The sequence below is a fragment of the Corvus cornix genome, chromosome 1A (assembly GCF_000738735.6).
Source record: "Corvus cornix cornix isolate S_Up_H32 chromosome 1A, ASM73873v5, whole genome shotgun sequence".
Lineage (NCBI taxonomy): Eukaryota > Metazoa > Chordata > Aves > Passeriformes > Corvidae > Corvus > Corvus cornix.
The window spans coordinates 54,392,389-54,456,663 of NC_047057.1; the positions used below are offsets into that span (position 1 = coordinate 54,392,389).

The following is a 64,275-nucleotide window of genomic DNA, read 5'->3' on the forward strand; positions in this document are numbered from 1 at the left end:
AATGAGTTTCCTGTGTTAATCTGGGTGTCAAATGCTTTCATCAGGGAATTTCTTTGCCCTGCACATGGTGTTGCTTCACTTCTCACCTCTAGTGTACACCAGGCCTGATCAGGTGTTTATGCTACCATAAAGCACTACACAGAATTTGCAGTTGTCATTGGCTGTGTAAATACCAACTCCTTTAAAGGCTGTATTTGAGTTAAGGAAGGGGTTTGGGCATAAATACAGGTGGTCAGTAATGACTTAGTCCAGGAGATTTACCTCCTGGCTCTTCTGGTGGTTGGTGCTTGGAGTTTGGCAGTCTGTGCTTTTTACTGAATTTTCTTCTATTTTTCAGTGGCAATTTGAAGTCTCAAAGAGCATATTCCCACAGACCTCAACATTGGTAGCTGGCCTGTCATTTCCTGGTGGGCTAGGGGGGTCCTTGGTGCTGCTTCCTAACAAGGTCACCCTTGAGGACCCAGGGGCTCATGCCCAAGTGGTGCTCAGCAGAGGCTGGTTTTAAGGGAGCAGCTGCTGTAATTTCAAGTGTCTAAGTCAGGTCCCTGCTCTGGATTGTCTGCCTGAGACAATTTAACTTATATAGTAATTTAGGCAGCTGAGCCTCCTTATTTAGCCATCTAAATATGTACTCTGCTGCTTTATAACCTGAGGTTTCAGTCAAAGATAGACCCCTGCTGTGGGACTCCCAGCTCCCTCTCCAGGGTGCCTTGCTGCATGCAGTGCCTGTGCCCACCACACTGTGCCAGCTCTTCCTGGTCAGGGGGGCTTTTCCTTCCCCCCAGTCCCTTCCAACCTGTTGAGAGAGAGTGTCAGTTCAGCTCCTTCCTTCAGATGAGATCTGCTGCCTGGTACAATGAGAAGTTATCAGGATGCAGAGCTTGTTTCACACATTGTGTCAGTGATGTGAAACCCAGGAAAGCACAAGCTTTTATTATATTAAATATTAGTTTAAATAAATATTAGTTCAATAATAATTATTGATTTATTAAATATTATTAAGTACTATTATATTTATATAAATATATAAAATATTAGCATTTTGTCAGAGGGCTCCAATCCTTAAAAGTAAGCCAGACTGACTTTAGTGTGAGCAGAGAGTTTTGGGCACCCTGCAGACAGCCCAAAGAACAGATCCTGCAGCAACGGGCCTGAGGTCATTTTAATATGGCTTTTGTGTCTTCATAAAAAAATGTAACTTCTGGTGTCACTTGCATGAGAGTTGATGTTTAACTTTTTGGCCTTTAAGAAATTATAGTTTGACATGAATTTTAACTTTCCTGGCTAATAAAATTATCATGATGGAACAGCCCAAGTAAATAATAGATACAATAACTCTTCTTTGCCTATTGTGTGCTTTTACTATTCATAATTTTTAGGACCACAGATATTAGATACACTTACGTAAGACTTAACGAACAGTAATTATCTTTTGGCTAAAGCAAAAGCCCAAACGAATGCTAAGCTGCATTATCGCTTGGCTTCTGACATGAGCTGATAATCAGATTTTCTTGCTTAAATCCATGGTGCTTGAACAATGCTACCCACTGTCTGTCCTTCCCGATATTACCCTTAATTAGAAAGAACAGAAACACAAATCTGAATTATTTCAAAATCTGGTTTCCATGGTCAGTGGTTGGAAGGGCTTAACTTTATTACAAATAAACCTGGCTTTATTTACTAATGAAATCTGAAATGCTGGGCCTGTAATAGTAGATAGTCTAATAGCGTGGAGTTTACATGCTGAAAAATCTTGTGTGGGCAAAGTATTTTGTAATAAATCATTAAGTAATTGAATTATGATTCTTTTATCCAATTAATAAAGCAGAAAAGGAGACCCATAGGAAGCCCTATACCATAGTTTAGGCCAAGTAATGACACATTGTTCTCTAGCCTTGTTCTTTGTATGTAGGACTTTCTTCTAAGATGCATTTGGCGAATGCCTGTTTCTATCTTTCCAAACACTAGAGACTTTAATTTGTCTTTTTTTCCCTAATCCTCTGTATTTACTGGCTCCTTGTTTCTGAACTTTTAATGAAAGCGTCGGTTTTTTTTTTCTTTTGTATGTAACAGGGGAAATCATTGTATTTGGCTCTTCTTATTTGTTTAGAGGTTTGGAAGCTCCTTTTCCACCACTAAATACAGTCTTTTAATTTGCAGTGATAAGTTTTACTCTCTGTAAAAAGCCAGAAAGATTATCTTATGCTACCTGATCTCTCTAACTCCACTCTGATATAATTGCAAATATACTTTTATTGTAACTGTTGTAGTAAAATGCAACTTCAGCAAAATGTAATTTTAAGTCTACCAAAAAAACAGACAACTAAGACTACATAAATTATTTATTTAGTGAATGCTTTTTGTTTCACAGCATATATATGTGTAGCTCTTGTTAATGTACCAGAACACATATAAACTTATATGAATAGTTGGAGTTTTCTGCAGCATTTTCAAGCTACCTCCTTTTCCTAGTAAAATATTGTTCATCTTTAATAGATATTTTGTGCATAATAAAGAGTTATTTAAGGGAAAAGCCAGGAAGAAAACCACAGTGTTCTTGGCAAGCCAACAATTGAAAAGTACAGGTGCTAGGAGTGGGTACAAACCTAAAGTAAATAGTTAGTTGGTTTTTTTTTTTAATCAAAAGAAGGTACCTTTCATTCTGAGAAATTTATTTCTTTTAAATATTTGCAATCCACAGCTGATAGCACATAATGCCACTTTTCTTTCTTCCTTTACAAAGGGAATAGCTTTTGGTAACAAGCAGATGCTTGAGTGGCCTGTGTGGCATGAGGTGTACCATCAGCCAAGAAAATCAATATTTACTGTTCTAGTATCTTTGTGGTGTGGGAGTTTGCCTTGTTTAAAAAGTGGATTGTGTATAATATATAAGGCCTTGCTTTTAGTTGACCAGAAGAGGGGTGTTATTGAAAAGGGCATGTTCTCTGCAATGAGTCACACTTAACCCTCCATGTCCTATAGTTCTGGTCTGTTCATTTATTACACAAACCAAAAGCAGCTGAATGGTTAGATCTGAGAGGTGCTTGCAGTCATTCTCATCCTTGAAAGTATTTGTTTGGACATCATTAGTATGATTAATAACAACAATAAAAGCAGTCATTTGTTCAGCAGCCGAATGAGTCCTCAGCCCCCAGCAGAGACCTCTGACTACTGCCTCCTCACAGTTTGCAAGAGCGGAGTTCTCCTGGCGATGACCGCAGCGAGGGCTGGTGGGGGAGGCATTAAATCTGCATTTCACTGTAAGGAGAAATACAGGTCTATGCACTACTTGTCTACTTGGGGAAATAAACTTTTCTCCTCAAGGAAGCATCCATATTGAATAAGACAATTAAGAAATCTCAGGAACAGTTTCCCAGTAATAATGGTTTACTCTTTGAGGTTTCATTTGCTGGAAAGACTCGGATCTTTGTTTTACATTGATTTTTCCCTCCCCCACCTGCATTATAAGAAGAGAGTTTCATCCATTGCGATAAATTCGCATCCTCTCTTTTCTCATACTGAGCCTTTCATCCTTATTTTTTTAAGCCATAGAGGCGGAGTATAAATGAGGAAAACAGATGCTGAAAATGGCTGTAGGGAAGCTGTGAAGTTTGCAGGCCAATTTGGTGAAACGGGAAGGCACTCATGGAATGGAAATGATTGCTCATTTCACTGTTCAGCTTTGCTCTTCTCTCGTCTTCCACGGTTTATTAGGCAGATACTGTTTGCAACACCACACTTCAAATGTTTATGAGTTGCAGTTATGCAGGAGCATAAACCTCTACTTTGTAAAACTCTTGATCCTGTGCAAGGCTCTTGACTGTGTCACAAAGGATGAGTGCTTCTTTAATGGAGAACTGGAGTGGCGAAGAGTTTAAGGGTTCCAAAGTCGGTCCCCTTGCTGCTTTTCAGTGCATTTGCTTTTGTCATCTTTGCCAGGATTTGGGAATCCAGAGGGGAAGAGGGAATCTGTATGCAAATAAGTGATGGAAATGTTTTTGAACATGTTATGGACAGAGAATGACAACCTGCAGAGGATACTAAAGGTGGGTGTTCAGTCTCCCAGGAGCTTGGAAGCTGCAGCAAGTGCAAGTCCTGAGCCTGGCTCAAAGACTAAGGCTTGAGTTGGGAGGCTGGTGGAGGGATGTCTCCCACTGAGCTACTTCTTCCCACAAACTCTCCATGAGCCTTACCTCCTGTTACTGCCAAAATCTCCTCCCTTGCATTTTCCCAGGCTTTTCTGGCTTATCCAAGAGATTGGGGTTAAATGCCCAAGGTGTAAACTGTAGTGCTGGCATGCATAATGTAGGCAAAAATTTAATTTAGTCATTGGCATCTCTTTTGACAGCCAGAAGGTTGAGAAACATGGAGGGATGTGGAGGGGAGGTGGAAAGTCTGACATACTCAGGGGACTGGTCAAGGTTACAGATGCTCACTCAGGTCCTAAAATGCTGGGGGAAGGACTCAGTGAGAGCTGCTGCAAACACAAGAAGGCTGACATGCGAAGTTAAATGCACAGGTTACTGTGCATTTGATAAAACATTACCTCTGCATAAACCAGAACAGATTCTCCAGCAGTCAATATGCTGTGATATTTAATTGGTCTCTGTCTAGCTCCTGGAAATCTGTGGGCCTTATCTTACCCAGCTTCTGATGCTTAGACTTAAAAAGCTCATGTTAAAATAAGAAATTGAAGTTATTTGTTTGAAAATGAATGTGAGATAGCAAGAAGTGCAGATGACTGGAAAAACCTGTCTGAGTTTCAAACTGTACCAAAACTACATATATCTTCTTTCTCTTTATAAACTCTTCTTATGCCTGGAATTTTAAAAAGGCAGAATTTTGTGGAAAATACTTCTTACACCTCCACTTCAGTGCTGTTTGTTCAGGGTAGAAGTACAGTGTCATATGCACAGAGATGTGTGTAATCTCACTGGTGTTTCACTTTATAGAGTACTCAGAGAGGGGAAGCCTTCCTGCCTGGCCCTGGATTTGTGGTGCTGCTGAGGGTGTTGTGTGGTCCTGGGCTCAGCACCAGGTTCCAGGGCAATCCAGCTAAACAGGGGAGTCAAACCTGGGGGAGCTTCCCCTTCTCAGAAAAATATGTGAGGCCACATAAGCATGTGTTTTATGCAAAATCCTTCAGGGATTAATGTCCAATAAGACTCAAAGTAAGGAGAAATTATTTACTATAACTATACTTGTGTGATAAAATTATTCTTGCATTGTATATGGCAGCATCATCTTGTGACGTAGACATACAGTAGAATCACACCACATGCCATCTTTAGGGTAATTTTTAAATTTTCAACAATTATGAATGACTAAAAAGTCTATGGCAATGAATTTCTATTTCTTGCTTGTTATTAGCAGCATAAAGGCATCATGTATTGCTTATTGCATTGTTTTCTTGCAGGCCTTGTGTTTTTAAAAAATTATGGTTATAATTTTCCTGAAGATACCAGTACTTTTTTTCATGCTAACAAGAACTATTTCAACTATCTGGCTTAATCTTCCTCATAGTCCACCTGGTGGATGGCAGTAGCATTGAAATAGAGCAGTCCAATTTCCATTATAAGAGTTCTCAGGAGTGAGGAGGCTGCTGTATTTCTCCCAAACCAACCCTCCCAACAGCTACATCAGCAGCAGCACCTTTTGCTTTTCTACATCCACCTTCTCACTTTTGGAAAACACCGTGTATTTATTGATCTCTTAAAGATAGTCACCTTCTAGATAATTTTTGCAAGTAAAAATTTGGGCCTTTTTCTCCTGCCATGGTGCAGTCCAGAGGCGAAGAAAGCTTTCATTGTGGTTTATCTTTTCCATCTTTCTGTATGACTCGGACACAAAATTCCATTTTTTTCCGAGATGGGCTGGAAGCGCAGCACAAACATGTCATACTGATTTCCATGAATACCGTATTCTGTGTCTTGGAAAGAGCCATGACGACACCTCGGCATGCAGAACCTACTTAGGAATATTGCCTTGAGTTGTTAGGACTCAGCAGGAGGGGCTGTGTAACCTTTTTGCTTACCCTGAAAAGCAGAAGGTCCAGTTTGTTTCTTCCCAGTAGTCTAGGGTCAAATGTTTGCTCAATAGGGAGCAAGAGGTTTTCTGTATAGTCTCCAGCTTCAAAGGAGAATTGGTGTGAGGCCAAATGCCAAGTGCTTTGGAAATTTCTCCTGGTTGACTAAGGGCTACAGTTTATCTCGGATTATTGCCAAGAGAGGGCAGAGATTCATAAGGGAAGTCTTGATAAGAAACTCAATTTTAGGGACTGAGTCAAATCTTTAGCAGGAGGTGTTTGGAAACATGCTGAGAACAGGAGAGGACTTCCTTTATTTAGCAAGTCTGCTGTTTCCTTAAGATAAATTTTGATTTTTATGTCTTCTAGACTGGCAGCTGTGAGAATGGTCTGAAGTGCATTTTGAAAGTGACGGAGCAAGTGTGACCTATGCATACAATTTCCAGTAATATATAGGGCAAAATGAAAATGTGCTTTTAGTGTTAGGTTACAAGATGCTTTAGCATTAATTCATAATGTATTAAAGTGTTCTCAGACTGCCTCTATGTATAGGTTGCAAGTTGAATGTCTGACATAAGGAGAAAACTGTCAGATACGAAAAATAGTTGATGTATGGTCATCAAGAAGAATATTGGGAAAACAGACAACCAGGAGCATTCTGAGTGGTTTTTAATTTTTTACATGAACTAACTTCAACCTATGTGAAATGTGGTAACAAGCTGTAATACCTAGAGTAAGAGAGAAAAGGTTTTGTTGATATATGGATTATTGGATATTGCTGCTGAAAATTGTAATCTTTATTCATTATTATAAGGTATGGCCATCCTACTCTTTAAATTTTATGTTATCAGTGGTGGAAGGCAAAAAGGACACGTTCTAACTTCTCAGATTTAATTGTTTTGTATTTACTGTCTGTCTTAGTGTCTTGTCTTTTTAACAGTTTCAGCTGAAACAGTCATGCTGCTTCTGAGAAGTGCCAGGGAAAACTTTGCTGGGCTAGTGGGGAAAGATTGAGACTATTTCTTTGAGAAACACTGGAGCTCCCTGGGAGCAGGGACTAGATCTCAAGCAGGATTTATGCCTCTCTCCAGGATTTGCCTTTTGCCAGAGACCTGAATTTTGCAAAGACCGTAATTATTTATATGTTATTATTTAGAGTTGCATTAACAGAATTGCTCTTCTTGGCGTGGTCTGGTCAAGTTAGCCTTTGTATCTGATAGCATGTGGAATTTTTTCCTTTGTTCTGAGCATAAGAAGGATGACAGTGGGCCAATTTTCCATGAAAAACTTCACCTTGATTAAACCCAGCAAGATTAGGGAGTCATAGGGAGAAGCCAGATCCAAGAGGTAGGAAAGAAGTAATCCACAAGCAAAAGATGAGTGTACAAAAAAGCCCGAAGGTAAAATTCAGAAATAGGTGTAGAGACTGCTGATGGCTTTGGAGCATGGCAATGGAGAATTCAAACACCACCATAGAAAGTGAGCTGCTACAATACTGGATAGAGTTTATAAACTCTTTCATGCTTTTGCCTAGGTGCTTAGCAAATAAGTGGTCCTCTAAATGTGACTGGGATGGCTCACTGGAAATCAGATGCTAATTTTTTTGTCAGGCTGAAGGGTTGTCCCTTACACCTGATTTAGTTACAAGCAAACTTGCTGTTGCAGGTCGCTCTCAGTTCAAACAAGTGGAAATTCAGGCTCTCTACAGCAAAGCTTTTGAGCACAAAAAAAGTTAAATGTGAAGCAGTTAAGTCTGGGTCTGGCTTTAGCCCTAAGCATAGAGTTAAGCATTTTGTCAGGTCCCATGTATGATGCCTGAATCCTTTGCCTTGCCAAAAAGAAGTCAGCTGAATTGTGGTTTTTTTCCTCCCCTCCAACATAAATTTTGAATGTAGCCAGTGTTTCTAATTATTGTCTGGTTACTTTACACAGGTATGTGTCTGATTTATAGAAAGCTCTCTCAGCAGCACGACTGTCATTCAGGATTTGCAGAAACAGCCTTCTATTATTTGGTAGTGGTTTGGTTTCTGAAGGGTAGGCTGTAGACACAAACAAGAGACATAGCCCTCAGAAACATTCATGCAGCATCCTTCAGGAAGGGAGGGGAGGTTATCCAAGTCTCCATGCTGCTGTACTCATATAAATGCTCCCTCTTTTGTTGCTGCTGGACTCCAAAGAATAAAACCAAAACACAAAGCGAAGGCAGCACCACTGAGCAAATGCCACAGTGTTCCCTTAATCCATGTGGATCAAAAAACATGAACGTTTTGATTCTGTAAAGAATCTTCCTCAGCATGCTGGATTAATCACATGGATTAATAAAACACTGTTGCACTCACTCAGTGGTGCCTCTTCTGCTTTGTGTTTTCTTTTATTATTCTTTGGAGCCCTGCAGGAACAAAAGACGGCGTGTTTATAAGAGTACCATAGGCACTGGGAATTCTATAAACCTCTCTGTCTATAAGATATGCTTCTTGAATTTTTCCCCATGGATCATATACTGCAGATTTGTCTGCATACTAAACCCTGCCCTAGTGTCCCTATCTGCCTAAAATACACTCAGTTTAAATCCAGTGTTTTTTCTTTCGTTGTGTTTCTGTTTAGTTCTGCAGAGCATGACAGGGATCACATGTGGAATGCTCTCTATCTGCTTTTGTGCAGCAAACACTTTTGTGTATCATTTCAGTCACTGACTGGAGAGTAGAGCTGGTGGGCAGGGGCAGCTTCAGAGAAACACATGATTCTAGCAGCTCTCATGCACAGAAGTGACTCAGGATGTACAGACTCACACTTTTCATTAATATATACTCACTTTTGAAAATACATGCTAATGTTAGCCTTTGGGAATCTGTGTGATAAGATGCCAGCATCCAGCACTTGACTATTAAACTCCCTCTCTGTATGCTGCTTCCAGTTCTCTGTATTTTTTTACGAACTTTGCTTTCCAAAAAGCATTCTTTTCTGCCTTGTAGATGAAGGCTGACCCCCTCCTCTGCTGTAGGCCCCCACTTCTTTTCATCAGTGCAGAACATAGGATGAGTAGTAATCAATCTTGTGTTATAGATAGGTTAAAGGTCTGAAATTTCAGGGTTTAGCAGAGCTAAAATTGTAGCTTTAACCCTTGAAAAGAGGACATACTATGGTCCCTAGGTGACCCTAATGGAGTCAATTTCAAAGATGCAAAATAACTTAATATTTGTGAGTAGAATATTCTTGGAGATTTTTTGTGTGTTTATCAGTCATAGGGTTCGGTATACAGTAATAAAAAAAAGGGTCTTAAGAAAAAATATTTTGAAGGCTTTCAAAAATATTCTGCTCATGACTTGCAAATCCATATTTTATCTACATACATGCCTGTGTTTATTGTTATCCACCGTAATTAGAGATTCTGGCCTTTGTCTGTTAGCTCAGTCTCACAGCCATTCTGCCTTCCAGGACACCTGGGTTACATTGAACCTAACAAATTACAGTGTCATGGTCTCTTACAGAAATTTAGCGTGCATATGAACTGATATCCTCTATCCTAGGCCTTCTGGAAGATCTGTTCTAAAGAATGTAGGTGCCATAGCAAATCAGTCCAGCAGAATGCTTTTTTCAAACAGTGAGTTTCTGTATCCTCTTGCAGATGGGCTTTTTTTCACAGGACCAGGGAAACATCTTTCTCTCACTATTCTTCATTGTTTGTCAGGCTTCCTAAATTCCTTCTTTTCCCACCTTCCTACCCACGCCTTTGTCCCAACATGTGCTGCAGCCTCCCGTTTACACACCCATTGCTGCAGTGCTGGGTGACTCTCATATTGCACCCACCACCTACAGAATGCTCCAGACTCCAGCCCCACTGGTTTCTGTCCTACAGCATCCCCTGAACTTCGCATGACACAGGTGTTCAGACTCTTTTTCTCTCTGTCCCACTGTTTCCTTCTGCTAAAACCAACCCTCCTTCCCTCTGCCAGAGATGGGAACTTGATTGACTGTAGCATTAAACCACCAGTGGTCTGACTTTTTCTTTTCAAATGCTGCTCTGAAAATGAATCTCTTTCAGGCTGATAAGGCCAATTTCAAGCAGCAGGACATCCTGCAGTGAGCTCCTCCTTTACTTTCATAGTATATCTGATTTGCCTAGGATTCCCTTTTTCATAGCCTGCTTTATTCTTTGAGTTTTAGAAATTCTCCCATGAATCGTGTTGTACAATTGATTCATGCTACATAATCATTTTTCTACCATGGATTGCAGAAATTGTGGCACTTTATTCTGCAAATTAAATTGCGCTGAGCACCTTCTTCTGCTGTCATATTTTGTAGCCAATAATGTTAAAATATTGTTTGAGACTATTATCTATTGGTAATGAGTGGTTCCAGGGTTGTGCAGTATCATTTCCTATAGAAATTCTAAAAGCAAAAAAGGTAGTGACATGGGTAGAATTGCTCAATAAACAGAATTTTAAACACATAGGGCATAAGATCTTTCCCTCTGTGGTAAGTGCCATTCATTAATGATGAATGTAGAAACACAGTCCCCTACAGACTGGTGTCACATAAGTATCCACTATAAAGCCTTTTACATCTTTCCTTTCATCTTTTAGGTGCTGACCAAAGTCCTGTGGTGAAAGGAGAAGCAATGTCCCTGATAAAATGGTAAGGCTACTGACATATGTGATGTGTTGCAAGGGAATCACATACGATATCTGAATACAGATTGCTTCTACCAATGGATATAGATTGCTACTGCCAACATGAGCAACAACTGTAGAGTTGTATTGTTTAGAGTGGGAGCCATGACTGCTGGGTACTGCAGGAATGTTTCTTTGTTCAAAGGCATTTCTTATCCACCAAAGTGAAAAAAAAACCAATTCCCTCCCCCAGGTGTTTGTGTCATAAATGAAACATGTATATTCCTTTCTGTTGCTAGATGAGAAGAGTTGAGCGTTCGAGAGCAGCTGATGTGGCAACACTCTCCTAAGCAACCAGAGAATTATAGCCCGGGTTACTCTAGAAGGGACTTTGTGCAAAACTGACTACACAGATATCCAGCCTGATGAGCAGCTACAGTTTGCAGTGGTGGTGATGATGACTTGGTAAGTGTGGCATGTCCTGGGAAACGCTGTGCAGAGACTGTGCTCCTTAGCCCTGGTCGCTGGAGTGTTTTGTTCACTTGGGTTGCAGATCGCAGGAGAGATGTGGTGCCTATTTTGGAGCAGAAAAGATGATAAGGCTCTTGGCAAATCGGGGAATAGTCTTTAAGAACGTGAAAGGTTGTTGCAAAGAAGAAGGGAGTAGTGTTTTTCTTCCTGTCCATGACTGTTAGGGCAAGACATAGTACTTTTAAACTACAGCCTCAGAATTTAGTTTGGATTTTTCTTTTTTTAATGGCAAGGATATATGCTTTAAGTGCTCATAATTTCTCAGAATAGCTTTGGTAGAAATCAGGGCTAGGACACATAAAGCTGATCCTGCCTTGGAGCAGCGGATGGAATAGATGAATTCTGACCTCCTGTGGTCCTGTACAGATACATTTAGAAGTGTTTCTCTTGATACTGCCATCACATTGCCCACCAGGAATGGAGTAGGCATTTTGCCTCTCATCAGGCAAAGTCTCATAAACCCAAGGTTTAATGTTTTGTTGAAATAGGGGTTCTTTAAAGACATGGGGTCTAAATAAAGTTATTTTCTTAACTGACTGCCTTGTGTTAGGTTCTAAATCCATATTTCATCATCTGACTAGGACATCTTTCACAACTGTTGAGTGTTTACTAGTTTACAAAAGACATAAAGGTTTTATTCTAGTGTATCAATTTCTGGGTGAGCTGGCAGGGGAGTGGTGATATAATTTTTCTTCAATTTTATTTTAATACTAGTTTGATGTGTCACTGTAGCTGAAAGGGCCAATAGCAAAATCATTGCCCCAGTCCATTCTTGCAGTGTTTTTCTTTGTTGTTGTTGCCTGAAATTAAAAGTTAATGTGCTCAAGCACAGAAGAAACAATGTAAGTCAGCTTTAGGTCAGTTCTCATCTCCTAAAATTAAAAGGACAGTTTAAGCTGGCTTCACAGGCTCCCAAATTATTTCCAGAAGTACTACCTTCTGAATTTTAGATCTGGGGGGTTTTTGTGTGCTACAAGGCTTTTGTCTGCTGGTCCAGGATGGTAAGTATGTGGGTTATTTGTGCATTTTTAGTGCCTGTATGCTGAACAGTCTGCAGATTTTGTACAAAATTACTGCAATCAAAGTTTGCTCTGGCTATCCTGCTTACTTGTAAATGAAAGGATAACATAATATGTGCTTTTCACTCTGTCTCTGTAGGATCTGTGCAGTGTTTTGTGATAGAGAGAGCTGCTCCAGAGCATAGGGCACCTGGTGGGCCAGCAGGGGGAGAGCCCCCATGTACCCAGCAGCAGCCCTGGCCCAAGCTCTGCTCTGCAGAAAACAGGCCAGAAACACCAGTCCAGCAAGGGGAGGAAAAAAAAGTAGCTGCCTGTGTGTAGAGAGATATGGAACTGCTGCAGGACACCAGTGTGAGTTTGTGCCTGTTCCATGAGGAGGCCCATAAAAAAACAAGATAGTGGAAATCAGGAGTTGCTCTGTCTTGTTCCATTAATTTCTCTGTGTTATTTTCTCTCCCTGGATTTTAGCTACCTAGAAGTCAGGCAACTAATCTGAACTAATCTACTTGTCCAAACTCTTTTTATATACAGGAGAGAATGATAAACACCTTTTCAGGTGATCCCAGCTCTCTGCTTTAGATATCTACCTTAGAAGCAGGAGTACAGGGCTCTGCCTAGTGACCCTGCATGGCTGTCTTGTCCTTCGTCTTTGGATGGGTTCTGAAATTGCAGAAAAGTAGCAATGACTATTGCAAGGTCCAACAAGATTTGGGTATCTGGTTGGGGTGGATTAAAGCTATTGCAGATTGGGATATGGAAAAAAGTGAAGAAGATAAAGGGAGTGAAGAGCCTCAGTCTAAGCCACAGGTAAGGGGAGTGTTCCTTTAATAAAGAAGCAGCCTCACAGCCTCTGTAAGACATGGCAAAAGTGTGCAATTGACCATACTGCAAATGGCCCCTTTTGCTGGAGCAGTGATTGTTTTCAGTGCAACAGCGAGCACTAGAAAAGCTAAATGCTACAGCCAGGAAAGGAAGGGAAGAGTGTGATTTTGCTGGGACTTTGTATGGAGACAATGTGTGTTACAAGAGTAAGGAACCAACCCAACCTCCTGAAGGGATGTAGGAAGTTCCAAATGAGAATAAAGAGAACTGGCTGATTATACCAAGTCTGGTTGCTGAGAATTCAGATTGTGTATTTAACTTCTTGTGATGTACTTTCATAGGTTTTTATATTTTTGAGGGTCAGCCAACAATTGTGTAGGATGAGAAGTATGATGAAAACTTAATGCAATGTGCCTTTCTTCCCTTGCAAGTCACAGCAATTGTACTTATTAAATTGAGATATTACACAAACACATCACTTAGACATCTCGTAGCAATCTTGATAATAACATGAAGGGGTTATTTTACATGAGGGGCATGAAATCCTGTCAGTATGATCAAACTAATAAAAACTGATGCAATTTTTCAAGAGTTGTTCAGAGCAGATGTGTAAGCATCCTGTATCCAGCTTCAGTGATTCATGTGGTCCTGAGCCATACAACCATGTGTTGATGGTGACAACAAGTAATGACTAGGAGGAGCTTTTTCAGGCCCTGATTAAAGAATTTTTGAGTGCTTTTAAGGACATGTTGAGTTGTATTCTTTTCCAGGAGAGTATTTGAATGGGATTTAATCCTATGCTCAAACACTTTTCTGAAAGTGGTTGTCTTCTGGAATCAACTTTCATTTCCATTTGTGGTCTAGTGACAGCCCCCACCTGGGTTTGAAATGAGGTCATTTGGCCTGAAAGGTGGGGGTAAAGGTATCTAAGTAGCTTTCACGGAGACTTATTCTGTTGCCTATAGCTACTTTCATCTTAAATAAGGAAGTGTGGCATGTTTGTATTCACAAATCCCGTTGTGCAATGTTCTGTCTCAATTGGGGCTGTCTGTGTCTCCATATTAATTCTCAGGGCAGCTGCAATTTCCTCCATTTCATGCAAATTAGCTTCAGCCTTAAAGCTCCTGGCAGGTTGCCAGCATAGCCCTCTTTGGCAAAATTTGGATTCATCGGCGGAAGGGTATTAGCCTTTTTGCTTTAAAGGCCTTTGTTTAGGCAAATATTTCTCTATTTTAAAGGCAAATACTTAAGAAAATCTCTATCTTTTAGCAAGATGCATTCTTTAACCACTAGAACAGTCCTAAAGATAGTTAAATAAACCACAACTAACAAAAATAATGGTATACATTCTTACTGCTTATCTTGAGCATTTCTATAAATGCCACTGCACCAGTGCCATTAAAATGCGTGTCAGGAATTTTCCTTGGCTGCCTCTATGCAGTCTTTTAAGATCATTTAACTACATAATGACTTTTAAAGATATTCTTTTTGAAATGGAAGGGCCTTTTTACAAAGCCTAGCTGAAAAAGGTATTCCACAGATTTTCAATGCAATATCTTAATTCCATCTCTCTGACTTTTTTTAAAAGTTAAACTCTTTAGTTTGCACAATGATTTTGTGGTCTTGTGTGTTCTACAATTATTCTGAGAATTTTTTTTACCTTTTACATCATTATGAACACTCTCACAGTTTTTTGTTTTGTTCTGGGTGTATGCTATTCTTCTTAAAAGTCAGATTTAATCTTTTTCTGTAAAGATAATAAAGGTACTTAATTCTTCCTCCTTCTATTCTTTTCACAAGAATCACATTTCATAGATTTCCCAGGTACCCATTATTTAAATTCTAGTTCTACCTGAACATTGACAATAAAATAGCCTGAAAGTTTCTGGGTTCATGGTGTGACACACTGGTTTTGAATTTAATTAGGTATCAAATAAGAGTTCTCTTTTTCAGATATCACTGCCGTAGAGTTTCTTGGCTGTTAAGATTCAAGATGTGTTTGTCCTGTATCACCTATCATCAATAGAAGTAGAAATCCTGCAGGAGAAAAACTGATCTGTGGTTCCACCTGTGCAAAACGTTATTTTTACCTGGTACTCAAACCCTCTAAGGCATAGTGGAGTACCACAGATATTACCAAAACCACCTTCTCAAGACTCTGGTTATCATTGCAATGACTGACTTTTCTCTCTCTTATTACTGTAGACGTGCAAGATGATACGATCCCAAGCTGTTTGTGACAACTGAAGTGTCCTCCATGGCTAGTATTTAGAAAAATATCACCGTATTTGCACTCTAGTGACTGGAGGAACTTTGCAACTGACTGTCTCCTTGTTCCTGTAGGTGTTGAACAAACCCTCATAAAATCTCCTGATTTTTAGGCCATCTGTTGTTTATGCACTTTAATCGTATCTGTTGTTACCTCCTCTCAAAGAGAAACTGTGACAATCATTTCAGTTTTTTTATTCTGTGGCCTTCTCTGAGTCTCTGTAGTTTCCTACAGTCCCTGGTCAGCCGTGGAGAGCCCTCTCTGCACACAGGAGTGAAGGCACCTAGTCTGCCTTGAGATTATCCTGGGTGATAGAAGAATTATATAGATATTCATTCTTTGGGGATGGATTGAAATTTTGCAAGTAATACAGAAAAGAATGGGTTTTGTTCAGCAAAATAGGATTAGCTTTTTTAGCTGCTGTAGCTCATCTCCTGGTTGGATGCTTTAGGTGGTTGGATTTTTAGAAACATTTTGATGACAGTGGGCAGAGAGTAGTTTTACTTGTGCTGGAAACTTGGTTGTGTTGTAAAATGAAGAGATAAACATACCAGCTCTTTAGGGACACCCACTGTGACCAGTCACAGCCAGCAAATGTTACATCCACAAAGTGATGGATGTCTCTCTTTGAAAAATTTAAGGGGCTGAAAACTTCTGTTGTGTTATTTGAAATCTTGTCACTCTAAGAAGCATTCTTCTGCCTGAACCAGGGAAGAATTTGATTGGAAATACTATCTCAACCAAAATCTAAGCTGGTGGGTCATAAACTCTTTGAAGGTTTACTGTCTTTAAATGATATGTGTTTTAAAATGGATATTTGTTTACCAGGCAAATGATTTTACAGGGAATTAGGTAATGTCGTGGGTACCAATGGTATCACTTTGATTACAAAGAATCAGAATTCCATTTTAATAAAATACAGAAGTTCTGAGATCTGAAACACAATTGTTTATCTGGTTTCTTAATTTATTTTGTGTATGTAAAAATCCTACTAATGTAAATCCTATTAATGTAAAGAATTCAATAATTGCCTAGTGGTTTGGCCAAACATTGTTATTATGAATGTCTATTGGTCCATCTATTGGTACAACCAACTTTTATTTTGAATGCTGGGAATTTTCACAGTACGAATAGTCCCCCAGCTAATTACTGATTGGGGTGGAGTTCCAAGGCATTTTGGGCGGTTTTAAGTTACTTTTTTTACGTTACTTTTTTTTGGACACAACTCTTCTATGTTGTGACGCACAGGGGAAGTTGTGGTAGAAGCAGTTTGAAGGCAATAGCATAGATAAGCACAGAGGACAGGAATGTCTTAAACCAGCTTTGCCTGCAAGCTTGAGAGTCATGAAACTGTATCCTGGAGTTTGATCTAACTCAGTCTCAAGCTTGGCCTTGCTACTGGACCAGAGCTCCATACCAGAGTCCTGGCACTCCAGCTCTTGTTGTGTAGAGATAATTCTACTCTGTGTTCTTTGTATGTCATTGTTACTCATTAATCAAAATTAAATTACTGTCCCCAGAATGTCCAAATGACTCAGATCCACTGAAAGAAGGTGGTCATGTCTAAAAAAGTGAGTGTTTGCCATAGGGAAGTGCTACCAAGGAGCTTGTGGCATCATTTAGATTAACTTTATAAATCTGTGGTCCTTTTCTCCTGTAAATTTTAGACTCCTGCAGGTAGTAAATTTTACTTTTCAATAGGCAATATCACTATTTGAACTAAACAGGGTGAACTCTTGCCTGTACTTACAGTTAGCAAGATTTAGTGGAACATTTGGCTGTCAGATGATAATTTCTTGTTTTGATACTCTCACACAAGTTAAAGGGGACACTTAGTGCTTGAGACTGCACCAAATGGAGTTAAATCTGTGACCAAGTTCTGTTAATAAAAATGTAAGAAAACCAAAAGCCATCAGTACTGTGCATAGTGTCAGCTGTGTCCAAAATTAGTCTTGGGAAAAAACTGCCTGACTAATGGACAGGCTTAACACATGATAAAATAACAGATTTCAAAACCTGCCCACTAGTCAGATCTGGGAAGCGAGGTCACACATGTGTACAGCTGCCCTTTGTGGTCCCACTGACTTCTGCTTTCTTCTGAGTTATTCATATGGCCAAAAAGATGCTTTGGGGAGAGAGCTGGGTGCCATTGATGCAATGGTGCTGCTGGGCTGTGTGGTGCAGAAAGCATGAATGACTTGCCCAAAGTTTGCCAGTGACAGCAACAGGATCTGATCAGGGATTGCACTCTACACCTGGCTCTGTGCCTTTCACCATTGAATCTACATGAAGGAAACTGAGGTGTCTTGGAACCTGTACTGTTCCCTGTGTTCTGAAGAATGGCTTTCGTCTAAGGTGTTTTAATTGTGATGCATGTTAAAATGTCTCTACATACACAGTGTATATGCCAGAGTTGCAGTTTTTCCCAAGACAAGTGGCTGTATCCTAACAAGTCTGTTTGTAAATAGTTGTTTTTATTTAAAAATGTCTCTGGGCTGCATTCGGAACTCTCCTAATGATAAGCAAGGGTCAGAACCACCAGCTTTCCTGAATGTGATCATTAGTTTATGATGCCTGCACAATATGGGGATATATCCTACACAAGAATGTACGGAAGATCTCTTTTTCATTAGAGCGCTAGGAAAAAAATCACTTCATGGAGCAAAGTGTACTTAGAGGTCTTAGCTGAGCTTTTAAGTCCATTTGATGGAACCATCAGGTGTATTTACCAGCCTTGGTCCTTGGAGGTGAGTGCTTGCTCAGAGGTCTGGGAGTGACTCCTCAAGGAGCTTGCACACTGCAGGTACTCAGTATAAATTCATATGCATCAAACGCTCAGACAAAAAAGAAGTGTGGAGGAACCTGCGTCCCGGGTATTTACACAATGCACCTCAATTGCCCGAGAACAGAGGACCTCTGTTTGAGAGCTTTGCGTTGCCAATCCTTTACGTGGCTGGAATTGATCATTTTAAGAAAGGGAGCGGTAAGATGAGAGGAGTGGGATGGTTTATTGCAAAGTTCCTTTAGTGTTTGAGAAATGGAGAAATTTGGATGAATTGCACCTTTCAGCCAGGACTTGCTGCCATCCATCTCTTGGTTCCTTAAGAGTAACTGGGATTTTTGCAGTGAGTGCAGCTTTCTGCCAGAAAATCTCAACTTTTGTTAATATATAGGCATTCATCATGTGCTGTTCATTAGCACACATATTGCTAATGCCTGGCAATGGAGCGAACATTTTTCTAGAGTGGGGTCGAAAAACTAATTATTCACCATATGGTGGCCGGCTCAGCAACAATTGCTGAAGCCATGGAAGCAAAAGGAAGTTGGCTGGTTGATTTCTTTGGACAGTTTGCACAGTGATGACTCTCTTGACACATGCCATTCATGTGGCTGCTGCATAACAGATGGGCTAAGGCTGGGAACTGTGGAAAAATCATGGCAGAGATCTGGTGGCAGCCTCTGTCTTTTTATCCTTCAGAATGACTTTGGGTCACATGGGCTGTGAAAATAACAAGTAGGGGATTGTGCTCTAAGGATTTCCCTGTTTCTTTCATAAAGCCAGAGCGTAATTTTGACTGCCTTTTCGTATTTTGTTTATTAAAGGGATCAGGGTTTTAGATGAAAGAGATTACTTGGTTTGTGGTAGGGGGCTGTGCTGTGCCCATGACACTCAGCTCATTGTTAGCAGGAAAAATGCTGGCAGTTTGATAAGGGATAAGAAAATGGAGGGGTTTTAAATTAAAATTTAAATTACTCCTTATTTGTTCTCTTCTCATTTGTAAATCTCACATAGGCAAGTTTAGATAAGAGCTGTTTTAGATTCAGAATACTCAAACCTGAAATGAGTTAGTGTTTTTTTCCAGAGGAGCCTAGTATGGGAGGGTAAGATTAATTTGAGCATGCTGCCTTTGCAACTTGTGTGCTTTCTGGATTTCATATCATCCAGACAGTGCCTGAATGGGGAAGGCACTGCAAGTTTCCACGCAGAGATTTGTTGAGCTTTGTTGTCATTCAAAATTAAATCAGGTGGGTTTGAACTATCTGAAAATTAAATTTTAATTGATTACAGCAAATTGTGTCAGTTGAGAATTTTCTCATGTCTTCTTTCACAGCAGTTTGGAAGAAGAGTTGACAAGGAGTGAAGGTGTTGCCACATCCCTTCTGAAGCTGCACTGCCTTCCCTGAGGGATGCTGGTAATACTGGTTGCAGAACACAGAGAATGGGAAAGCAAAAGTGAAGTGAAAGACTGCATGAGGAGAGCTTGCAGGTGAGCCATTCACAGTCATTTGGGATTTGGGTCCATCTTGTCAGGAGCAGCACACAAAGTTTCTCAAGTGAAATGTGGTATGTGAGCTCTTGATTCAGGATTATTGTTATGTAAGCATTCATTATGATCATATTTTACATACACAGGACCTCCTCACCCCCAACTCTCCACCCTCTTCCTCCTCTCTCCAAAAATAAAAGCAGAAAGGAATTAAGATATCTTACAAAGCAAACTTCAAGCACTGTTTTATAATTCACAGGGTTTGAATTTTCTCTTTCTAAGCAGAAAGGCCCATTGCCTTGTTGTTGTGGCATTACCCTCTTGTCTGTTCACAAGCAACACAGTCTTTTTTTTTTTTTGTCTTTTGACATGGTGACACAGAATCACAGAATATTCTGAGTTGGAAGAGACTCACAAGGATCATCAAGTCCAACCCTGAAGTGAACAGCCCATATGGCAAACTTGTGACCTTGGCATTGCTGGGCAGGCTGTCAAGTGAACACCAACCATGTGGCTTCCAGGGTCCTCCCATCAACCCCCATTTTTCATTCTTACTTACCAAAACCAGGCCTGTCGATTCCAGAGGTGGGATCTGCATCTCTTGCAGTGCTGCTCACAGAGAGCCTCTGATGTTTGATGCAGTTGTGCAAGTACACACAGGAGAGACTGACCAAAAAGAAAAGAATGTGTTTTTATCTTGAATTATCCTGTTGCTAATTTCTGCAGGTGAGGCGGTAAATAGAACTAGTTTTCATTAGGCCATGATACTCTCCCACAGGTGAGCAGGGGAGCACATTTTATTGGCTCTAGCTCCTTTGTGAGGAGGAAGTTCACTAGTCCATCATGCTTCCACCAGTGACTATTTCTTCTGGAGAAAGGAGTAAGCCAGTGTGTTTTATGTGATGAACCTCCTAATCAGCTTTTTCCCCCTGCAGTGGTGTGAGCAAGCACAATATGAGGATATGCTGCATTCCCCTTGGTCCTGTCATGCATTACCTGCATTTCTGAGCTCTTGTGATCTCCTTGGTTCATGATGGCTGCTCTTTGCTTGGCCAGTGCATATCCCACTTCTCCTTGGTGATATCCCTATCTGTGTTACAGACAAGGAATACTTCTGGTTTTAGCAAGAAGTTAGTCCAGCAGAAGATTAGGACCATTATCCAGCAGAGGCTGCAGAAAATCTACATCTCAGTGCACTTCCAGTGTAAGGCTGCTAGACAGAGGGCTGAATTTTCAGATCACTGCTTTTCTTTAGCCTTTGGAGTAATGTTTGTAATGCCCAAACCCCCAGTGTCTCTTCAGGTGTTCCTCCATGTGTGCTCCACCTGCTGCCCATCTGAGGCTGCAGAGTTCTCTGCTCACCTGGCTGGAAAATGTCCCTCAGATTTTGGGTAGAGATTTGAAAAGAATTCTAATAATTGGAATTTATAACCTTGAATACCTGCCAGGCACAATGGCCAACAGTCTCTTTTTTCCATGAGAAAAATCCATAAGTGGATAGATGATTATTAGAAAAATTCAGCAGAATTCCTAAGGCCTCAGGTGAAGTGTTAAAGGCATTTTGCAGAATTGGAGAGAGGAGAAGGTGGCATAAAAATGTGTCTGTATACACAATTACACTTAAACATGCAATAGACGTGCATATACACTGCCGTGCCATTTTCCAGACATAAAGATATACAAGAATAACAAAATAATTTTTTTAAAAGGTATATATTAACAACATTGTATCACAAAGAGCAAAGGCAAGGAACCTGAGTGTAAGAGGAGTCCTTTCTTAGAACACCAGATGTTGTCCTAAGACAATGATGGAGAAACATTACAAATCAATTTCTTCATAAAGTGCTTCTTATCCAAAAGATGATTTTGAAGTGATTTCCCCATGCACAGCTACTCATCTCTTTGTCTGTTCTTAGGCTCTTTTCTGGGTATTTTATTAAAAGTAAGTTATATTCTTTTTTTACGGTGCATTTGGTAAATTGTAATCTGTTCCTCATCTGCTTTTGAAATATATTAAGCATGCAAGGCAATCTTTAGATTTTAAAATCTCAAAAATGGTTTGGAATAAATGAGGTAAACAGCCTGTGTCCTAGATTAAGTTCCAGTTGCAAAAGACATAAATTAGTTAATCTCTGTGTTAATAGCTAATGAGTTTTCAAATGATACATTTTTTCTTTGTAATCAGCTGGAATACCACACGTTGCAGGAAAGGTAGGATTTAATATTTTGACTGTTTTGCTTGAAGTGCTCAGAAGATTGGAATTTGGCAGAAATATTCCTCAAATCAAAATCTGCTGTTGATTGTTCAGGTTCTTAGATGAACTAGAGAATGGGGGTGGGTTGTACAACATTTCCTTGTGTGAAAATAAGTTTGTTTCTGTGTTTTGATACTTCTGCTGTTCACAGTACAGTTTTGGGTTTAAACTTTCTTTCACAAGAACATTATCAAAGTGTTCAGATGATGACACATGAGCATGATATTTTGGTTTATGAATGAGGTCGAGTTCTAGGCAAAAGTTTTGAATTTTTCTTAATTGAACTAAATTCCAAACATCCAGATATCGAAATACAGGGTTTAGTTTTTGGTTAGCAAGAAAAAAAGTCTCTATAAAATGTCAAATATTATGGTTACAGAGCAATGCAGCCATTTCTGGCTAAGTCCTGGAGCCCAGACTTGTCTTCTTCACCCAGTTCTCCTAAATCATGGCACAGTCCTTTGCTGAGCTGATGGACTCACACATTTGGATAGGATGTACTGTTTATTCTGTTGCTAGGGTAAAATGCGTCTCACTTTAAGAACAGCTGAACTGTGGTGTTCTCATCCTTGTTTAATATGCATCTTATGTAGATTATGTGAACCAAATTGGCTTAAATGGGAGATTAATGAGGGATGTGTGGTGATTATATGTGCCAATAAGTGTTAGGTTATGTACTTAAAATCTTGCTGCATATATTTTTTTCTAAGTCCATTCACATGGAGAGTGATAAGAAATCCTTACTCAGAACATAGGAATTTTTTTCTGACAAAATATATTAAATAATTTTTGAATTAGCCTTGTTTCAGCTTTGTCAGCCTTGTTTGCTAAATCACCACAAATGTTTATTGGATGTTTTGGCTTTGCTACCATCTCCAACATGCGGAAGTGGGCCATGAACTCAATATAGTTTGGGAAATACTCTGCTGCCATTCTCCTGTCACACATTAGCAGTTTCAGGGTCATAAACAATGAAAAGAGAAAAAAAGAAAATTATTATTTCTGTATTTCCCTCTATTCTATTTACACTGTAAATTTTTTTTCTCTAGCAGTTATGTTCAAGCAGATGGTTTAAATGGGAGATTAAGCAAGGACTTTCCAGCCCCTTTCTTTGGGAATCTTGGGCAAAACTTGTATCCATCTCTCAGAAAGCAATTCAAGCTGAATTTTGTTTTCATTGGATTGGTGTTGGAGAGCAAACCTTCCTGCTGTTAGTTATCAGTTTTCTCAGAAGAGAATTTGTCACAAAACTAACACTAACCACTGCATTTCAGATGGTCAGAAGAGACCTCAGGGTGTCTGGGAGCTCCCAGTGAAGCCATGGTTGTGTATATGATATATGGACATATCATATACATATAATATGCAATTATATATTTAATATCTAACATTATATATCATTTATATGCTTGTATATTAGTCCCGACTAATCTGTCTCGGGGGCTGGTGGAGGCCTGCAGACGTGGGGTCTCTGCAATCCCCTCAGGCAGTGTACCCCATTGCATGTATCCTCCCTGCATGAGACTGTTTCATGGGTTTGCTGCTGCACTTGAAGGTAGTTTAACTTGGAGCCCTGCAAGACTTTTGAATTGCAGGTAGCAGAGTCTGGCAGTCAGAGCTCAGAGCAGGCTGCTTCAGATTAGCTGAAGCACAGTAGAGATGTTTCTTCTACTCGAATATGGTTAATCCCATTACTGTGCTGTCAATACTTCTGTGGTCTCCTAAACCTATGCTCCCCCTAATGCCACCAAATCACTGGCTTGTTATTTGAACTGGTCACCTTTACACATATTTCGTTTGATGTCTGTGTCAGCCTCAGCTTTTTGTATCACCTGTCAAGTGTACCTAAAGAAGATCAATGATAAACAGGTCTTGTTTTCTTCTGTTTGCCAGGGAGTGTGCAATACCATTGCATTTACAGTAACATATGGAGCATTTTGCAAAGACTGTGTGATGAGTTAGCCATGGATATGAGACCAGCTTATGCTGTATGACTCTTTGTGATCATGTGCTTCAGTGTTGTTGAAAGTTGATAAAAACACGAGCAGAAAGACTGGGGAGCAGATTTCTGTATGATATGAGGAAGGGATGTCAGAAAAAATTTCAGATGCTTTTATAAGTAGCAGGAGTGTAGATCTATATATATCCACCAATTAAATAGTGCTTACAGTAAGTTGATTTTATTTATTGTGTAGATAAACTTGCTAAACATGTTGGACGCTGGGACTGAAAAAATTACTTAAGTTGATAGCAGTGGCAAAAGCAGGGGTGTATTAAATTTCCTAATGGCCTAAATGATAGTGGTACCCATATTGCCCAGCAAAATGAGAATCTAAGTATTTGTGGTCTGCATAATTTTGCATATAAAAAAACTCAGTTTTGGTCCATTATGGTTCATCCAATAAACATCTTTTTTTTTCTTTCCTCCACGTAGATTAGTTCTCATGCACACTTACAACACTCAGACTTTAGATGTATGGACAGCCACAAGCATGTAGATTTCATAAGTATTAATAAATTCTGAGCTTATTGGTATAACTGTGTGATATGGCTGTAGATGCAAGACAGGAACTGAGTTTTCTCTGATCGCTTAGTGCAGATGAAAATTTTCCATAATCCAAGAGTTGTTTCTGGCACTTACCATCTCCTAGGGAAATCTTTGTGGACTATACTGTAGGGGAAAAAAACCCAAAACAAACCAGAAGCCTAAAGTAAATCATGATTTTGAAGAAGCAAACACTTCTTCCCTATCCTACTAATGAAAACTTTATATGCTTTTGTTTTTCTCAAAATATTCGACTTTTTTTGGAGGGAGAAATTGATTTTTCTCAAAAAATTAGGAGATATATGTTGACAGCTGGGATGCGTGGATGTAGTGGCTCTTCTGTGTAGTTATCCAATTTTTGTTCTGAGAACGTTACACAAAGTCAGGCACTCACTAAAGGACCCACTGCCAAAGGCAATTACAGCTTTTAACATGCAGTCAGTTCTGTGGCTCAAACAACGAAGTAACTTATGCCTAGATTTGTTTTCCATGCACACTCATCTATTTGGCTGCTCCTTCAGTCTTTGAACAAGTGCTGTTTTGCAGTCAATGGAGAAGCTGACCCAATCATTCTAATAATATTGGAAATACTTGTTGCATGGGATGCTTGGGTTTGCATCTGGGTTTTTATTAATGTGACCTGAGTGAAAGCCTCTCTATGGTTGTGTTATTTGACTGGCAGGTGGGTGTCCACCTGAAATGTAGGTGGGAGCCTTGTTTGGGGTGGCAGGGACTACTGACCTCTGCTTGCAGCCATGGAGTGTGGGATGAGTTGTCACCAGGGGTGGATTGAGAAGGTAGTGACCAAACCCGTCCTTTGTTCCTGGCAGGAACCCAGGGAGGTAAGAACAGTAATGACCACGAGCAACCTATCTGCTACTGGCTTTTAGGAGAAAGATTTTGGGAACAGGGAGCCATAAGAAAAGTCTCTGAGAAGCATTTCTGGACTCAGGGAGCTGAGCCATGCATCCAGGGTCTTTGTCACAGAGTGGTAGGCACTTACCTGCTGCCACACCAGCACTACTGGGGAAGCCTCCAGCAGCCTGACTGCTGCAGCCTCCTTGCTGGAGGGGCTCAGTGCATCAGTCAGGTTCAGCCTTGCTCACACAAAATGCTTGTGAGTATTCCAGTGTTAGTCCTCTTCATTGTTCCACTGTTAAATAAATAATCTTCCCAAATAAAAAACCAACCAAACAAACAAAAAAACCAAACAAAAAAAGAAAACCACAAGAGAAATTTTACAGAAATTTGATATTCAGATTTTCCTTTTGAATATGTGTTGGTACAATTCTTTTCTACATTGAGCAGCTATTAAAACCAAAGTGACCAATAAATAGTATTTCTGGCTTCTAACTGTTTAGTGGGGCAGAAAATGATTGGGAAGTCAGTATTTGTTCAGTGAACAAAGGAGCCAACTATATAATTTAACTAAATGAATGAACACCGATGATGGATTTTTCCTGTCATCTATTAATTTTGCTAAAGAGACCTCTAAAAATGATTGCAACAGCTTTGTCCCTTCCATCTAAGGGTCAGACTGTGAACGTCATATACTGAGAAGCAGTTGCTGCTGTAAGTAATATGACTGACATTTAATTGGTGTAACCTCACTGGCATTATTTTCATGACTACTGAAGGATCAGTCAAAGATTTTAGCCTGCTGCATTATATCCTTTTAATTTCAATTTTTCAGATGCTTTCACAGGTGAGCAGTGTAACAGTGAGCCTCAAAACCAGAGAGTTGCTGCTACCCATTAGTAGTTAATACGAGAGCTATTGTGGAGCTCTAACTTATAGGAAGAACTGCTGTTCAGCCTAATTATTACAGATTATTAGATTAATTTTGTTAATTGAGTAGCCTAATTAAAGTAGCCCCCCTACTAGCAGTTAGGAAGACTATATCTGTTATCTTGTGTTCTTTCTCCACTGCCCCTATGCAGAATTGCTGAGGAGGAGAAGGACTGTTCAAAGTGGTCACTGCACTTGTATCGGTTGCCAGCTTTGAGGCATATTCTGAAAATACCATGTTTGGACAGATTTTTTTAAAGCATTTTGGCCCCTATTTTGGGAGATGATGGATGTGCCACACAGATGACCTTAACACATGGCTGCACGCTAATATTCAGAACCGTGCTTTTGTTTGTCTGCAACAATGGCTGTCATTAAGAAAGCTGAGTTTGCCAATATGCCCCCCTGTTCCAGCGCCGGACCCTTCCTGATTGGGCACCGGGAAGCATCATGTGCCTTTGACTGAAATGACATGGAAGATGTATGGTCTGAGTGCTGTCCTCAGCACCACTGCTGTGATGCGAAGAAAACCACGCTGACCCAAACAGACCTGTGCTCAAACAATGTCACACCAAACGAAGACAACATATTGGGAAGAAAAATGCTTGTAAACTGTGTGTGCTGGAAGATGTATTGGCCAGGCGGCCATAGGGCAATCTTTGAACTATTGAAATCTTTAGAAATATTGTTTAGTTCTTGAAGAATACTTACAAACCTAATTAATCAAGCATAGATGGTTATTTTCACTCTTTACATACTGCTTCATTTTGGGACAAGAATAGGGCTGTCACATTTGTTTTGCTGACCACTTCCCAGGTGCTTGCTGGCACAACTGGGGTTTGAACATACATTTCCACAGCAATCCTCAAATAACAGACTTAAGAGAGCTCCTGGCCTTCTCCTAACCCTTAATATGCTTCAAAACATCCTGAGTGTTTCCATTTTGCTGTTTGTGCATGTCTTGGGCTATGGCATTTCATTTTCTTTTTGGTTTGACATCACCAGAACAGTATTTTAAAACCTGACTGAAATCAATGAGTGATGGAGCAGCTAATGGCGTAATTTTAATGTCAAATCAATTGTATATGTTCCTCTCAAGAGATGTGTGGATAAGAAGTTCCGTTTAAGATCTGTTATTACTGGTTTTTTCCTTAAAGCTTCTACTATGATCTTGTGGAAGCTCTTGGGAAATGCTCTTAACCATGAATTCCTCTTGAATTGCACATAAGCTGAGGGCTTCAATCTCTGACCAAAAGTCTGATTCTTTGGATCCACCATCCTACTGATTTCTAAATTCTGGTATCTCTACATTTAGATTATTGTTTTTATAATAAATGTTTACTGGTTTCAATTTTCTTTACATATACCATGAGGCCAAAGCCACCTAGAGTACCTAAAATAAATAACATCTCTTTTAAAATTATTTTTTAAAGTTATCATTATCTTCAGTAAGGCTAGAAACTAATTTGTACAAGCAATAAACAATTTATGAAAATGTTAAAAACTTTAAAATTTTCCTTAAGCTAAAAAAAACATAGTATATTGCCTCTTGTTATAATTAAAATCACCAAAACAGCATTTTAATAGTTTAATTCCAATTATTTAAACAAATTTAATACAAATTATTATTTTATACATATTTTAATGTAATATATAGTAGTATATTTTATTGTATTTTAATATAATGTAATAGCATATTTATCACATCCAGCATGGAGTGATTCCTGGGGTTGTCCTGTGCCAGGAGGTGGGCTTCAATGATCCTTGTGAGTTCCTTCCAACTCTGGATATTTTATGATTCTATAATTACAATATTGTAATTCAATACAAATTACTATTCTTACATGCATTGTAACATAATCACACTAATATGTTCAGGTGGTCTGCTCAAATAAGCTATCATTCAAAAAAAAAGATATTTTAAATCTAATCTTGGCCTTGACTTTAAATGAAGTCAGGCTTAAAAGCATGTGTTCGAACTGCCTTCAGAGGCGATACTTTCCTAATTAAGAGATGACTTACTACAGGAATGGGAATCCTTAAGCACATTCTTCATTGTATTTGAAGGCAATGCAGTGAGATATGCCCAGAAAATATGGAACTGTTGAATGCACTCAGGAACTTTTCTGCAGTTCTAAGTGCACACAGTGATTAATATAAATTGCATGTTTGCTATGCCCTTTTGTTAAAGCCCTGTTCGTAGCCTACCCCCCTAGTAATATAATGTATGTATGTTTAACATAATAAACTGTCCATACAAAAGCATGTGTCCCTCCCAGTCAGGCTTGAGGTGGTGTGGGAAAATATTCAGCCATTGCTTGTCAAGGTCTAGTGCACAGGAGACAGGAGTGTTCACTGCTAGAAATCTTCACATTTTCAGAAATGAGTTGAAGTAAGCCACACAAACCCCCTGTTTTGATCAGGCTTGAAACACTGAACTCATCCAAAATTAAAAGCAAATAGAAAAAGTGACAGACTGGGTGGGGAGTTAAACTGTTGGCAGCAAATGGTCTAAATGAGGAGAAGACAAATTAAATGAAGAACATATGTAATCTATGATTCTGTCTGGGTCTTCAGGGTTTCTGCGTACAACCTGATTATTAAGTAAGGATAGCTGTGTGGATATATGGGCTAATCTTAAACATTCTGAGCTGCTGGATTGAAGCAGGCAGCATTTCTGCCTCCTGTCACCCCTTGGCATTTAGAAGTTCAGGATCTTTGTAAATCCAGGAAAGGCAGTGTTTTCATGTAAAAGGAAAGATAAGTGGTGGGTTACTAACTTTAGCTTGGTGGTTGTTGCTCTGCTGTATAATGTTTGGGGTTTTTTTCTCCATCTATTTCAGTCTGTTTTAGAGGAGATGGCAAATGGCTTGTGGTATCGTGGCATTTCCAAGACACCCCAATCCGGGGGATGGGGTTCCCTACCATGTGGAGGACAAAGAAGGACCCAAATTTCCTTATACCCTGTGGGCCAACACAGCCACTGGATGAAAATGCTGCTGCATTTGGTGCAACAGCAAAGATTCAGGAGGCTGTGGCTTGGTGAGAGCAGAGGTGAGCTGCTCCGGGGGCTGTGGCAGGGCATTGTCCAGGTTAATCAGCTGTGAGAGAGCATCTGCTGGGCCAGGGACATACTGGTTCTGTGTTAGGTCCCTCCTCCTTCCTTGAATGGACTCATTTGCTTTTTCAATCTCATCTTCAGCAGCACCAAACCAAGCCTGTTTGAGATTTCTTTATATCAGCTAATATTCTGTGGCATATTTCAGAAACCAGTAACCAGATTCATCACATTTTAAATGCAAATGAAAGACCTATCTTTAGAGTGCATTTTCCAAAGCATGGAGCTCCTCTCCCTTTCCTCCAACATCAATTTAAATACTGATTACACTAGAAAATGAAAATTTCTATCATAAGGAAGCTTATATTGAGGTTAATGCAAAAGAAGAGGAACTGAGCTGTAACCCTCAAGTTTAATTGTGAGACATTATTCTGGCTTTTCAGTGGCATAAGATGTTCAGGTACCGGTGATCTTACAAATCAAATGAGGTTTTGGTCACTGTCTCAGTGTATCCACCTTCAGGTGAGGATGGAGGTGACTTTCTGGCTCAACTATGGTAGGAAGATGGTCTTCCTTGTGTCAGGTGGTCTACAGGCACCATTTCATCAGCCTCCACCACTCACAAACCTTCCGAGCGCAGCAGTTGCACAGCTTTTATGTATTTCTGTATCCCTGCAGTGAGAATAATAAGTCTTTGTTTCTTTGTGTGTGTCTGTATGTCATAGTTGCTGAGCTAAATCCTCAGTTATGTTTATTTTCCCATAAATTTGCTTAGCCTTTTCCATGACTGCCAGTGTCCTCGCAGCCACAGGTGAGGAAGGGGGCAGGAGCAACATCCAAACCCGCCAACCTGAGCATCATACAGTCTGTGTGTCTGGGTGGCCAAGGGTGGTGGCACTGCTGGCAGCCCCAGAAGACCCAGTTTCCATGGCACTGAAGACATTCTCCAGCCTTTTTCATATTCCACAAAAAAAAAAATGCTCAGGGCAAACACCTTCTTTAGCGGAAATTTGGCATGACCGTCTCCTTCGCTGCTTGCCTGTTCTTCCACCCATCTCCCCACAAAGAGGTTAATAAATGTTTACTTTTTTTCTTGTTTCCATATGGTTTGTTCACAGGCTTTTGCTTGTGTGTGTATGAATGCTCACTTGCATTGACTGCTGTGAGGGAATTGTTCTACTAATGCTGGCCATCTTCAAATCAATGCCTGCACATAACAACAGAAAGTGCCTCAGATGTAGTGGTTTCCACAGGACTATTGTTAGGCCTTTGTTAAGCATTTTTGAACCTAATAAATAATGTCAAAAGTCTCTATCCTAGCCAAAAATGTTCCCTTTGAAACAGTTCTAATAGTATTTTTGTTCTGCAATGTCTCCCAGTGTTGTGAAGAATTTGTGCCTCACAATAGGAATCTGGTATATCGCGTGCCGCTTTGCCTTTTTTTTAAAATTTATTTTAACATGTGAACCCTTCTTTCCTGAGCAGGCATTCCTAATTCCTTACATAAATGTTGCTTTTTCTTGAATAACTGTACCACTTGGAACTTCAGTGCTGTAAATGCTACTAAATTTCATGAACTACAGGAAGAACAAATCTTAATAATGATGGAATGAAGGGGAGGCAAGCAATTCATTGAACTTAATTATAGACTATTTCAGTGAAGCTCCTTTGTGTTTTGTTGCATAACTCATAATTAAATTATGTCTAAAGTAAGGTTTTAACAATTGATTTATGCACTGAAAAGCAATGATAACAATGGTCAAAGATGATCACAGTAGTCCCCTCTGGCTGTAATATCTATTAATCTAGACCATAATGACTATTTATTCTGGAAAAAACTCTAATTGGAGACTGTCTGTGATTCATTATGCCTTACATAGCACATATTAACAATACGTTTCATCTATCCTTAATATGAAGTATAATTTGTTGCTAATATTCCCATTTCAGTGGTGCAGTAGTGTGTAGCAAATCAAGCTAGGAGAAACATATTTGCTAGACATATTTTATTTCTGTGCATTTTACTTTGCTTATTTTAATTGGGCTCTGGGGAAAAATGTCAAACCCCACATTTCTCTGCATTCATTTTCTCTGTGGCACCAAAGCTGTTGGGTACTATCTGTATTAAAAAAACTCTTTCTACTGTGGGGTTTTATTTAGTTATCTCATTTCAGCTTAGAGATAAAAGAGACATTTTAGGTTGTTTTTTCACTATGTTAGGAATAAATGTTAGATCTACTGTCGGAACTGCTTCTTTGTGGTGCTGCATGGAGGGTCTAAACCAAAGTTTACTACTACAATCATAGTAGAGAATGAAACTCACTTGGGGCTTGATAAATCAAGCTTCTAATACTCCCAGTGGCATTTCAGTGTACTTAGATCTGAGTTCATTTCTTTACAGCTGACATTAACAGCATAGGTATCTTGGACTTCCACAGGGCAGACTGTGGCCTGTTTAGGAGCATCTTTGGCAGAGTCCATTGGGAGGCAGTCCTGAAGGGCAAAGGAGTCCAGGAAGAATGGACATTCTCCAAGAAGGAGAACTTAAAGGTATAGGAGCAGTCTGTCCCCACATGCTGGAAGACAAGTAGGTGAGGAAGAAGATACAGTGAAGGATGGGGAAACTGGAGGTACTTAGTGCTTTCTTTGCCTCAGTCTTTAGTAGTAAGATGAGCTGTTCTCTAGATACCAAGCCCCCTGAACTAAAAGACAGAGACAGGGAGCAGAATGAAACCCTCATAATCCATCACCAATCGGTCAAAGGAGGTGATCGTCCTGCTCTGCTCGCACTGGTGTGGCCCTGCCTTGAGCGTTGTGTGCGGTTTTGGGCACCACAATTTAAAAAAGACATTAAGCATTAGAGAGTGTCCAAAGGAGGGCCGTGAGGACAGTGAAGGGTCTGGAGGGGAGGCTGTACGAGGAGTGGCTGAAGACACTTGGTCTGTTCAGCCTGGAGAAGAGGAGACTGAGGGGAGGCCTCATTGAGGCCTACAACTTCCTTGTGAGGGGAAGAGGAGGGGCAGGTACCAATTTCTTCACTCTTGTGATCAGTGACAGGACTCAAGGAAACAGCCTGAAGTTTCATCAGGGGAGGTTTAGTTTGGATATCAGGAAGTTTCTTTACCCAGAGGGTGTTTGGGCACTGGAGCAGGCTCCCCTGGGCAGTGGTCACAGCACCAGCCTGACAGAGTTCAAGGAGTGTTTGGACAACACTCTGAGACATGATGTTGCTCTTGGGGCGCCCTGTGTAGGGCCAGGAGTTGGACTCAATGATTGTGGCTCCCTTCCAATTCAGCATAGTCTATGATTCTAGGAAGGAGAAATGGTCAGTGACCTGCTAAACCACTTAGACAGACACAGTCCTATAGGGCCAGATGGACGCCACCCTAGAGTATTACTCAGAGAAGAGATCGCCAAGCCACTTTCCATCATTTGCCAGCAGTCCTGACTAACTGGGGAGGTCGCAGATGATTGGAGATTATCTGATGTGATGCCAATCTACAAGAAAAGCTGGAAGGAAACCTGGGGAACTACACGCCTGTCAGCCTGAGCTCAGTGCCAGGGAATGTCCTGGAGCGCATAATTTTGAGTGTCATTAAACAGCACGTACAGGACAACCAGAGGGTCGGGCCAGCCAGCATGGGTTTGTGAAAGGCAGGTCTTGCTTCACCAACCTCATCTCCTTCTATGGCAGGTGACCTGCTTAGTGGATAGGGAAAAGCTGTGCATGTTATTGGCCTGGACTTTAGTCCACATTGACACTATTTCCCATTGCATGATCCTCAAGAAACTGGGTGCTCATGGCTCGGATGGGTGCAGTGTTTAATGTGTAGAAAACTGTTGGTATGGCCAGGCCCGGAGAGAGGTGGTGGCTGGAGTTACATCCAGCTGGTGGCTGGTGAGTAGTGGTGTTCCCACTAGGAACTAGGGTCAGCTCTGTTTAATGTCTTTATCAGCAATCTGGGTGAGGGGATCAAATGTACCCTTAGTTCACAGGTGACACTGTATTGGGTGGGAGTGTTGATCTGCTGTGTCTCTGCTTTTCCCATGCAGAAGCAGGAGCTGTGACTTGCTGAGGTCTCTGCTCTCAAGAGGAAGAAATTTAACTACAATTCACCTGCAGGCACAGAGGATGGGTGAGTATGAGCTTGCTTTAATGTAGTCAGCTTCAGAAATGTGCTGTAAAATGGGTCCCAGTAAGTGTTTGGGCAGGTAGCCCATGCTAAAGCTGTTTCATTGGTACTTGAGGTGGCTATCCTGACTCAAACATGTGGGTCTCTGTGCACAGTCATTAATCCCCAAGGTACCTTAAGCTTCTGCTGCCTCCTTGCTCAGTTACAGGTATTCTTTTCTAAGTTCACATTTATTTACTCTCAGTGTGAATGCATCGCTCGCCAGCAGAGCCCCGAGGAGGTGCTGCTGAAGCTGCTGGGGCTCCAGTGGTGTGGGGCTGGCTTGTCCTGAGCTGGCCAGGCAGGTGGCCAGAGCTCTCTGGCAGCAGAACAGGAGCTACGTGAAACTCAGCCAGGAGCTTGGCTGGTGTTCTGCATCTGCTCTTGGCTGTGTGCTTTTCATGCCCCTGCTGCCGGGGCTTGGCTGGCAGGACTTTGATGTGTGCACCTGGCCCTGCTGCCTTTTGGACCTAGACTTGGGGGGGAATTATTTGGAAAGACAAGGAGGATCCTGTGTGTGATTCTTTGTTTTCTTTGGTAGACAGAAACAAAAAAATCCTAAAAAATCCTGAAATATTAATTTATCTAATCAAATTTATGGTGACACATGAAAGGAGAACAAAGTTGTATTTGTTCTTCTAGTGACAGAATCGAATTGCATTGTGCCAGTCAGGTACACTCCTGAGATCAGATGAAGCAGGCTTTTTTAGTGAGGAAAACCCCTGATATCTTATGAAAACACTGAAAAAACTATCCAAAGGGGAATTTTTTTTTATTTGTCACCTTCAGAAGTGTATCTGAAATGCTCTAGTTGGCTAAATGATTCATTGCAATTGCATTATCAGATAGACATAGCACTTTAGGTCTTTAGTCATTAATTAGAAGACTTTGGATTTTTGAATATATTTACTACCTGCAAAAACTTTGTTTCAGAAAACTTACACCTGTGTTTTTTGTGAACTGTTCCTTCTGATCCACAGCTAGTCATTATTCATGAATTATAATTGCTTTTCAAGTCACACATGGTTTTCTCCTTCCCCTGATGTAAGGATTGGTCTTTCTATAAAGAGGGGTAATGATCTGTGATTAAATCTTGCTCTTGGTCACATGTTCATACATGAATACAGGAGAATGGTCAGTATTGGAGGATATGTCTGCCTTAACACTGTACAGACACACATGATAAACACATGATTGTAGCCAAGAAAAAAAGACAAATTTGCTGCTTGTCAGCTGCCTTTCACAGAGGCACACCAGCAGAAAAATTGACCCAGCATTTTTGTGTTATCTACAGGGAAATATAAATCCTAATTATATTCTAATTAGAAAAAAGCATACCAAACTCAAACCCACATCTGTCATGAAAAGTCTTTGTACTTGATACCGAATTTTGAGTTTATTCAATTTATGGTGCTATTAGTGACATCTATCCACATTCATCATCACAATTTTTTTTCATTTGCACCACTTAGCCAAGCTAATATTAAAGCTGATTTTTCTTTTGCCAGGTGTCAACATTAGGATAAAGCATTTTGGAAAATTTCGGCAGGTATTATTTGCCAATCTCCTCCAATAGAAATAGATACAGGCAGGATGTTTTTCTTTCTCTACAGTGAGAAAAATGTGCATGATCATGATAATAAGTAGAAAAAGGGAAAAAAATTTTGTCTGTATTTATAGTTGGAATCTTATACGGAATATGAGTTTAGTTTCAGTCTTAGATCATGCAGGCAGGATTTTCCCACGTGTACTGTAGCTCTGTTAAGAGTTTAGCATTTCATTCTCCTGAGCTGTCACTGACCCTGAGCACACAGAGGTTTCACATATCCCGAGAGGACAACTGCATGTGGGGCATCCCCATTTCGTGATCTCAAACATTGTTTTCTTTCTCTTTTGCTTCTGGTGCAGCAGCCTGTTCTCATCCCCAGCATAAAAACCCACCAAGGGGACAACGATTTTCTTATTCTCTGGGACATGGTCTTCTGTGACTCATGAGCTGTAGAGGGGGAGAAGTCACCTGAAGCAATTGCAGTGAGTGGGGAACACTGTGTTGTGGAGGTTAGTGGAAGAATATGAGAGAAAATGCAGGAAGGAGGAGGAAAACCACAATAACGCTCTAACCTCAGTTGTCCCACACTGCTGGTAGGGGGAGTTTTGTACTCTGACCCCTGTCAGGCACTTCTTGTGAAGCTGATTTAGCCATATAAATCTAAATTGCACAGCAGGTGCAACTGATTGTGTAATGATCATTTTCATCACTGTTTTGAGTGGTTTAGTTTGAGACAGGTTTGCAGCAAGTGTAAAAATCTTGAAAATAGTTAATTTTGAAAGAGGCCCTGATAGCACTACTGTGACTCCCCTTAATTTTAGTACTGAGTAATCACTTCCATAAGGCTATAAAAGGCTTCTGAAAAAACAAGTTTGGAATTCAGAGACAAAGGGTGTGAAGTACCAAGGATAAGTCTACAAGGCTTTCAAGTCACTTTACATTCATAGACATGTGTGGTGCTGCTTGAACTCTAAGACATCAATATTTTTGAATATTTAATTTTTTTCTGTTGGAAGCCAGTATATGGATGTGAAGTAAAGAAAACAAGCAGGTAAAAAAGGGATTTCACCATATCTCTAAAAACTGATCAGGTCTTGTTATAAGACAAGTTTCCAGCGTTACTTGAGATGAAATTCTTTGTCAAAAAGACAGCTGAAATATATTTTATACCAAAAAATGGCTTTGCAAACTCTTGAAAACATTGACCTTTGATTAGCATTTTAGGAATATCTGGCTCTACAAGGGAAAAAACATTATAGAAGTTATAGGTGATTGAAGTTGCTTTTTTAATGGGAGGGATAATAATGGTAAATAGTGTTATGTCCATTATTTCTCAGTCTTGAAGAAATGGTCCTGGGGTGCATCAGGCACAGCATCCCCAGCTGATTGAGGGAGGGGATTGTCCCACTCTGCTCTGCACTGGGGTGGCCTCACCTTGTGTCCTGGAGGCAGTTTTGAGTGCCACCATATAATGGAGATCTAAAGCTCTTAGAGGGTGTCCAAAGTGGGGCCATGGAGATGGTGAAGTGTCTAGAGGGGAAACCAGATGAAGAGCAGCTGAGGTCCCTTGGTCTGTTCAGTCTGGTGAAGAGGAGGCTGAGGGGAGACCTCATTGCAATCTTCTGCTTCCTCATGAGGGGAAGAGGAGAGGCAGGCTCTGATCTCTTGTCTCTGGTGACCAGTGGCAGGACCTGAGGGGACTCCGTGAAGCTGTGCCAGGGGAGGTTTGGATATTAGGAAAAGGTTCTTCACCCAGAGGGTGGCTGGACAGTGGAACGGGTTCTCCAGAGATGTGGGCACAGCAACAAGCCTGACAGAGTTCAAGGAGCACTTGGACAACACTTCCAGGCACATGGTGTGAATTCTTGGGCATGCTTCTGTACAGGGCCAGGAGCCAGACTCCATGATCCTTGTGGGTCCCTTGGGACTCATGCTATTCTCTGATTCTGTGATCACTGACCTACTTCAGAGGTACAAGCTTGTGAAAACAGAACTGACTCCTTGCCTGCTGTGGAATTGTTGGAAGTTTTGCCGCTACCTTCAACAGAACTGAACTTTTAGACATTTTTCCTGTGTGAAGCTGCTTATAATGGAATGTCCCTTTGCTACAAATGCAGATGCAAATGAATACACTTCATGGCTAGTGCTGCTGAACTGGTGCTTTTTCAGACTTGGTGCTTATATTCCTATACAATGCTGCATTTAAGAGTCAAAAACAAGCCAGAATTTGACTAGAAGAGAAACTAGACTTTTAATAATAAAAATAAGGATTGGATTTGGATAAATAAATGGCTTTAGATGAATCCTCTATTTCATGGAAGATTTACCTTAGGAATTAGATTTGTGTAAATTAAGTCTAGAAGCTTTTATAAAATGGCAACTTCTGTGATTCGTGTAAGCATGAAGAGAACGTGCACACTCAAAGAGGTTTCAGTAGGCTGTACAAGTATTGATTTAGATAATCTGCACGAAAGCAAAACTATTTTCCACTTTTTTTCCTTTAAAACAGCTGTTATATACAAATGAGTAAGTCCATTTCAGTACCTAAGATGTACCCATTTGCATCTAGCCGTACAACTCACAGTGATTCCCAAGGGCATTTTGTGAAAATTGGAAGCAGACAAATGAAGTTATGGAAAAATGACATCTAATTCTGTCAGAGTTGCTGTCGTTTTTCCCTTTGTTAGTAAATTTGTATGTCTCTCGCTTTTACTGTGCTTTGGATGCATGTTGCTAAGAACTGACCTATCTACTGAAATTCAGTTTTACCATTTGTACTGGTAGGAGTTTTTTATCTCCATTTCACTATGACATTACATCAGCATTTTGTGTGTGCCCCCCCATACTTGCCCAGCCGAAAGATGTGCTCTTTTAGATTTTTTTTGTGTGGGTGACTTTAACAATGTTCTGTTCACATTTCCTTGGATAGACCAAACAATTGCTTGTTGACCCATTTTAACCCCTTTTGAGCATCATCTTCAAAGTGTAACTGTCCTTGACAATGAAAGAGACCTTCCTATTGTCTGGTCCTTCCAGGCAATCTTTAGCATTGAGTTAAATGGCTTTCAGATGGAGGAGTTGGCTGGAAGGAAGGAGACAAAGTGGTCTGTTGTTTCTGAGTGACTTTGCTAGAGTTTCCCTTTTTTCTTTTAGAATGGTGCATTTCTATAGAAGATGACAGACGTTTTGACAGGTGCAATATGCTTTGAACTGTTGTGTCAGATAATTCTTTTGTCTTGGTTTTTCCCAGCAGAGTGGTACATCTCCTTAGGATGCTGATATTGTTTGCTTTTCATTTAGTGTGGTGAAGCCTTCCATCCTCCTTTTCCCTCTCCCTCTCTTTTTTAATGGCTCTTTGCATATATGTAGCTCACCCAGATGGGAAGGCGGAGTGGCCATGACTTAAACCTCTCTCTCCAAACTTTTGATCATGATAATTGACACTTAAAACTCAGGAAATTATAATGGTAATAGAGAAAGAGCTGGAAAAGACACAGAAAAGTACAACCTCAAATAAAATAATGTTAAAACCTCATCTCTGACTGCAATGAATATGCTTGGGTGAAAAATATGGTTTCAGGGCTCTTACTTCAGAGAAGGAAATATTTAGCTTTGCTCATCTGAGCACCAACCTAGGTGAAAACAAACTGTAGTCCCATCACATAATCAAAACTGGTTTAAGAGGAAAAGAAGAACTCCAAGTTTTAATACTTATGTTTTGTCTTGCTTCTAGTAAGGATGTTTTATTTCTTTCTTTATACTCTTACAGTTACTGCAGAAAATAGTTCTCAAGCAGGTAGATTAATTTATTTGGAGTATGTAGAGCATGTTCTATGTTTGTGGTGAATATTTATAGCTGTGGGGGTTTTTAGTCTTGCTATGAATTATTGTGTTGTAAATAGCAGCACTGGTAAACTGGTCACACAGAGAACATATTGGGATTTGTGCCTGATGCTATCTTTCTGCATAAGTCCCTGCTTCTGCCTGCCTGCCTTCCTGCCTGTTTTTGACTTAAACAGAGTTTTTTACTATTACCTTTGATGTTTTCTTTTTATTTTCAGAGTTAACATCCCTTCTTTTGGTGGCCTGGGTATGACTCTCATTCATTGTGTCATGAATGACATCCGTGTTACTGAAAGACAATCTGACCCTGAAAAATTGAAAACAAGATCTTCTTTGCAGTTGCTTCACATGGCCCAACTCAATGGGGAAGAAAGATTTAAAGGCTGCCAATCAAACAGAGGAATGGACAACATAATTTATTGTAACAAGGAGAGGTAACTTGGAAAGTGCTGCTTTATGAATCCTTGCAGAACATCTGAGAACTCAGTGTAATAGCTCATGGAATATGTGTTTAAAATATTTATATCAAGTTTTTTAAAATTAGGGACTAGCAGCTAAATCTCTGTAAACCATAGTTGGCTGACCTGGTGGCCTGATTTCTGAAAATGGCAGGAGTGCATCAAGCTGTGTTTTTCACAGTCAGGGTGAGAGTATCTCACTCTAGCATTTTAGCCTACAAGGCAATTTTAAAATAGTATGTGTTATTATGTTATATAGTGGGTAATCTTGAATCAAAAAAAAAATACAATTACTTCATCTAAATGATAACATTTATGGGAAGCTTTTGAATGGTGCTTGTGATAGGCCAAACAGTGAATAACTATATTTGTCTCTTCACTAGTAGATGCCTTTACTAGTGCTGCAAAGTGTTCTACAGCAGTATTTAAGCATTTGAGATCATAGACCTGAAATAGATGGCTAAAACATTGTTTGAAATTCAGTCTGCTGCCACAGAAGGCTGTCAGTAATTGCTACACTTGACTGTAAAAGTCCTTCTTTGAGATCACGGAAATTTTCAATCTCTACAGTTACCTTTTCTTCAAGTAATTCCTGTTTACCTTGCAACTCTTACTTTTGTAAATCAGTCATGCAAACAAGATAAAAAATCTGTTTTTTTAGCTATTCTTCTTAGCTGAAAACACAGTATTTTTGCCATGTCTGTTCTCTGCTGACCTGTTACCATAGTCCTTGGTTATAATTTATTTAGTTATCACACTGATAACTGGTTGAAACTCCTTATCTCTAAACAGTAGAAAATAAATTTGCAACACCAGAAATTTCTAAACTGAGTTTTGTAGTTATCTATTGTAGTTTTCTGTAGGCAGCTAAGAACAGGTTCTCAGGAAGACTGTTGGATGGTCTTTACAAGAGGCCTATTTAATGACACCGACTCTAATTGGAGTGTGTCATGGGAAGTTCTCATCTCAAGAGATCTGACATTGTTCCAGGAAGAACCAAGCAGATCCGATGTTAAATTGCTTCAGGCTCTTTTGCAAAGTAGAGCATTTCTGAAGCTGGGAGAATTTTGCCAAGGGACTCACAGGGCATGAATTTCTTGGGATGATGTGCATCACATTCAGTTTTATGGTTTCCCTTTCACTGTTTGAGGACATTGCATAGCTGAATAGATTGAAGGGGAACCCACGCCTTTTTCACAGGAGTCTAGTGTAAGCATGGCAGAGTCCTTGTTATGGTCATCAGTGAGATGGGTATTTATTACTTGATCAGTATCTGAAATTTCTAAAGGGTTCTCATAAACAAAATGAAGGTGACTGCTCTTTTGATCAGGTCTAGTAGGAAAATATGCAAAGAGTTCTCACAGGCTGCCGATGTCCCAAAATATGTCCACTGTAACAATTCACAGGCTATACAAACTTCATGGTTGTCAAGTGTTCTGCTTGCCCTTGCCATATAGACGTCATGGTTGTCACTGGAGATAGAGCGCTGTACCTTCTGCTCCAAACACATAGGCTCCTACTGTCAGGGCTGGTATCGTGTTGAGAGCATGGGGAGACTATGCAAATTGGATAACATAATGCTGCTCATATGGGAACTGACTGAGCTAATTCCCACATTAATCCTGTGAGCGAGTGCAGTATGAACAAGACGCTCACCCCAAGGCGGGCTTAGTCCAAGCCATGTGTTCCCACCACTGAGACAAGCTGTGGCTGCTCTCCAGGTAATCAACCGGACTCCCCAGACCTCACTAAAAGGTGCACCAGCCACCTGAGCATTTTCCATTATCTTGGAAGTGTTGAGTAATCTGCGAGGAATCCACTGACGAAAAGTTTAACATTTAACATCAACTCTGCGTCTTTCCAACTTTGCTAGAATTTGGATCACACGGTTAGCAAGAAGGTCATGTTGGGCTTGCTTTTGTCACAGTAATCATTTCACCTGTCTGGCAAAACAACAATAGATTGATGCAGCTTTCTTAGAGTGACAGAATGTGAGAAATAGCACTGTTTCCCTGTTTGATGTTCAGGAACCATTCCAGGATCATCGGGTGAGAAAGAAACTACTACTGAGTCAGGCAGCTGATGACAGCTGTAAACCCCTTTCAGCTGAAACTATTCTATTCTATCCTATCCTGTCCCATCCCAATCCAATCCAATCCAATGCACTCTATCATAATGATGATGTTTAACCAGAGATTTTTCATTTATGGGGGATTTCTCTCATGTAGGAATTTAAACATGAATTGAAAGAGATGATGCACAGAGGCTATGCAAACTTACTTTGATTCCTACTGAAATACTTTATGTAGGATTTAGATGGTTTCTAAAATGTTTCTGAATGACTTTGCTCTTTTTATTTGGGCTGAATATTTCCTGTTTTGATGTCTTTCCCTTTTAGAAAATACTGATTTTAGAAAAAAGGTGTGTTCCTCCAAATCATACAGATTTTATCACAATTTTTAACCAAAATTCCAAAGTGATATTTTTCTTTTCAAGTACAAATTTTTTCAACGTTTTCTTACTTATTTTCATTGTTATTATTTATGTTATCGTATAAGATTAAAAAAAAGGAAATATAAAATATCACCATGAAATACTTGATAATGTCAAAACAAGGTCCATCATTGCATGGACTTCTGCAATAAAATTTTTTGATTCTACTTCCATGGGAAATATCAACATGTATTTTAAGTTAGATGCATAATAGGTGCTGTCCATCAGTTTTCCCGTATGTTTTTCTCTTCAGGTTTTTCAGACTTGAATATGATATAAAGAAAACCAATACACATACAGTTTCTGCTTTCTCTTTCCACTGAGTTTAGTTTATGTACAGATGTGTGTTTCAGGATTTTTGGTCTTATTGCTTGACTGAGAATCGAAATCAATTGCTTGGCTCAGCTTTAATCTGCTTGTTTGAAGTCTTGAGGTTGTGAGGGTGAGCACTAGTATTAGTAGGGTAACTGATAAGTAAATGGAAGGAATCAAGTTTTTTATTATTTAGAGGAGATTTATATTAATAATGTCATTCATTTCAATGAATGCTAGTCTGGATCTGGAACATGACTGTTATGACCTGGCCCTGAAGGCAAAGGGGCTGAAGTTCTTATTAATAGATTCTCTTGGGGCAGATTAGAGTGAAATGACACTAAATCACTGGTGTTTATATATTTGTATGTAGGGTTTATTTGGTTGCAATAGAAATGAGGTATTTGGCAGTTTTGGTTATTATCTATAGTAATATAGCAGTAAAAAGCATTTCAGACTTCAACTGAAATGCTTTTGCTGATGTTGACTGTAGAGAAAAGGATCACAGAAGGCATTTTAGTACTATGTTGCAAAAGGCCTTTTAGAGGAATATTGCAATTACTGCAAAAAAGAGGAATGCACGTGCAGAAAGGCACTGGAAAATCTGGATATCCAAATCTGGATATTCATTCTTTAACCCTGGTTTGCTGTAATTTATTATTGTGGCATTTCTTTCTTTCTTTCTTTCTTAAGAAGTCAGAACTTTTAAGGAATTCTCTTAACTATTCACAAAAAAAAATCAGCAAATCACTTTAGCCCTTCAGAAAATGTCAGTATAATTAATAGCATTGTTTTCCATGTCTGAACTGAGTTTTGAGTATTGGTTATGTATGCAACAATGAATACATGAATGGATAGTATCAACTTGCTCTAATGGAGCACCAGAAATGGGAAAAGATACACCACAAAAGCATAATTAAAATGATTTAGGAAGAAAGCAAAATTTCCAAAGATCTTGCAGGATATAAGAGGCAAAATATTATTGAACCTACTGCCTTCAATCTACTGTTGAACATAAATGGTAGGAAGACACATCAATGGGACTTCACTCTGAAGTAAATCTAATCTTCACTTGGATAGCAATTAATATATTTGCCAGTAAATGTGCTAAGTCCAACGGTCTGGGAGAGAAGTCACCCGTGTGAACTGTACCAATCTATAGAGGCCAAGAATGTTTTCACTGAGCTGAGATGCATCTTCCTTTTAGTGAAGCTCTTATAAAGCCAGTCCTGAAGGCCATCCTTACATAGCCCCTGTGGTCAAGGGTAACACCTCAGTGGCTGAGGATGTAAAATCATTAATGCTGTTTAGGAATACATATTTGTATTCATTCTAGACATCATGACCCTACTGGCAAGGCTCATAAATTGGAAATTCTGAGCCTGAGATCTCCTCCTTACTCCAGAAGCATTGAAATGCCAACCTGTAATTCATGTTCTCAAGGACCAGTGCTTTCCTTGGTTGTGTGTATGCTCATGTAGGCATCATGAAGGTGTTTGAGTATAAAAGAGAAAGGAATTTGGTTCTCAACTTAGCACTTGTGTTTCTCCTGGGGTAATGAGTTACCTCTTTTGTGGTACCATCACAGTTTCCAGCATCAGTTCACTGCATTAATTTCAGGCACAGACTCAATTTTCCTCAGATTTGCTACAGCTTTACTCTCTCCCTCCTCTAAATTTTATTATATTGTCTTGAGATGTAATTTGAGAGTTTTTGCTGTCTTTGATTTCCTATTATGTACACTGTGGGAGAAACCGAACTAATCATGGTGTAGTCAAACCTGCAAAGAGGAAATTTACTTTGGTAAAATAAACTGAGACACAGACTTATGGCACATGTAACAAGTAAAACAAGGACATAATCTACAGTTGCTAATGAATTGTGTCATAGGGATGTACAACTTGAAAAATGAACACCTAAGTGGTGAGCTGTCTTTCTCTGTCCCAGCACTGCTTTGGTGGTATGATGCATATTTCTGGAGGACACGCAGATGAGATTAAATAGCACACAGCTTTTTAGCCTGCATTCTGAACATCATGCACTTTTCTGGACATAAGACAGATGAGAATATAGATCTTGTGCAAGCTTTAAAAAAAATGTTTCTTAAATGATTTTCATCTCTATAGCTATAAGGGAGGTTTCCCATATCAAGATGAAGATTTCTGAGGATGAAATATTTGACTTATGGCCCAATTTCAAAATATAGAGATTTCTGTAAATTATTGTGGTGTAGGAGAGGAATGACATTGATCATCTGTTGTTCAATTTAGTTTTAATTTTTCTGATGAATGAATGTTGAAAAAGACCTTAGTTAATTTTTATGTGTCAGCATTCCAGTAAAATGCTGATGTGGGTTTCTCCAGTACCTATTGATTTGGATAAGGTTGGGGTTGGATGTACCAAAATGATATCTATATTTATATTTTAATTTTAGGGGGGGAAGAGAATTCAAGATCTATATTTTCCATAGCTGGCAAAGCACAGATTATTTTTAAAACACCTGGTTTGAACAGGGTTTATTCTTGAACAGGGTGTATATGAGCAGGACTAGTTTTGTTCCCAAATCAGGGGGGACAATCCAGCATAGCATGTTTACAGTGTGTTTAATCCTATTTTACTACCTGAAAAAGGTCTCTGGTTATACATTTATGCCTGATCCTGCACCACTGCCCAGACCAAATAAACCAAGCATCTTTCCAAGGCCAAGTCTTCCAGTTCTTTAAGAATACCTATGAGCTGGTGACCTGGCTAGGAAAGAACACACCAAAACAGAAGGGTTGCTTATACCTGCAAGGAACATCCTTGTTCCTACCAGAGTTTTGCTCCTGGGAAGCAAAATGCCAGCAGAACATCACTGTCTCTCTTTGACTGTTACTTGCCCTTAGGTGCCTCAGAAGTCAAAGTTTTTAGGACATTGACTGTTTATAAACTTATATATTCCCCACATATTTTATTGTACATACAAAGGAGAAATAAAACATGTATTTGTTTTGCTTTTGTTTGCTGGCTTTGGAAAGTGGAAAGTCTAATGTGTCTAAGAACTAAGTTTTCATGTTACATTCTCTTTATTTTTGGTCAGCATGAATGAAAAGCTTCTCACTCAATCTGCATTTTGTATAATATTTTACTCACCTGTAGGTACCCAATTTCAATTTTGCTACAGGGCTTCTTTGTTTCTCACATAACTAACCACACAAAATTATTTTTAAATTTATTTCATATTAGTCCAAATTCAGTGCACTAAGGGATAAACAGTAGACAAGGAAACTTGAGGACATTCTGGACCCTCTGTCAGTTCTGACTACACCATGATCCACTAACTGAATGATCCCTAACTGAATCAGCCAGGGAGTAACACTTGCCAAAGTGGGTAGGGATTTCCAAATCTAGGCCACACTTCCCTGCAATTATTTTTCTTTATAATTTTATTTGAACTTTTTAGCTTCAAGACTACTCTCCTAGCAGAAAAGCAATGGGTATCGTTATTATATATTTCCATGGCTTGTCAATCATAGGATGTTTTCCAATCCTATTATGTTTTGCTTGTAATGAGACAATGGCAATGTTTTGTTTTAGATGTACTAGAAATTATAATGGAGAAGGAAAATGGAGCTGATCTGTTTAATGGGGATGAGAAGTTATTTTCTTCCTAGTTTCTTATTACTCTACTGCTTAATTCCTGGCAGCATTGCATTAATGTTAAGCACTGGTCCCCAGCACCAAGTGGCAATTTATCATCTATTTTGGCAGGCTTCCTGCTTCATCCTGCACCTGCCTCCTTGAAAGAAAACAAGACATCAGATACTTATTCAAATAATGCAGTAGCTGATCAGCAGAGTATCTACACAATGGTAAGTTATCCATGATAAAAGGACAACTTTTTCATGCATTATATGTGACATATGTGTCCTTTCTCTTAAGATTTATGACATTCATGACGGTTACTATTGTTACTATAATCAAATCTTTTACAGCCTAGCTGCAAAGGTTCAACTTATTGTCAATAGATTTCTATATGAGTCAATCATGCAATTTCATAAATGCTTTGAAACACCTGCACTCTCCTTGGAAGTGCAGAAATAGCAGTATCATGATCTCATCTTTCAAGTCATGAAACTGCTATGTCTCAGTAATTCCCTATTGGCAAACAAAGTGGGAGACAAATCAAAACTATATGTTCATTTGCATTTGCTCCACCTGATACATACCTCTGTTACATATATACATGTGTATACATTTATATATGTATTTGCACCCACATATATAAATGTCGGTGTGTATGTACATAAACCTTCTGAAGAACCGATTATGGCCTTAAAGTACAAATAAAGACGGTATCAAAGGAAAGCTGTATCTATGAGTCAGAATGTGAAGAGAATGGCAGGAACTATTAATAAAAAGGATACATAAAAGCTTATTCACATATATGAAAGGAAAGGTCACTTTACAAGCTTCACTGGAAACAAAATGCATAACTGCTAGAATGCAAGATGTCATGTTCCTGCTGGCATGGGAAGGGGGTTCTTTGCTTAAAGCATTAATTAGCTCGAGGTGTGGAAACCAGTTCTCTGTGGTGCCACTGATCCCCTAGGACTGTCTTCTGGCTTCTCTGAGCCTCACTTCCCATCTGTAAAATAGTTAAATGTAGCCCTTCCCTCTGCATTGTCTGTATGTGTAGCTATCAAGGACACACACAGGCACCAGTTAGCTCCTTGTATTTGGCCCAGACCATTTAAAATATTAGAACAATGCAGCTGCATATGGCAACATGGTGATTGATAAAGCCAGCTTATGTTCCATTAAGGAATACTTTATTATCTATGATTGTTAGGAATCCATATCAACAACCCACTCTGTCAGGAGCTGTAACTAAGGATAATTCTTTCTTGAGAGCTCTCATTTTAATGAGAAAAACAAAGAGGGGGTAGAAACACTCAGTGGAAATGGAGCAATTAAAGAAAAGTGGCAAGAGTATGAGGATATGTATGTACACAAGTGGTGCAGGTGAAGAGATACCCTATAGAAGTACATTGTACAGTGAAGATGTACCATGCAGAGCTGCTCAAATAATTAAAAGACAAAATGCTTCTTCCGGGTACCCATCTAAGGGCAGGAACTTGAACTTAGGAATCTGCGCCAGGCAAATGCCCTGGGGTTGGGAAATGTCCATCTCCCTCTTCTCAGAGTTGTTGCAGTCAGACATAAAATTTTTGAATGTGGCAACAGAGAAGGACTACAATGGTGACAACAAAGTACTTTAAGGTAAGCTGTTTATTTAAAGCTCATGTTGTGAAGGATTTTAGCACAGAGCATCACATTTGCCTACTGAAATGCCATCTGCAAGAGCCGTTTGATCTAGAGGCTAGATCTGATCTCTGTCTCTTAAAGAATTCTCCATATTGACATTCTGATTAGGAATTTCCTTTTTTTTTCCCATAGCCTGGTCTACAGCTGAGGTCCTGTTTTATTTTCTGCTCAAAATGAAGGTTTTCTAGTTGTCTGCAGAACCAATTCTATAGCTGACACATAAATGGGTTTCTAATTTGTCCTAGAGTGCTGAGCATTAGAAATATTTGCTACCTCCTGAAGATGTGCAGCTTTGGTTCTGCCTTTATCCCTAGGGTTGGGAGAGGTTGCCTGTATATTTGGCAGGCTTCTTGGAAGATTTTTTCCTGTTGTAGTGCTTGCAGTGGTGCAAACAGCAATGCCAAAAAGCTGGTGGAGGGCTGTCTTGCTGTTGCAATACGAGGGCTCTGGTGGTATGTCGAATACAAGCCTTTTTATTGCTACTCCGTCCTGTCTAGCAAATTGGTTTTCCTTCTTTCAGGCTAGAATTTTGCTACATATGACCTTGACATTTGATAGAGGCCACTCTTCCCTCCAAGACAGCAGAAAAGGAGGAGAAAACCAAAGCATGCTGATCACAGTAACAGTGCTCTTAGCTTCTGAAACCATGCTTTAAAAAGAGCCAAGGCTCTGTTTAAAAAAAGAGCCAAGTTCTGTGGACTTCTGGAAGCTGGCAGACAGCACCAATATAATACTTAGACAGAACCACCAAATTTCAAAGGTCTCCTGGGTTATAATGGCTGGGTTTTTAAATGTTCTCCTGTTCTTGCCATAGTGCTGGTGCAGCTCAGTAACTATGGGCAGGTTCGGTAGCAAAGGTTTTCTATAGCCTTTAGTATCATCCCCCCCCACATGAGAGTCATTTGCTCCTCACAGAGTGACCTAGGACTGTGCTGCTCTTGCTCAGCACTTCACAGCTGGGCTGGTCTGGGAAGATGACTCTGGCTGTTGGACCTCAGAGTCAAGGAGAAAAATCTACTGGAAATGCACATGGACTTTTTTTTTTCTGCCATACTGTATATATGGCTATTTCATTTCTCAAGTTTCCTTATGTGTTTGGATACCCTAATGTTCCTAATGAGTCCTCATGTGCAACTGCTTAGTAAATACCAACCTTAATGCTTGTGACTTAGAAGCTTTGTTCAGTAGCCACAAAGGCAGAATAAATGCATGAGGCTTTGTGTATCTGGTTGCTTGGCCAAGTTGCCTTACTTAGCAAATGCAAAGATATTAAATTTCTATTCAGATGATTACAAAAAAAGCTTTTTCATGTTTTACCGCATGACTTGCTCTGTTTACGGTGCATTAGGTGTTTACTATAGTGATAGAAAAATGGCACCTTCCTCATCTCCCTCTCTTCTCCTTTGTAACAGATGTTTCCTCAGAAGGACTTGCTGATCACCTGTATCTCCAACAGCATCTAACAATATTTCATTAAAAGAAAAAAAGGTGATGTGTATGCTCGCCTTTATTTTGCTAAGTTTTGATTTCTAAAGGTAACAGCTAGTGTCAGGTTTCTCAAATGGCTCCTTCTATTTCTTGTTTTCAATTGAAACTGTGTGCTGTGTCAGCAAAACCCACAGCTCGCTGCCACATTCTCTTTTGTGTGGCAGTCGTTTGACACATGAAACTGGCAGCTGCTCTTAAAGGACCCTGCAAATTAACTGTATTAAAGATAAAAAACATGGAGGGGTCCTTTTTCACAACGATGGGAAGCTTTCTTAACTACATTTAATTCAGGAGCAAACCTTTACTGCCATAATTAAAAAGAGGAAAGAAATAAGAGAGTGTGTTACATGCAACAGGACTGCTAACACCGAAGAGACGGGATGAGATGGGATCAGAACAGCCCATGGAGGGGCTATAGGCTCAGGTCTTCCAACAATTATCCTGATACCTGAGCTGTAGTTGTGTGAACTTTTTGACTGCTAGCAACATTGTTCTCTGCCTGCTGTCACTGCAGATATTTGTGTTGTGTTTGGCTCTTACATATAATTGTCATCAAGGTGAGAGCCTCTGGTGTGATGATGCTGCAAACAGTCTTGGAGCCCTTGGAGCACTCCTGTTTTTCAGTGAAGTTGCACACGACCTGTGGGCCTGCATGGTCTATAAACAGATGCAATCTGTGCAATGCACTGAACCGGAAAGCCTGAAATAGAACCTAGCAATCAGCACCTGAAAAATTATTTTGTTGGTGTTTTCAAACCCCAAATTTATCCAAAATTGGGAAAAGTAACTTTCAATTATTTGGGCAATTTTAGGGTGGGAAGTTTTTCTTTATCTGAGGAGAAAGAAAAGACCCCATAAAATGAATCAGGCAGGGTCCTTCTTTTGGGATGGGGTTTTTAAAGTATAAAGTACAGCATTTTACAATTGAGTTTCTGTGAGGAAAACTCACCCTGGTTTAAGTCAGTGCTAGCCCAATCTGTGCTTCAAGAATCCATGGGAAGTAAGGTGAGACAGCATGGCCAGAGGAAAGGAAGCAACCTGAACATCATTTTTCAGAGGAGAATAGGCAAACCCAAAGAATGAGTACCTGGGAGTCAAACTACCACTAGGAAGTTATGGCTGCCCATTCCCACTGTAAAAGCTTCCCATTGTAAGAACATCCAGTCTTTTCCTCTGTGCTTAGAGCCGGTCCAGACTATCACAGATGGTGAGAAGAACTTCCTTAGTTCAAAACAAAAAGAGCTGCAAGGTCCTCAAAGCTTCCTAAGGGCTTGACTACTGCCAATCTGTTTCACCCTGCAGATTTGCATCTTTCACTGGATTGGTGGGCAATGGCCAGAGCTTCAAAGCAGCAGCTGTCATGTGGCCAGAACCACAGATGTTCAGAACTCACAGTGGTAAATGCACTTAAGGTAAGTGTCCTTCCTTAAGAAATTGCAGATCAAAGTGAAAGTTTAGATAAATATTACAGATTTTGAGTGAAAGTGAGAGAAGGCAGAGAATTCGTTGCTATATTTTGCATTGTTTTTAGAAAGTGTTCCAGCCCACTGAATTAAAGCCTAAGGAGGATAAAAGCCTTGTGATGTGTTTCTTCATAACATTTAAAAATGTTAAAGATCCATAATAAATTTTTTAAAATATGTATGAGAATTTGTCCCTATCCTACTGATCTTCTCCTGCAAAAGATATTGCTTCAATTACTTTATGAGCTGGACCCATAATTTTGATAAATATTTACTGAACCAGTGTTCTATCAGAAATCAGAGAACTTAAGGGGTTTAGTTCCTCAGGTTCCCAGCAGTCTCTCATTTTAGCATGTATGGAACATTCATCTTTCATCAGGAGTACATAAAGTGGTTTGTTAATTTGTAGCAGGAGATTTTTGTCAAACTTACATATTTAACTTGGCACTGTCATATGAATGATGCCAACTGTACAGCATTCAATTGGAAAATGCCTGCCAAAGGTCTGTTTCATGAGTGGAGCTTGCAACTGTGACATGGAGTTATATCACGGAAGATTTAGGTTAGATATTAGGAAAAGGGTTTTCACCTGGGAGGTGTCTGGGCACTGGAACAGGCTTCCCAGGTCAGTGGTCACAGTACCAAGCCTGAGAGAACCCAAAAAATATTTTGGACAATGATTTCAGGCACATGGTGTGACTCTTGGTGTGTCCTGTGCAAGGCCAGGAGTTGGACTCAATGAGCCTTGTGGGCCCCTACAATTCAGGATGTTCTATGATTCTAAGTATTGGGCAAAGCCAAGATGTTCTTATAAAAGACTTTACACTTGCAAGGGAAAGAGGAAAAATAGTGTGTCCCCTCCTGAGATCCCAGCAAAACTTCTCTCCCTGTAGTATGAGCAGCACCAACCCTGGGGCAGGAGGAATGTGTGTGTCTGGGCAGATGTCAAAGGACTGACAACCTTTACACACTGGAAAAGGAAAATACGTGGATTTGGGGCTATGTTGTCTTCCACACAAAGGTCCAAATGTAGCCCAAGAGAAAACCCTGTGAGACATTTCAGGTAGTGTCAACAGGAAGTATCAGCCTGGAAGGCTCTGAGTGTCTGGAACAAGAAGAAACTGGGTTAAACCATAAATAGGACCAGAACGTCTAAGCAGAGCTCCGTGGAACATGTCAAGTGACCTGTTATCATTAAACAGGAGGGTTTGTGACTTGGACTGTCATGTCCATATCAGGTGAGGGTCAGTGACATGAGAGCAACATGTTTCATCAGAACTCTGAAAATAACTACTTGTTCTTTTTCCAGAAATATCTGAGAGGGTGCTGCCTTCCTATCCTGAGCAGGCTTGAAAATCAGTTTTTGAAGCTGAAGCAGTCCCTTAAAAGAGTGATTCCACTGTGTGTTGAGATATAAAAGTTCTAAATTCTGGCTGGTTTTTTCAGTTAAAGACAGTGTAGTGATTTTTTTTTTTGTTTCTCACTGATGGAATTGCAGGAGGAATGTGCAATATGCAGGTTCGGTCTCATCCAGAAGCAATGCAAATCAACAGTTTTTTCTTTGTCTTCAGTGGTCTTTTATCTGGCCATTTGTGCTTTTTGGCAAATAATAAATAGATTAAATGAGTCATACAAATGAACATAATTAAAGTTTATATTGGCTTTGGTGCACTAATATCTGAAGTAACCATGCAAATCACAAACCAGATATTCAACTGTAATATCAACATATGAACAATTTTGAAATCTGAAAATATTTGGTGAAAGCATTTGTGATTTTATTTGAATAATTTATAAGTTATGTACTTTGCTATTCTGCCCACAGTTGTCCAAGTAGAAGTGCAGGTGAAGCTGATCAAATATATTGCTAACTGCAGATTACTCTTTCAGTAATTTTAAATGAGGCCAGCAACTATTACATGCTTTTATTTAGGAATAGAAAAAAAAGCAGGAGCCCTCCGGTGGTCAAAATACACCTCTCCAGCTAAGTCATATTCCCTTTAATGCTAAACAATTCAGCTGTTGAAAGGCTTTATTCTAGTTAATTAATTGCAAGCTATTTTAAAGATATATTTAAATTAATAACACTTCTGCTATCTTTCAAACGAATTGTTTTAAAAATTTCCACGTCAAAATCAAGAAAAGCAATCAGCACCAAAAACAAATAAATTAAACAAAGGTAGAAAAAGAGATTCTCTGAATTCTTAGTGTTGTGGGCTACACATCCTGCCTGGGCATGAAGAGAGTCTAACATAAGCAGAGCAAGCTCCAGGTTATGTTCTCTGTAGGTATACGTGTCCCACTGTGGTGGGGTCTCATCCATGCCCAGAGACCTCACATACTGCACAAAGCAAATAACTACTGATAACAGTACTTTGGTGTATATTTGATGCTGAAATGAATGACTACACCTGGGGCAGTGTGGCTGTGAACTGGGGCTCTGGTTCTCTGGAAATAAGGGCTAGTTTTAGTATTTAGGAATACATTTTATACTTCTCCATTACTGGAGTGTTTTTTAAGCTATAAAGAGAGAGGGGGGAAAAAAAGATGCCTCTGCAAATTGTGTGTATCATGGCTATAAAACAAGACTCAGTAAAAGTGGTTTCCTACCCATGGTAACAAAATGAAGTTACAGGCAGCTTGGTTTCCAAAATCAGAGCTCCCAGAGGGTTTATATCAACACTGTATTAGGGTTAGTTCTTCTCACTGTAGCAGTCTGATACCTAACACACCTGTGAGGGAGGTAACTGGCACAGACCTTGCAGCAGAACCCATATAAACCATCATTTTGCTTAGGATTGGTGGGCAGAAGTGAAGAGGAAGCATTGCAGCTGGGTGTCTTTGCTCTCCTGCTCATACATGGCTGTGAGTACAAGGCTGATCCCCCAGGAGTGCTAATACAGTCTCTTCTGGCACTCACTGGCACTGTGTGGGCATAAGCCAGCTGCAGTTTGGAAGCCCTCCTCCTTCATTTCTGCCTTTGAACATGGCTGGTCTGCTTGATGACCATCCCCTGGGTCGGACACTCCTGGAGCAGAGTCTCGAAGTGCCCTTGCAGCCTGGCCCTCCTCTGCTGAGTGTTTCCACATGCACAGCTTGCTGCCTCATGGATCATTCCCAGTGTAGGCACTCACATGCCAGTCCACAGCTGGGGCACTCAGCACTTTGTGCTTCTAAATCTTCAGTTTTAGTGTCCTTACGTGTAGTGCAGTGTCTCCATAGCACAGCCTTATATAACCACTAAGAGGTGTGACAATGGGCACGGTGTGTCTGATTTATAATACTGAAATCAGTGTAAAAGATCTGGCTTTCTACATTAGGGTGGGACTTTCTGACAAAGCCGTGAATATTCTTCTGTACCAGAAGATAATTGCAAGATTTTGTGTGCTTCTAAAGGAAAATTGCTTCTCGTTATGTTTTTATTTGCAGCCTTCTGGAATAAAATCACCAAGTACCCTCAAAATTGCTTTCTCTACTCCCGAAATGTGTTGAAATGAGTGGTTGGGAATAAAAATATCAGAATCTGCTTTGGTTAAAGGTTGCTGCTGGCTCTCCCAGTTACTGGGTAAGTAGGAAGCAGAAGCAAGTATACAGTTAATTACATACATGTTAACTGCAGACTGAAGAAGACATGAATTTTGCAATTGTATGGGAAAACACAGAAACAGGTGGTTCTCTGGACTGGGTTTTTTTCTCTACAAAACAAAAAAAATAATTTTCATGTGGTCCTGTAAGAGTCTGTCTGTGAGCTGTTCTAAGTATTTTAACACTGGACATACTCCCTTCAGCAAGTACTGTAATAGTCCACATAATATTGAATTATTATAAATTCAGAGTTAATTTTAATGTTAAATAGTTAATGGAAATATGGAATTTTCCCTCTTTGGGGGGATTGAATGTGTAAAATTAGATGTTTAGCTTTCAAAGAATCAGGCATAAGAAAGTAAGCAGCTGTGACATGACGGACAAATAATTACATGTCCTGAATTCACTATTCACTATTAAGGATGTATTTTGCAAAACAAGCACTATTTGAAGGTTTGGTCTCTTGGTAATGATGCAGGAGTACCCACAAACAGAGCAGATTTGGGACCAGGAATCACGGTACGTTGCTGCTTAATTTACATGGTGAAGGAATAAGGGAAGCAGGGACGGTTCTGTGGCAGGATGGCTCTGTGCAGGATTTGTTAGGTACTCAGATCTCTGTGAGGATCACCTTCTCCTCAGCCCCCATCAAACCTTTCCACTCCTGTAGAGTCTTAGGTTTTCTTTCAAAGTGGTGAAGCAGTTCCTATCCCTCAGATGTAGTGAAAGACACTGAAAATTGAGTACAGCCCTACCAGTCAAATAATTTTGCATCTCTTCAGCTGCTCTGGAACATTATACCTTAGTCAAGTGAATATCTTGTATGTGCATTTCCCATCCCTGGTTTTTCCTGCTACACCTAAACACACAGAGCTGTGTTGTTGTCCACCTGCCTGCAGCAGTGCTGACATCACCCAGTACCATCCAGCTTTGCTTCAGTCCACAGCCAGCTCCAGGCTCTAGAGTGTGCTAGACCTGTGCTGCTGTGACAGGTAATACAGGAAAGGAACCAGAGGAAAGTGGCAACCCTGTGTCTGCAGCTCACATCTCTGAAATGTCACTGAAAATAACATTTAGTAACCAAGTATCAGAGCTATTGTCAGAAGCAGTCTTCAGTCTTCACCCTCTCTCGCAGAGTTGCCCAGCACTGAACTTTTTGTCATGTCATTACACTGAACTACATTTTAAAGTCCTCTGCTAAAAACTCCTCAAATTATTGTTGCTAATTGCTTAATGTTTTCCTGAAGTTTTACAGTGAATTAGACCACAAAAAGAACATTTAGCTATGTAGCAGAATAACTTACTTTTGTAGGGGTGGGGGCAGAAATAACAGCATGACAGTTTCCTCTGTATGGTATCATATATTTCTGTACATGACCCTGTTCAAATTACTCTTTTTAAAACTGATGGCTTAGCAGGGGCTGTCTAGGTAGGAAATGTGACCCTGTTTGTCGCAGAGTCTGTCAATGTGTGAATGGAACTGCTAAACTGATTTACAGTGTTTTAGCACAGCTACTCCTGGACATGTGAGGCTAGAGTTACACAACAATTAGAGTGAAGACATCAGTGGTATTTTATTTATGAAAGGTCTGCACACATTCTATAATTAGGCCAATCTAACCACAATAATTTATGAGCTGTAGTTGGCAAAAAATAGTCTCAAAAAGTTAATTACCATAGACAGTGACTCAGGAAAGTCTGGTCTGTAAATGTTTCGCAGCTAAACCAGTGTTACTTATGTAGATACTTGCATTAAGAACTTTTAAAATCCTCCCTATTTCTTGCATAGGACATGCTCAGAGAGCTCATATAGAGATGATGCTCTTCAGACATTTCAAAGGTCTTAGCTTCAAAACAGGCTTAAAGCCTCATTTAAGATTATTAAATTAGCCCTTTTTCTTTTGGTTTGCCATGGAGCAAGGTGGTGTACATGCACTTCCAGCAAATAGGCCACTTGGGTTATCTCAGTCTTTACAGATAATGTCTTTACACCTTCTTCCAGATTCCTTGGGAAGCTTTGCCTGCCTGAAGACCAAACAGTCAAGGGCAACCTGAACATGAGCTCTTTTTAAATGTGCCAGCAGCAGAAAAAGATACAGATTATAATTTTTTCCCCTGAGATCCCTTGTGAGTCCTCACATTCAAAAGTACAGCATTTTCAGTTCCCTGCATTTTTGTCCGTAAAAAGTGACTTGAAGATACAGCTTATTTTGCAGATGATGGTACTTGCTGCTCTTTATTAATGCGTTATTTAATATTTCTTTTGACTTTAAAGAGTCATCAAATAATCATAGGTATCTGTCCTCAATGTCATGTACTGTGGGGAGGTAAAGACCCTTTCTCTCAGTCCAAAACTTTTTAAAGTTTAAAGGATTTTGTGTAGGAGCCAAGACCCCTAAGCGTATTATTTTCATTGCCTCTGGCAGCAGCAGGGCGAGATATGCTGCCAAAGCTGACCAGACTGGGGGAAGAGAAGTAGTGGAAGTGAGGTGACTGAAATGATGCAGCCTGCAAGCTGGTGTTTCAGTGTGAGAGACACCCTTGTAGGCTTGTTTCTGGTCTGCACCCAAATTTTTGATGTAACTTGTGGTTTGTCTATCCAGCTACCCTCTCACAGCCAGACTATTTTGTCCCATAGCTCAGGTTTGAGGGCTTTGCAAGAGGGAGAGGCAGATTGGGCCCCATGCATGGGAATAAAGCAACAGTGAGTCACATACAAATTTATGGCAGGTGATGGCAACCGGCAGGAATAGCTTCTGAAATTAGCTTTCCACTGTGCTAAGGAAGTGGTCCTTATTGCAACAACTGGCAAACTGCCTTCAAATGGCTTGCAGAGCCCTTGCAGAGGCTGGGGAGAGAAGTGGCCCTGGAGCCACTCAGGCTACCTGCACTTAGTCCTTGCTCTTGGGTCTACCTCCCCATGACTTGCTGGGCAGAGGGTGGCAAACTTGTTGGGGCCTTAAACTGCCTGAGCTAAAATTGCACTGTGTCCATCACTTCATTAGAGAAACTCTTGCTAACAAGCCAAAACTGACAAAGCATCCAGATTGCAGTTCTTTTTTTTGATATGGCTTCATTTTCCTTTCTCAGGTATATATATATATATATATATAAATATATATATATATATGTAAAGAAAAATAGGCTTCTTGAAAGACCTTTTAATTGTTAAAGATGGTATGAAAGAAAGACCCAGTTATTCCACTGATCTTCAAATCTTCTGATGCTTTTCTTGTCAAATATTTCTTCAGATACCTTTGATTGGAATAATATGAAAACTAAAGACCATTATGCTAAAATAAGGGCTTGGGTACTTTTGCTGATAAACTTGTTAATATTTAGAAAATGATAAAAATCTCTTGGTCCTTGCTCAGTCTCATTTATTGTAATATTTTTTGAGAGGTTTTCATGAGACTCAATCCACACTGGAGAACTGAGACAGTCACTTTACTGCACAATTGCCCAAGACTCAGGATGGTACAGGTAAGCTGAGGATTGTTTCGGTAAGGCGTTCTTAACTTTTATATATTGTGTTTACACTCTTGTTAAAGTGCACCAGCCTGTATATCTAATAACAAACAGTTCTGATTCCCTTGATAAACTGCTGGTTTATCCCTGGGTTCTAGTCCCTTTTCTTATCTGATCTCTGCTCATGCTTGCTGTTGGGTTTTATTCACCTGCTCTCTCGGTTTGTCTTTATTACACATCTCACGGGTTGTTGAATGAAGGCTGGTCTTAGATAGCACTTGCTTTTGAAGGTTTGATTGCTCGATTTGGGGGCCTTACAGCTCTTGGATGGTTTATAATCCAATGATTGGGCTTTTCTTCTCTCCAATATTAAACACATTTGTGTTCATTCTTTCTCTGGCCTCAAGTGTAGTGATGTATTTACACAGATATTATACTTCAAAAATGCTATAATGGGCAAATTTGGGTCTCTCTTATAAGGCACTGTACGTGTATTTGTGTATTTGTGTGTATTTTTACAATTTCCAAATCACTCAAACAGTTCTAAAAGTTCCCTGGGCATGAGTTTTATTTTTCTGTCAGTAAAAAGGAACATAGGAATAGCTGTTGACATACAAACCTTCATATCACCACATTACCACCGCTGGCGAAAACTCTGAAACAACTAAAGTTCTGAAATTAAAAGCAACTGGAAACCTTACCAAACTCTCAGTTATATCAGATACTGCCAACAACTTCTTGTACTAGCAGTATTTTTCTGGGTAATTCCCCATAGAAAATTGAATGAGAAGGGTTTTTACGTGGTGACAGAAGGCAGGAGCAGTTTGGTGCAGAGGAAGGAAGTGATTTGATAATTCAGATTGGAACTGTCACTTCCTACATCAAATAAATGTGAGAAGACAATGGCAGTAGTTGTCAGAGACATGAAAAAAGAGGGACCAGGTCTGGTATTTCTGATGGTGCTTGAAGGATAGGAAACAATGTCAGGTAAAAGCAAAACACTACCAAGACTGGTAATGCCACTTTGATGGCAAAACCCTTGAATTTAATGTGCAAAGATGGGGAAACAGGGTGTAAAGACGGTCTTACTTGCTCTGAGCATCATACAAAAACTTCCTGACCCTGGCCTTGCTAGAGAGTATATATATAAAGTGATGTAAGTAGGTGCAATTTCAGCATCAAGGGACTTCAAATAAAATTTCTTGCCTCTTCTCTCCATTTTTGATTTTTATGGCCTATTACACGGTAAATCATGGCAATACTCACTCCACTGCACATAGGCCGGGCAGATGCCATGCTGGTTTAAGAAAGCTTACCTGAGTCTAGAAATGCCTAGTGATGTCTAGATGACATCTACTTGCTTTAAGAGCTATGATCCTTGTACATCTTTTTGAAACTAGCCCAGTTTTTGATAATTCCCCTCTTGAATTCTGATCCATGTATTTGCATGATTGTCGAGCAACTTCAACTTTTCTACTGAATACATTTCCACAATTGTCAAGCTGCATAAACTGTTTCTGAATCCAGTGCAACTACTGTGCAAATGGGAGAAGAATTCAGACTTAGGCAAATATCTGAAGCTTAATTTTTATCCTTATCTGATAATGGTTACTGTGAATCTGGTTGTAGTAATACTGAATTACTGGAATAGTACCTCTGAAAACACGTGTTAACAATGCAGGTCCATGGTCTCTGTCTCCTATTGTATCCCAGTTTTTTATGCTGAGACTGACAATGCAATTGTAAGACTATGTGGGTATAGTTTTTGTTGTGATTAAACAAACTTTTGCTGGATCTTTTTGACATTCAGCTGTTGCTGAAGATGTTAAAGCAAAAGTAAATGTACTAATCATTGGTAACAAAGCAGCTTAATCCACACTGACCTACAATTTGTTTAGGATCCTTTGGAGCAACAAAGAGATTAAAGTATATAAAAAAAGAAGAGGTAAATAGTGGGTCAGAGATTAGAAGTGAAAAAGGAAAAGGCTGGCTTCCCCCAGACCACACACTGATAGTGGACTTTTGGTCACTGATTGTTAGAAAATGTTTCATGTTTCACTTTCCCCCAGAACCTTAGAAACAGAAGGTTTGATTGGCACTTGTCATGACTGATAGAGAGAGGAAGATGCTTTGGTAAAAAGGAGAGGGAGGCAGCCGTGTCAAAAGCAGAAGTAGTCAAAGGATGATTCCTCCTTTCTGTGGTTTTGTCTCTTTCTAAATTATTCAAATCTGGGTGGCATCTTAGGATAACTGGCATTTTGACACAGCTTAAAGGATTGTCTCACTAACTCAATTGAACTAAGGCTGCCATCCTTTTTAAGAAAAATTATAAAGAGACAGATCTTCTATAATCTGATATGTATACAAACCAAAGGCAGCTTGATGCAGGCGCCTTAAATATTTTGGAAGGGGGGGCAGCAATTTTATCCGTTTTGTGACTGATTGTCTTCTGCATCCATCTGCAAGAATGCTACTTATTAGTCTAAAAAAAGCCTTTATTTGATTTTCTTTAGAATATCCATAGTTGTTTGCAATGCATCTGGTGGTTAAAAATCCAGGTCAGGCCAGCTGGATCAGATTCAATAAATGTGGGGAATTTTCTCAGTGGAAAGAAGGTACCTCACTAACAGGGAATCTCCTCTATTGATGGTCATCCTGATTATGGATTTTTCTTTTAGGGGCAATTTTCTTTCTTTCTTTTCAGAAAGGGACCGTGTCCCCTCTCAGTGCTTTGTCTGAACCATGCTGGCTTGCGTAAATGGGCTCCCCAGGGTTAGGAGCTCCTCTGTCATTCTAAGCTGCCATTTTATGCTTTGGTATCCTCTTCACTTATCCATAACCAGAGCCAAATCCTGCTCACTTTATTCACGGGAATCACCCACTGAAATAAATAATTGCATAAATTTTGGATTAGAAGGATTAGATGTCCAGTGGCATTCTGTACTTAACTTCTTAAAATCATTCAGCAAAGTCCAGGATTCTCACTCTTACAACCACTGCACTTGGCTGTAGTTAGAAATAAAAATATCATCTTGGCCCTTGTATTGAAGGGGTTTTTTTCCCTCAAAGCATGTATTTGCTTTGAGCTTCTAGCAAGCCAACCAACAGCTTTCATTGATTGGCTCAATTTTTAAATTCCTCATGAAAAAAACTTTGGTTTTCCAAAAAGAACAGCTACATTGGGCTGATTCTTTGCACTACAGTGCCCAGGGGGTTTTAGAGGTCCTTCATGCCCCCCAAACAATGGTCACCCAGCTGAAGGTTTCCTAAAGGGCAGTTTAAAGTGCTAAATGAAACTAATTGGATAAACACAACTTTTAATGAGATAGGGCTGAACCCTAGACAGATTTGTCTGATGGGGTTTTTTTCTAGTAGCCAGTTTAGGTTCTAAGATGAATCTTCTAGACTTTTATGAACAGGACATACACATTTATTATTCTAATAACACACACCAAGGTAATTGTACAAAATTTCTGAGCAGACAGCTGAAATGATAACACTCACAATGCTGGGAATATGAGGTAGGCAACTTCTTTACTTGACAAGGGAAGCATGAGCACTCAGCACTTTGAACTACTAACATCTTGATTTTATTAACTGCTGAGCAGGGAAGGATCAAAAGATATGCCCCACTAGTCTCTAATGACTTTTTTTTTCCTGATTTGAAACAAATCTGTATCTTTATGTATGATTTACCTTTTGTTACTAGTGGTGAAAGAACCACTTAAGATTCACATGAAGAGAAAGATAGTTTTTTGTTGCAGGTAGGACTTCTGAAGTCTGCAGAAGGTCTTAATGAGATTTACATGGACTTTGATAGACTTGCCAGCCTGGATTACAGAAACCCCCAAGGTGCAGAGCAGTGAGAGGAAGAAGAAGCACAAGTCTTTCATTGTCTGGTGTAGGGCCAGGAGTTGGACTCAATGATCCTGATGGGCCCCTTCCAACTCAGCATATTCTATTTTCTGTGACTCATATTAATTCATAACTCAAGAAGGCTCAGATAGCTCTTGCCAAGGTACTGAAGATATGACCATCTCCAGCCTCCAAGATAGTGAGCTTTAATTTTAAGCTTGTATTTGATTCCCCAGATCAGAGGAGAAGAGCTGCACCATTAGAATCAAACTCCTGCCTGCACCATTTTCTATTCTGTTCCCATACTTCAGATGTGATTGTGATTACCAAATAACCCTTAATCATCGCAAATACACTTCTGAAGATTATGTCCTCTGTAAAGTGATACCTTTCATGATAGCAGAAGAGACAAGGGGTCTATTTTAAGAACTAAATAATACACTCAAAACCTGAGCAGGCCTTCCTTTTACACAATTGAATCTATTTGTGTCTATAAAATAATTAGATTGTCATGTGCAATTGCCCAGAAGAAATTCAGATTCTGCACCAGTCACATGCATGAGAGTTATAATTTTTTTTGCATGTGCAATTTAAGCTGCTTTGTTGTATAATCCTGACCCACAGAGCTTTCAAATGCACTGTTTCATCTGATTAGAATGGAAAAAATTTTTGTTGATTTCAGCCTGTGATTGGCAAACATGATTTACATTCTGTAATGTGTAAGTCTTCACAGATTCTGGGATTTGGTCCCAGCTTTAAATTACGCAGCAACAAGTAAAGCAAAATGTTGGATGACCAGAATATCCTAAACTGGAATTATATGTCCAGATTGCTGAAGTCTGTGGCCTTAAAGAGCCGACTGTATGGTCTGTATTTTCCCCAAACTGTGAAATTAGATTCCTTTTATGGATCCATCACGGTAGCATGGAGCCATTAGATACATCATCCTACACTTGTCAGCCAGCCTTTCCTGTTCATCGGGACTGTAAAGCATGTTAAGCAGACAATAATAGTACCCTTCAGGATGATTAGGTTGTCACATTTTCCAGCTGAATACTGTACTCTGCTGCTGAATCCCACAAGCAGCAGAGGGCTTCTTTGAAACCCAGGTCCTCTGTGTTCCACTTGCATAAGGTGGTGCCAGGGATGTTTCCTTCTCCTCTGCCACTGAGCTTTCTTCTCCAATTCCTCCAGTGTGGTACCTATGAAAGTCAGTACAGATGCCAGGTCTTCAGACAGCCATGCTTCATCCTGCAGTGCCAGTTCCTGGAAAGAGGCTGAAATGTGCTGGCAAGCTGCAGAGTCACAATGCTGAGTGAAAAGAAAGTTGTTCAAACAACATCTAGTGGACTTAATCCCCACTTCCTGCCCTTTCAGGAGAACAACTGAGTTTCAAAGGCAGTGCAAACTAATATACAATTACTAGGAACAGTTTGACAAAGTTAAAACATCCATCAGACTGAAAGTGGTGGCAAATAAAAGTCTCTCAAGAGACTAGAAAGGTGAAAGACAAATTTCTTTTGTGAGTGTTTCAATCTACCCAGTGACCTGCAGCCTGGCCATGGCCAGGCATGAAAAAGACAGCCTGCCCAGAGCAGTTCCTGACCTCAGCAGCCCCGTTTCCTTGCTGTGTATGCCAAGGCTTTGGTGGCTCTGGAACTGTTTTGGTGCCTTGCAGGGAAAATTGCATCTGTGTCCTGTGGGTGTTTAACTTCAGTGGGGACAAACTCATATCCAACTGTTTGCTCTTTAGAGTCAATAGGCATTTCAGGGGTCAATCTCAGGTTTATCGTTTTTTATATTTATCTCTTCCTTTTAATTGGTCGTGTCTGTACGAGAAAAAAAGCCCACAACTCAAACCTCACCGAGATGTGTTCCCTGTTGCTTCTCTGGACAGTCTCTCCCCAGGTGGTGGGTGGATGACAAGATACCACTGACTTCAGGCCTCCACCTGCTGTGCCAGAAGTACCACGGCTGTGATGCAGTGTCATGAACTGTTTTAAATGGGTCAGTTTTGTACTTGCCAGTTTTATGTCATGCAATGTGATTGTCATGTGAGCCACTTTGTTTTTTCCCTGTATTGGGTGTGCTTTACACTGGTTTTTGTGGCATTAAGTGAGCACGAGGACATTAGTGTCACATAACTCCATGTGGTACCTTTCTGGCTGCCTTGATAAAAATACAGCTACATAGACATGCCTTGTTTGGATCCCATTTGTATCCCTGGAGACTTACCACAGGATGTTCTGCTGTTAGTGATCGAAACAGTGCCATGTAAATGGCAAATGGGGCAAACCGTGGGCTTTCTTGCCCCGTTGTCAGCCATGCTCATTGTGTCAGTGCTCCTCTTCTGGGCTGGGGCATCCTCCTCCTGATTGCTGCTGACAGCTCTTAACAACACAAGTGGTGGCTCTGCAGCCACTTTTCCCATCCACACTTGCTGTCGGCAAGGTTCGCACTGAAAATGCTAACAAAGCAAATTACATGCTATATCGTGCTATAATCATTTCTGTAGAAAATGTGCCTTTAATAAGTGCATTGCAAGAAATTCCCTTCTCTTTTGTGTTTAGCATGATGAACCTTCAGACAGCATTTTAAAGAAAGCGTGGCAGTCACTAAGCTCATATTTCTGTGTTTATTTATCGAGCAATTTACTTTAAGGAGCAAGTATAATTAGCTTTTTTGGATAAACACTAATCAAACTTGGAGTGTTTTAAAAGCATAAGAGGGTATCCTGCAGTGGTTATCTTTTTTAATATTTTATTCAGAAAAGATATTCTGGGATGCCACAGGTCCTCCTGCCTGACAGCGCCTAGCAACTGGTGTTCCAAGATCCTTTCTCAGCCCTGTCTGCAGGCAAGCAGCTGCCCTCAGCAGTCATTGAGAAGCCTTATCTAGAAAAGGATGTTAAGGTGTGCTGCCAGATAGTTTGGCAAAATTGGCACTTTTTAACAATCTAATCAAAGCAAAGCAACTGGCCTTGAGTCATTCAGGTCAGGAGGAGGATTAATGAGGTGGAGCCCACAGCAAAGGTGTGAATACCAAGGGAAGGCTTGATGCTGGTTTTTTTCAGGTGTGTGTGGATAGCACAG

The 64,275-nt window shown here is 40.0% G+C and overlaps 1 long non-coding RNA gene across 1 annotated transcript; it reads left to right on the forward strand.

The window, feature by feature from the left end:
* The first annotated feature begins 10,596 nt into the window (after positions 1-10,596).
* LOC104696234 lies at positions 10,597-39,182 on the forward strand. Its single transcript, XR_752988.3, has 5 exons — positions 10,597-10,660; positions 10,935-11,100; positions 19,389-19,544; positions 33,244-33,326; positions 38,973-39,182. It is a non-coding gene; the product is annotated as an uncharacterized LOC104696234 (long non-coding RNA).
* The last annotated feature ends 25,093 nt before the right edge of the window (positions 39,183-64,275 follow it).